Source organism: Myotis brandtii, unplaced genomic scaffold, assembly GCF_000412655.1.
Source record: "Myotis brandtii unplaced genomic scaffold, ASM41265v1 scaffold115, whole genome shotgun sequence".
In the NCBI taxonomy this organism is placed as follows: domain Eukaryota; kingdom Metazoa; phylum Chordata; class Mammalia; order Chiroptera; family Vespertilionidae; genus Myotis; species Myotis brandtii.
This window is the reverse complement of record NW_005353967.1, coordinates 13,388,990-13,447,745: the sequence shown is the minus strand read 5'-3', so window position 1 is coordinate 13,447,745 and position 58,756 is coordinate 13,388,990. Positions and strand designations below refer to the sequence as shown.

Here is a 58,756-nt window from a genome sequence, read left to right as displayed (position 1 = left end):
TGGGTCCCCAGAGACTTGCCCGGAACTGGAGTTCAGAGCAGTCGGGAGCTTGAGACTACCTCCCGATTGAAAAAGACAACCGTGTCCTCAGTTGCCAGCCCTTTCCACGTGTGCCTCAGTACCTCTGCACTTTACTTCCGCACCTCCTCTGAGTCTCAGTGTGCTTTTCTCTTTCCTTCTAGTTGTAGAATTTCCACTCAGCCAGCCTTCCTGTGGTTCTGGATGATGTCCGTTTTGTCTTTTAGTTGTATTTTTGAAGTGGTTGTGCGAGGCGGTAATTTCTGGTGTTTACCTATGCCTCCATCTTGGTTTCTCTCCGTATTTTTAATGTATTGTTGGATCCTGTTTGCTGATATTTTGTTGAGGATTTCAGCATTTATGCTCATGAGGAATATTGGCCTATAAGTTTCTTTTTTTGTAGTGTCTTTATCTGGTTTTGGAATTAGGATAATGCTGGCCTCATAAAACAAGCCTGGGAGTTTTTATTTCCTCTTAAAGTTTTTGGAATAGTTTGTGAAGGTTAGGAGCATTTAGGCCTTTATATTTAAAGAGATCATTGTTAGGTAAGTATTTTTTTTGCCATTTTATTCTTTACTAGAAGCTCAGCGCATGAAATCATGCGCAAGTAGTGTTCCTAGGCCTAGCCTGTGATCAGGGACATGTCCGATGCCTCATGATGCCCTGTGATGCTCACCACTGCTGCCCCAAGCTGCACAACACTTGCCTCCACCACGCTGGTATGCTCCACGAAGCTCCTCGCCCCACAGTGCTCTTCGCTACTGCCTGGCAATGCTCCTTGATGCTCCACAACACCCTGCAACTGCTCCACAATGCCCCGCGATGCTCCGTGAAGCTCCCCGCCCCAGGAAGCTCCACGACACTTGCCGCTGCCTCCCTGTGATGCTTGCAGCCCCATGAAGCTCCGCAACACTTGCCTCCACTGCCCCGTGATGCTCCTCAATGCTCCCCGCCCCGGAACTGCTCTGGGAAGCTCCCCGCCCTGCGACACTCTGCAATGCTCTTTGCCGCTGCCCTGTGATGCTCTGCAATGCTTCGTGATGCCCCATGACTGCTCTGTAACGCCCTGCAATGCTCTGCGAAGCTCCCTGCCCCACGATGCTCGCCTCCGCTGCCCTGCAATGCTCCTCAATGCTCCCTGCCCCACAACTGCTCCGCAACGCTCCACAAAGCTTCTTGCCCCGCGACGCTCACTGCTGCCCTGCAATGCTTGTCGCTGCTCACTTCTGGGTGCTCACCACCACTCGCTGCCCGCAGCCTGCCACTGCTCAACAGTCCCCAGTCCTGCTCTGCTGCCACCCAGCCTGGTTCCTGTGGTTCCCTGCTGGCCATCCAGCGATGGGATGCACCTCATGGTGACCGGTCATTTGGTCATCACGGTTGTCACGGACTCTGGCTTTTTATATATATAGATAACTATGTTACTCTGTGTGCCCCCTCCCCCCCATTTTTTCTTCTTAAAGAAGACTCTTTAACATTTCTTATAGTATTGGTTTGGTGTTTATGAACTCCTTTAGCTTTTCTTATCTGGGAAAATCTTTATTTCTTCTTCCATTTTAAATGATAGTTTTGTTTGCTAAAGCATTCTTGATTGTAGTATATCCTTGCTTTTCATCACTTGGAATATTTCATGCTAATCTCTTATGGCCTGAATGTTTCTGTTGAGAAATCAGCTGACAATATTATGGGAGTTCCCTTGTAGGTAATTGTCCTTTTCTTGCTGCTTTTACAATTCTCTTTTTGTCTTTAACCTTTGCCATTTTAATTATGATGAGTCTTGGTGTGGCCCTCTTTGGGTTCATCTTGTTTGGGACTTTGTGCTTCCTGGACTTGTGTTACTTTTTACTTCACCAGATTAGGAAAGTTCTCAGCCATTATTTCTTCAAATAGATTCTTGATCTGATGCTCTCTCTCTTCTTTCTGGTACCCCTATGATGCGAATGTTGTTATGCTTCATGTTGTCCCAAAAATCCCTTAAAATTTTTTAAATATAAATATATTGCTGCTCTGATTATGTGTTTTCTGCCACCTTATCTTCCAAATTGCTGATTGGATCCTCTGCTTTGCCTAAACTACTATTTATTCCTTCTAGTGTATTCTTTATTTCAAATACTGTATTCTTCATTTCTGACTGTTTTTTTTTATGGTTTTTATAACCTTTTTCATGCTCTTGAAGCGCTCAGTATAGTCCTTGAGTATCCTTATATCCTACTAGAGGCCCGGTGCATGGATTCGTGCACCGGTGGGATTCCTCAGCCTGGCCTATGCCCTATTGCAATCCAGGACTTCTCGGTGGATGTTGGACTGCCAGTTTCGGCCCGATCCCCGCAGGCCAGGTTCTCAGAAGTGAAATCACTGGATCAAAAAGTAACTACATTTTTATGTTTCTTAATTCATATTGCCAAATTGCTTTCCTAAAGAGCTGCACCAATTACAAACATAGCAGCTACAGATGCAAGTGCTATTATTACTTACTATATCTCTCCAGTGTTGGATTTTATATAATTTGTATTTTGATAAATTTTCTAGTAAAGTGGTATCTACATTTTTTTAAAATTTGGATTTCATTACTGAGACTGACCATTTTTCTAAAATTTCTTTTATTTTTTCCCCTATCATAAATTCCTTTTCCTTTGCACATTCAGAGATCTTGATATCTCTCTTAATAATTTGTTCAAGCTTTTTTTTTTACTTTAAATATATTCACCATTTTTACATTATATATGTTAAAAATAATCTTAGTCTGTGACTTCTTTTATTATATTGGTTTTTTATTCATTTAAAGGCATTTAAGATTCAGTAGTAAGCCTGTTGACTTTTCCCTTTTAGAATATCTTTTAAGCTTACACAGTCATGTTCTCTTCAACTGTTTAATAGCTATCTGATTCCATTTTTTTCTATGATTTGAATTTTTTTAAAGCAGTTTATTTTTTAATCCATCTGGAATTTATTTTGGTCTATGCTATAAGAAAGAGGTGTTTTAAACCATTTATTTGAAGTGATTCTTAATTTAGAGTTTCCTTTTGAAAAAGTAACTTAAAGGCAAATAACTTAATTTAAGAGTACTTACTACAAAGTCACTTGGAGTAATGGGATGAGCTCTTGTATGGCTGGCAGAAGTGGAGCAGGGAGTTGAGGGAATAAAAGAATTTGGGGGAAGGACAGTGAAATTAATGGATGAAACTTGGTTGAAAGCAGGGAGATGGACAATATAATTACCTTCAGCCATATTTAATTGCAGAGTGCCAACAGGCCCAGATTATTTATTGAAGATGTTCTTAAAAGATCGAAGAGTCAGCAGCATTATCAATCTTCACTGATACATTTTCTTTATTGTGCATTATCAGCAAATTATAAAATAATAAAGAAGAAAATTAGGAAATTGTTTCTCTATCCTTTCATTCACTTAATAAATATTTATTGAATATCTGCATGTGCCAATCACTGTTCTAGGTGCTGAGGATATAATGGTGAACAAAACTGTTGAGATTGAGAAAACTATATTGAGCAAAAGCCTTCATACTCAATACATTCAAGATCCTCACAAATGGCCCCAGACTGTCAGTCTAGCCGTATTACCTGCTTTTTTCCTAAATACACCATGTACAGGGTGGGATAAAAGTAGGTTTACAGTTCTTCATATGGAAAATAATACAAGAATAAACTCTGTGTTCCACATACTCACAACTATAAACCTACTTTTGTCCCACCCTGTTATTTCAATTAAACTAGATTCTTTGCTATTTCCTGGTACTTCTAATACAGTGTCCTTTTTCTTTAAACACTCCCTATCCTATACCTCCATTTAAATGATCTTCAGTGCCACTCCACCTCAAAGTTTTTGCTCATATCATGAAACAGATATGTTCACTTTCTTCCTGCTTTTGCCTCCTTTTGGAACCTTGCTCCACTTGATGGAACCTACTTTGATTTTAGCTGATTATTGGTCTCTTCCCTCATTTCTTTGTTATTAAACTGTAAACTCCCAAGAGAAAAGATAAGAGCTTTTTCCTTTTTCCAATTCCTAGACCTCCAAGTATAGTACTATGTGTCCAATAGAACATGAGGGAAGTAATATGTGTCACTAGAAGAGTGTGTATTCTGGACATACAGCTAAAAGATTGAGAGAGTCCATCAACCTAGATCCCTGAGTGAATATTGGGACATGTGTCCCTGCCATCATATGTTGGATAGGTAGTTTAAGCAAGAAAAATTCACTTTTGTTATGTAATGAAGACATTATTTTGGAATTCTTACTGAAGCATAGACTAGCATAGGAAATGGCAACATTTTTAAATAAAGAAACAATAAATATTTTCAGTGAAAGCAGCCATGGATAGTACATAAACAAACAAACAAACAAACAAAAACAACAAAAAAAAATGGGACTATGTCCCAATAAACTTTATTTATAAAAACAGCCAGTGAGCTGGATTTGGCCCATGGATGTAATGTGTCAATATCTGGTCTGTCATATCCTGACCACACATCTCCAAAGTATTGTTATTCTTTGCTCTAAAATCTCATTAAAGTTACCTTTTTTAAAATGTAAACTAAGAAACATTTCCCATTAAAGTCATGAACAAAGCAAGGAATTCCTCACTCCCTGCTATAATCTAACGCTCACTGTTCCCCAAGTCCATACTGCTAGTATCATGCAATTTAAATTTTTGTAGCTTTGTAGTATATTTTACTATTCAGTTGGACTTGTTACCCCTTTATTCTCCTCTTCAGAGTTTTACTAGATATTTCTTTTTTCACATGAGATTTAAATCTATCTAGCTTAAATTATGAACGTGTTGGTATGTTATAATAAAAATTTGTGGGTATGATATAAATTAATGTTGTAGCATTGATGCCATTGTAGTACCTGGTTATTATTTAACAGGAAAGGAGGAAAGGGAAGACTAGATATAGGCATGCTACTTATATAGCTTTGCCCAAAAGCTGCATTTAACATTCTCCAAGTCTGTTCCCCTCTATGGTAATTGATGGGGGAAGGGACTAGACAAAGGCAGTTTAGACACATGCCCAGTAAAGGTCTGAGTGACATGGGAAGGTGCCTACCTGTCTGCCAGTCATATCTGGGACCAAATTAGTGGCCAGGATAGGTGTGGCCACTTCCAGTGCACGAAACCTGAATATTTAAACTTTCAAACAAAGGAAGTCCCCTCTCTCTCTTCTCCCTCTGGCACACTGGGTTCCTGGCTTTCCTGTCTGTCCTACAATATAAAGGACAGTTGCACACAATACATTGTCCCAATCAAGTTGCCAATGGTACCCTCATTGGGAAACACTGAAACACTGGAAGGAAGAGGAATATTGTGAGCAGAAAAGAGGCCATAGTTAGGATAGAGAAGGAGAACCCAGCAACAGAAAGCGAGAAGATCAGGGGAGAGCAGGTGTAGTGATGTCACGTAAGCCACTAAAAAGAGTGCTAAGAAGATTCAGCAGCATCAAAGAGAGAAGGGGTGTTAAGAGGCCAAGCAAAGTGAGCCATTAAATATGAAATAAATTGTCCCAGGATCAGTTCTTTCCAAAGGGAACTGAACAGGACAAAAGTGAGGAAAGTTGATGGGGTGCTTTGAGTTATTGTGTATTCACTCCCATAATTTTCAAAAATTGCTTTTCAATCTAAAGAGGACACTTTCTAAACTGGAATTAGCATTTGTGGTTCTGCCTAGATAATAGTAACAAATGACTCTTTTATTCCAGCAATAAACATACTGCTCGAAATCAAGTTTTTGATGTACCCTAATAATACCACTTTGTATTTGTAAGGCCAATATTTTGTAGGTGACTGCCTTTTCTTAGTCATTATGGTCTAGTTCAATAATTCCAATCTCATTTTATAGATAGAGAATCAGAAAGTTTAACTCACCTCTGAAGATGTGCACAGAATATAAGAAATCTGAGCTGTTCCATTCTTACCTTTGAGATTTCAAATGCTTCCTGCCCCTTGGTTGCTCCTTGCTTCACTTATATGGAAAAGTTAAATTTGCTTAGGCATTTCAAGCTCATTTGCTATGAACAGAGTTTTGTTTGGAATTTGTTTATTTTGTTTGCATCTTTTTCATTGCTTTCTTTCTTCCCTCCCTCCCTCCCTCTCCTTCCTCCCTCCCTCCCTCCTTTTCTTTCTTCTTTACTTAAAAAAAAATTCTCCCACCATTTGTAACCAGAAAGGATTGAAACCAGTTTGTGAAGACATGAAACATACAAAACAGCATATACAAAAAACAGATGAAAGAAGAAAATAAAGCAAGGGAGGGGTTATTAAGTAGAAGACATTTGTTGCTTTGGAGCAGTGAAATAAACGGTTAGGGGGGTAAAGTTGACATTGAAGGCACTCCTAGAAATGAAGGTAGGGCCGGGGATTGCTATGGTCTACAGGATTGTTGATAACCAGTGCTTCTGAACACTACTGGCACCTGGGATCTTAGCACAAAAATCAGGACTGAAAATCACAGCCTCCTGATGGTTAAATCCTAACGTCCTACCTTAAACCACATAAAGTTGATAACACAGTCAAACCCAAATAATCCCTTGCCTAAGGGAAAAGAGCAGCTTGCCAGCTTGAGTGGCACCACCTGATGAGGCAAAAAGGCCAGGGTGGGTGGATGAGTGGGATGGAATGTGCCTAGGGAGGGTGGGGCTCCCCCAAGTGCCAGGGAAGGAGGGGAGGAGCAATCAAAGGAATTCCAAGTTGTTCTTGGCAGCCCTGTGTCAGAAGGTCCCACGACAAGCATGGTTAAGGAGACAAAGAATCCAGGAGAAGGCAGTCGTCTTCAGGACAGGACGAAATGTTTGGCAGGTTATGCAAGCTGGGATGTGTGTATAATATGGAGGTGTGGCTGAAAGTGGGGTGGGGGATTTTAACCCATTAGTCAAATAGCATTCAAGCTTGGGGGCTGAGTTCCTTTATCAAGAAATATTTGCTGTCAGCAAGCTGTTGCATCAGAAGGCACAACAGGACAAGTTGCAGAATTTGGGGGCATGTGGAATGCCTGTTGCCAGAGTGAATGGCATGCGACAGCTATGCATTGGGGGCTGTGGCATGCCACAGGGCCATGAGCAGGTGGATGAGAGCCACACTCTCCCCCGAAGCTTGCTGCATAGCGTATCCTCTTAAACATTTTTGTACGGGCAGCAATTTTTTGGTTGTCTTCCTTTATTGTGGAATTTGTAAATTGCCAGATGTTGGTTGGTGTGAATAAGGCATTGCTACTTGACTCTTAAGAACCAAAAGTTGATTAATAAGTGGCACAGCTGTTGCCTGTGATTGCTCCCCACCCGACGTGGACCCTCCTTCCCTTCATGCAAATGACTTGGGTCTGGATTAGTAAGAGTAGGGCACAGGATTCTCTTAAGGTTTGTAGACCCTGGAGCTGCAGAGTTCCACTCATTGGAGAGGGAATAAAATAATGTGGTTAAAAGTGTGAGCTCTGAAGCTGGCTGTGTGGATTTCAATCCCTGTGTCATCTCAGGCCTCTACTTACTCAGTTGGAGAATAGAGAGAATAGAACTGACTATGACCATGGTCGGCAAGCTGCGGCTCGCGAGCCACATGCGGCTCTTTGGCCCCTTGAGTGTGGCTCTTCCTAAGCCTTAGGAGTACCCTAATTAAGTTAATAACAATGTACCTACCTATATAGTTTAAGTTTAAAAAATTTGGCTCTCAAAAGAAATTTCAATCGTTGTACTGTTGATATTTGGCTCTGTTGACTAATGAGTTTGCCGACCACTGGACTATGAGGATTTAGGAAATGGATGCTGGAAAGAGTATTTTAAATACCCCTGGCCCACATCAAACACTGCACAAAGAATAACTAGCATTGTTACACTTACGATCTTACGATCATGATGCTCAGAACCAAGGAAAGGCCTGGCCATAGTGGTAAAGCTCCTAGTGCTGAGGCTGTGTCCACCCCCTGCCAGAACTTCCCCCTGAGCAGCTCCTGCCCGGCCTTTTCAGTTCAGGCCTGCACTCTCTGCCCTCCTCACACTTGGCAAAATAGGGATGGAGACTGAGTTGTCCCCTGGGCCTGGAAAGAGTAAGTGGCTGGCAATGGCCTGGGTCCCTGGAGCCCGAGGCCCCACTCTTCTGTCCGAGGTGCTGAGTCAGGAGCTGTGGTTGCAGGCCCAGCTCCACTGCTGCCTGCCCGGCCTTTTCAGTTCAGGCCTGCACTCTCTGCCCTCCTCACACTTGGCAAAATAGGGATGGAGACTGAGTTGTCCCCTGGGCCTGGAAAGAGTAAGTGGCTGGCAATGGCCTGGGTCCCTGGAGCCCGAGGCCCCACTCTTCTGTCCGAGGTGCTGAGTCAGGAGCTGTGGTTGCAGGCCCAGCTCCACTTGCTGGGCATGGCATGGCATGGCATCTGGGGAGGATTAGGAGATTATGATCAGAATAAGACACAAAGGAATTGCAGCTGATGTTGATAAGTGATTTGGAAGGTGCTCAGAGGAGGGAAGACGGTCTGCAGAATCAAAACGAGCGTGGGCAGAGAGAGCCTTACAGCAGAGGGGGCCACAAAGCTCGCAACACAAAGAGGGTGAGGGCTTCCCTTTCAGTTATTGCTTCTTGGGGTGCTTAACGGAAACTGGTGAACGGGCTGGGATTTTGACATTTAGTCCAATTAAAATATTTAAAATGTAGAGCAAAGAAATCACTCATACATTGCCTGTGGGAATGTAAGATACAGCCACTCTGGAAAAGTGTATGGAAGTTTCTTACAAAATGAAACATGCAACTCCTGTATGACCCCACCATGGCACTCTTGGGCATTTGTCCCAGAATAAGAAAAACTTATGTCCACATAAAACCTGTACATACATGTTCATAGCAGTTTTATTTGTGCTACCCATAAACTAGAAACAACTCAAAAGGTAAACTGAATAGTTAAGGTGTGGTCTAGCCCAGTGATGGTGAACCTTTTGAGCTCGGCGTGTCAGCCTTTTGAAAAACCCTAACTTAACTCTGGTGCCGTGTCACATATAGAAATTTTTTGATATTTGCAACCATAGTAAAACAAAGACTTATATTTTTGATATTTATTTTATATATTTAAATGCCATTTAACAAAGAAAAATCAACCAAAAAAATGAGTTCACGTGTCACCTCTGACACACGTGTCATAGGTTCACCATCACTGGTCTAGCCATATGATGGAATACTACTTAGCAATATCAAGGAATGCACCACAGATTTGACACAACAGCTGGGATAAATCTCCAGAGAATTATGCTGACTGGAAAATGCCAATAGTGAAAAGTTACCCACTGTGTGTTTCCATATACAGTATATAACATTTTTTAATTAAAAATTATAGAGATGCAGAACAAATCAGTGGTTGCCAAGTGGTTGTGGGGGTGGGGCAGAGGGACAAGGAAATGGCTATGGCTATAAAAGGGTGTTACAAGGGATCCTTGGGATGAAACTATTCTGTAACTGGGCTGCAGCAGTGGTCACAGGATGCACACATACAAAAAAGTTGCATAGAACAAAAGACACAGACATATAAAAATAGTGCATGAAAACTGGTGAAATCTGAAGACAGTTGATGTATTGCATCAATGTCAGTACACTGGCTGTGATATTGAACTATAGTTTTGCAAGATGTTACCATTGGGGGAAACTCTGTACTATTTCTTACAACTGCATAGGAATCTACAATTTCCTCAGAATAAAACATTTTTTAGAATGTAGAGCAAGCCCTTGAGATGACCCTTTTTTCTAGTACATTGACTTGCTAAAGGGATTTTGTAAAGAATATTCCATATTGGTTTTCAAAAGCGAAGTTTCCTTAGCTGGTAAAAATCCTTAGTCTGGGGGGAGCCTGGGCTGAGGGGAGTTACTAGCCCCCACCCACTAATAAGTCAGAGGGGCTGTCAGCACTCCTCTTCCTTGTGCCCAGGTATATAAACAAAACCTTCTCCCCTAATTATTGCTGGAGTAGAGGTTGACTAGACAAGATAGATGTGTGGTTTCAATGGAACTTTGAAATGTTTTTCTAAAAGTACCTCCAAGAGCAAGAGAAAGGCAACCTTCCACAAGCTGTGGGGTGAGTGACTGAATCCCTGAGAGAAACCATCCAGTGACCTGAGGCTGGCAGCACTGCCAGGTCAGGCCGCTGAGACCAGAATGTGGTTTCAATGGAACTTTGAAATGTTTTTCTAAAAGTATCTCCAAGAGCAAGAGAAAGGCAACCTTCCACAAGCTGGGGGGTGAGTGACTGTGAATCCCTGAGAGAAACCATCCGGTGACCTGAGGCTGACAGCACTGCCAGGTCAGGCCGCTGAGACCAGAATTCCCAGGAACAGTGGTTTCAAGGTGGAGGGAATGATGGATGAATATTCTCAAATGGAGTCTGAGAAGAGGGGCCTACATCTGGACTTCTAAAATTTTCACTTGTATATAAGTCACCTATTAAAATGCGTGTTCTGACTCAGCAGGTCTCCCATGCAGCCTAAGAGCCTACATTTTTTTTAAAGCTCCAGGTCATACCAGTGCTGCTGGGCCAGACATTGAGTCGTGAGGGCCTAACCTAGCCACACTTTTAAGACCGAGGCCTGTCAGAGAAGAGAAAATGAGATGAAAAAAAGAGGATAGGACAAAGGAGTTGAAGGCAGAAGGGAGAGATGATGAAGTGCTGTTGATGGTGGTTGGAGGTGGGAGCTCTCCTCAGAGAAATCCAACCAGAATCAAGTTCCTTTGGAAATGTCCTGTGAGAAATGGCTTACTGCTTCCATCTTTTATGATTACATTTATGATCCACAGATGCCTTCAGTGTATTAACACAAAGAAATATCTTATCAGGAGCTTTCAGAGACCATGAAGGTGATATTTGATGGGGAAGGCTCTTCCAGAGTTCTTCCAATCACATTCCCTCCATCAAAATTCGTGTTTTTCCTGGCCAGGACTCAGGCTTCCTAGGACTTGAGAGGTCAGACCAGACCAAAACCCATTGTCCCTTCAGCCTGAGTGAAGGACGGAGATGGAGATTAGCTCCACTAATGTCCATACCCTCTTATCAGAAAACAGCCCATAGGTGATTATTCTTGGCAGTCCTGTTGGTGGTGGTTCTGCTGGAAATGAGGAAAGGGGCTAGATCTACACTAAGAAAGGAGAAAAGTCATTATCCGACCCATTGATTTGTTATCTCAAGCTCACATTTGCCAGAAATTCATTCTTTCCTCATACCAGCTATACTTTATCCATTTCCCCATTCAAGCTTTCCTGTTTGGGACCAACTGAGATTGACCTTGGTCTATGAAGGTCAAGTGACTCCAAGAGCTGCCCTTGCAAAGCAGGGGCACTCAGAAAGGTCAGCTGTGAAACTGTGGTTAAAAGGCAGGCTGGGGCCACATGTAGGATCTGGAGTCCCAGAATTTAGAGAACTTTGCCTTATTTTTACCATTTGTAAGAAACATTCTCATATTTCTTATTGACGCAAGTTGTATTTGATATGGTTGCTTGGCCCCAAAGCCTGTCTGCCTCAACAACTGCAGAAGATCCAGAGATACACAGCCATCCATCAAATCTGACAGGGCTGCCTCCTACAGCAGCTGTATTGTTTATGAAATGAGTCACTTTCATAGCAAGTCCAACAGCAGACTTGTGCTGGATGTGACAGGCACATCCCACTTCATTCTTCTCATTCTCTCCCTTCATATGCTTGCCCAGCTCCTGAGTAGCAGCCTTATTTTGCTAAGGTGGAACTGAGAAACACAAAGTAAGGTTACTTTCCGCAAACGAAATCACTGCATTTGGTTTCCTAGGTTTGGAGTAGTTCAGCAAGCGTGTGTCTTCTCTTTTCTCAGCAGTGCTAAGTGAGGGAGGAAAAACTGAGTGGTTGAGAGTGGTGGTTGCCACATGTGTAGACTTAGAAAAGGATCTCATTATTCTATTATTCTCTTTAATGGCCACATGAAAAATGTATAAAATTCTATTTACAGCATCCATTTCTTAATAGAGGTTGAGCTTTGTCCCTTCATGAACAGTAACATCAAAATGGAAGCCACTAAAGATGGGGCTTTTGGTGATTGTGTGACTCTGAGAAGGAACAAATGACAAAGGTTAATGTAAGCGATAGCCAAAGTGTTGGATGAAAAGTCTCTTAATCTGGTTCAGCCTCAAACATAGACCAGCAGGCCTAGGCCTAGAACTTGAGTGACTGACTCCAAAGGATTCAGTCCTTAGCTTCTTTTGCTAATGAAAGTATTTTTAGAGTAGGGTCACATGACCATCTTAATACCATGTGACCAATGAACTGATAACATTTCAGATGCTGAATAATCTAAGGGAATTTAACATGGGCACTTAAAGGGTAAGGGGCACCACATTAGAGGAGTGGCCCTCATGATGGCATCAAGAGAACATTGATTGAACATCTATTGTTTGCAAGTCATGTGTTGGGCTCCAGGGTTACAACAGTGAATAAGGCAAAGTCCCTGCCTTCTGTAGAGGCCAGACTGGTGGGAGACACGCACATTTATCTACCTAGATAGTTACATCAAATATGATAAAACTATAAATACAAGTGCTATTTAAGGTTATTAAATGTGTCTTATCCAGGAAATTGCAAAGCCACCCTGAGAAGGTAAAACCTGTCACATGAGGAGCCTGTGTCGTTCCTAAGACTCCCAAATAAGTCAGACCCGAACAACTCCTGGTGTAGGAGGTGGGGGCAGAAGATGCCATTAGGGAATTAACAAGCCTCCTGAGAGGAGAACACATATGAAATGTAAACGATGAGATGTAAAGGAGAAGACCGATTACTTGACTACATAAGCATTTACAATTTTGGCAGGGAAAATGTCATGACTAAAACTGAAACTTGGAAACTTGGGGGTGGGGAGGGAGGAAGAGCCACATTAAGAGCTACCTTTCTTCAAATATAAAGAGGGCTTACAAAAGAGGAAGTATGCCTGGCTTATAAACAAAGAGAAAGATGCACAACATCACTCACAATTCAACAAATGCAAGTTGAAACTGAAGGAGGCAGGAGCGAGGCTGCTTTAGTGATCTGCCTGGCTCTGGCTTTGCCAGGAGGGAAAGGGACTCAGAGAGAAACAGTGAATCAGCAAGCAAAGCCATATTTCAGCTGGAAGTGACCTTCACTGCTTACTCACCAGGTTTATGGCTCAAATTCCAATTTCACAGTTATTCTTGGAATAATAGTGCGAGTTTAGAGTAAGAAATGAAAACCCTGTAACTCCCTTGGGAAACTCAGTTTCCCTTTGCCTCCCATCAGGATCACAGGAATGATTGTGAGGGGACAAAGGTGAAGTTCTTTGACTGTGACAGGTGATCCAGGGGTTCCTTTAGCCAAGCGCTTCAAACACTCTGGTGGAGGGTCTTAAAAATTCTCAGCCTCCCAATTTGGAGAGGATTATATCCTCAGAATATGCTACCCAGCCTGGCTTTCCAGGCCCTTCAAGAAGTGACCATATCCAGCCCGCAGAGAAAGTTGAGAGACTTTTTACTTTGTTTTGATTTTAGGCTTTCAAGTGGCCAATTAGAGTTGCAGTGTCTTCCACTGTCCCTGTTATGGTTGAAATGTGTCCCCCAAAATTGATTTGTTGAAGTCCTAACTCCCAGTACCTCAGAATGTGACCTTATTTGGAATCAGAATCTTTATAGAGGTCATCAAGTTAAAACAAAGTCAGTAGGGAAGGCCCTAATCCAGTATGACTGGTGTCCCTACAAAAAGGGGACATTTGGAGACAAACAAGCATACAGAGAGAGTGCCATGTGAACATGAAGACAGCCATCTGCAAGCCAAGGAGAGAGGCCTAGAGCAGATCCTTCCCTCATAGTCCTCAGAAGGAACCAATCGTGTTGATACTTTGATGGTGGCCTTCGAGCCTCCAGAACAGTGAGACAACAAATTTCTGCTGTTTAAGACACCAAGTCACTGGTACTTTATTACAGCAGCCCTAGAAAACTAATCTAATCCCTACATTCAGTATTTTTCATCTGTATCCCTGCACCTACAGCAAAATATTTTTTTTTATTTTAATGGGAAAACTTATATTCTATGAACTTATTTGCAGATATGGAAAGCATTGAGGAGATCGTGTGGAAGAAGGAGGAACATTTGGCCATTTAAGAAGTTTAGTGTTTCATCAGCATCACTCTATATGCCAAGAACCATGATGGATGCCAGAGATACAATGGTCATTAAGGTAACATGGTCCCTACCCTCATGGAACCTACAGTCTAGTGGAAAAAAACAACTAGAACCTAGACAATTATAAGTGTATGATAAGTGATTATATATATATAATTTTCTTGTAGGAGCAGGTGAGTGAGCCCTGCATCTACTCTTAGGATCTCTTACTTGGAAGTGACATCTGAACAGAAACTTGAATGATGGATAGGAATTAGCTGGTGAAAGGGGTGGAAGGTCAATGAAAAACGGTGTGAGTGTTGTTTCTTGATAGAGGCAATAGCCAGGGTCTGTGCTTCACATATAAAGAGGGAAGAGAACTTTTGGAGTTCAGGAAAAGGCCCTAGACTAGAGTCATAAGGAAACCAAGCAAAACAGAGCTATGCCTGTGGGGCAAAAAGAGTTCTCGGCTACAGTCTCTATGTGAGCAGCCTGTAGGTGTGGAAGTGACCTTGACCTTGGTGGGTTACCTCAAGAGCTAACTGCAGGAGGAATAATATGAGCTTCTCCAGGTGGCCCATCAGACATGTTGTCCAATCTTCCTGACCCATTGGCCCGTTGTACTCACATCACTTTCACAGCCTGATCTGGGAGCTTCTAAAAATGTTTTGTACAGAGCCAGACTTTGCGAGGGGGCCAACCAACAAAGAACATCCCACTGAGCTGATGGAGGAATTGTTGGGGCTTGTCCCCTGTTGGGAAAAGCCACTCCCTCCTCTTCCAATCCCTTCCGAGAACCTTAAAAACTAAAAGGGCCTTTATATTTCTGATAAATGGTTTGGCAAACGTTTATAGTTTTGGAATCATATGCTACCTGACTTGCCTTCCACTAATCCCCTTTACCCCCATCAAAATATGTTGTGTCTCCTGGCAACACAGCCTGAGGAGGGAATGGTGTCTCAGAAAGGTTAATGTTCTAGAGGTTGCGTCTGGGTTCTTGTCCTGGTTTTGTTGTTAACTAGTCCTGTGACCAAAACCAAAATTGCCTCTCATCCCTGAATCTCAATATCTAAATGTGTAAACCAACTGGGATAAGTAAGGCTGCTAAGATGCCTCCCAAACTGACTGTTAGGAATCTATTATTCTTTATGTACCCAAAGCCATTTTAATTTATCCCCACTCAGGCCCTGGCTGGGTAGCTCCGTTGATTAGAGTGTCATCCTTATATGACAAGGTTGTGGGTTCAATCCCCAGTCAGGCCACATACCAGAAGCAACCAATGAATGCATAAATAAATGGAACAACAAATTGGTATTTCTTTCCCCCTCTCTGTCTCTCTGTCTCTGTCTCTTTCTCTCTCTCTCAAATCAATCAATAAAAAAACCACTTTAATTTATCCCCGCTCAAGCTAAGTGTGGCCCAGTCATTGTCAGAGGTCAGAATAGGAGGCCTTGGGCAGTGTTGGGCAATCATATGGCTGCGGTGTCATCATAACTGTAGTGAAGTGTAAACATGAACCAGCAGAAACTCAGTTTTCCCCTTTGCTCTCTCACCTGCCATCCTCTACCATGTCAACCTTCTCTTCCTCCCTCCCACCCTCTTCCACCCACAAATCTATCCAAAACCTTTTGCCCAGAGGGAAATTCAAAACTTGTTTCTTTAATGGTCAGAATTGTGCTGGGTCAAGACTTTTAACTGTGTATTTAATTAGTCATCTGTATGCATGTAACTTAAAGGCGTTCAGCTGTGCCTTTTTATAGGATTAATAAAGCGGGTTGTAAATCACCTATGCAGCCTATAAAAGTATTTATAGCAGCTTTTCTCTCCTGTTGCCATTACAGAAGCTTTGTTTGAACTAGCTGAGGTTTGCATGGGGATAGTTCTACCCAGTTCTAGGAGGAAAGCGTTAACAGTCCTTCCTGGCAAACCGCAACTCCATCATTAGGCAATGCAAAATGTGCTGAAATGTTAAGCTCCAGCAAGGACGTTCCAAGACATTATTGCCAACAGCAAGCCTTCTGTGTTAATGAAAATCAAAATACAAAAAAGCCAGTCAACTGCAAGCGCAAAATTTAAGCCGGACTTGAGAAATATGACCAGAGCTGGAATGCCATGGCTTCTTGACTTCTATAAACCTTAACAGGATTTGGCAAGCCCTTCTCCAAGCTCATACATTTGCACTGGCCAAACACCTTTTGGAACCACCTCAGCCAATTCCACAGTATCACCGAGTCTGCAAAGGAACAAGCTACCTTTTGTCTGATAGACATTCAGAGTTTTTCTGGGTAAAATAAACAGTTACCAGAACCCCTTCTTTGTGTCAGCAGGAGGTACATTTCTCACACCCTACTCTCCAGTCAACCAAAGAAAAGATCCCAGTTCTTAAAAAAGAACCAGACTTCCTCGTCTCCCCACTACCATTCCTGCCTGGCTTGAAATCTTCCAGCAGAATGAAATAGGAAATAGCATTGATTAGGATCTGTCATAGAAGTTGACCAAAAGTTCAGCACAGACACACCTTAGTTATTATCCCAGGGCTAACCCTGGAGAGAAACAGCCACAGGTCTTAGTTTTGCAGACTCATGTTCTGAAATCTCAGAATTCATATTTATTCTTTAGAAGAGTCTTGTCTGTGTAATGATCAGCTAGCTATTGCTTAGCTGAGAGGAAAGAAAGAAACAGGAGTGTTAAAAGATCACAGGAGCCTGTGAAGAATGCTCTGACTTGGGGTTTGGGCACTGGAGGCAAAAGAAAGTCTGTACTATCCTCAGGATTGGGGACTTCCATAATAGGCAGTGGTTTGCATATTCCCTGGTGGTCAGAGGGGAAGGCACTTGGTCACTTTGGTGGGCTTCCTGAGTTAATCAGCTTCAGGAGGCAGCTGGGGTTTTGCTTGCAGTCTGTGGTATAACTTGTATGCTTGTAATTATTCGGGAATAGAGTGTGAGGGAGCACGCATACTGAAGGAGTGGAGTAGCAATGGGCTCTTCTTTCTGAAAATTGGTCCCAAGAGTTGGCAGCTATGGAAACTTGGTTCACCAACTGTGTGAAATTTTTCCAACTTGGGAGATTGGGTTGCGTTTCTTCAAATCTCAAATGCTTTGTCTCCTCGTCTAGCTTGCTTGCTTTTCTTTTTCCCTCCCAACCTTCCTTGCTTTTCCCCACTTTCTTCCCTTCTTTTGCTTCTGTTTTGAAAGATCTTTAGGGAAAATATCAATGACAACTGCCCCAATATCTGACTTCAGGATATGAGGTTCAAGACTAATTCTTATTGAGATAGGGTACGTTTTCATTGAGATGGGATGTCTGCTACAAAGAAAACTTTTAGAAGAAAACTAGCTTTCCCTCTGATCATGGCTAGATTAATTTGAACTTATTTATTTTCTACTAATGGATCATTTTAATATTCCAGAAAAGACATTCTCCATTATTATAACAATTATATATATTTTTGCAGTTAGAACACTATTCTCCTCTTTTTTTAGGCTTAATAAAAAATAGAAAACATTTGAAGTTGAGTTTGAGAGTTTAACCTTACAATCTTCTATCATTGCATTTCCTTTGTTTGCTACTGACTTTTAACAACTTTATTAAGGTACTAGAGGCCCGGTGCACAAAATTCGTGTACGGGTAGGATACCTAGGTCTGGCCAGTGATCAGGGCCAATCTTTGGGGTGACCTGCAGGGTGATTGGGGCCCCCACTTGCACCCACCTTTGCCTGGCACTGCCCGCTTGCTAGCCCCGCCGCCTGCCACCGCCACTGATCACCGTCTGTGGGGCAACCGGCAGGGTGATTGGAGCCCCCACTTGCACCTGCCTTGGCCTCGGTCCTGCTCTCATCAGGGCCCATCGGGGCCAGCAGTGCCTCCACTGCCACCCATTGCCAGCGCTGCATTGCCAACGCCCACCACATTCCGTGCCGCCCCCTGGTGGTCAGCACACATCTAACTCCTGGCTGGTCAAACTCCCACCAATGGGGAAAATTTGCATATTAGCCTTTTACTTTACGGGATGGCCTACATATTATGAAATGTATCCATTTTCAATGTACAACTCAATTTTTTTTGGTAGATTTATTAACTTGTGTAACATTACAGTAATCACTTTGGAACATTTTCATCACTCAAGTGAGATCTCTCATACTTAATTTACATTTAATCCTTGTTCTACCATTTACACTTAATCCTTGTTCTACCCTTCAGCCTCAGGCAACTAATTTACTGTCTTTTTCTGTAGATTTGCCTTTTTAGGACATTTCATTTAAATGGACTTATTCAATATGTAGTCTTTTGTGTCTGGCTTCTTTCACTTTTTTGAGGTTTATTAGTGTTGTACTATGTCTACTTTTAGGCTATAATGAATAATGTGACTATGAACACTTGTGTGCAAATGTTAGTGTGGACATATTTGTCATTTATCTTGGTTAGATGCATGGGTCTGGACATGCTGGGTCATATGGGAAATTTATGTTTAACTTTTAAGAAACTGTCAAACATTTTTTCTAAAGCATATGCACCATTTTCCATCCCCACCAGCACCGTGTGAGGTTTACTGTTTCTCCACATCCTGTACAACATTTGTGATTTTCTGTCTTCTTAGTTATAGCCATTCTAGTCTGTATGATATGATACCACATTGTAGTTTTAATATGCAGTTCCTGAATGATTAAGGATACAGACAATTTTTTGGCGAGCTTACTAGCCACTCATATATGTATATTCATTGATGAAATGCTTATTTATACCTTTAGTCCGCTTTTAAATTAGTTGTTTACCTTCTTGTTACTGAATTGTAAGAGTTTTTTTTTGTATATTCTGGATACTAGTCCTTTATCAAATATGTAATCTGCAAAAATATTTTTTCCCAATCTGTGGCTTATCTTGTCTTTTTTTTTTTTTAATCCTCACCCGAGGATATTTTTCCATTGATTTTTAGAGAGAGTGGAAGAGAGGGAAAGACAGAGAGAAATAACGATGTGAGAGAAACACAGGGACCAGGGCCCAGGCCTGGGAGGAGCCTGCAACCGAGGTATGTTCCCTTGACTGGAATCAAACCTGGGACCCTTCAGTTCGCTGCAGGCTGATACTCTATCCACTGGGCCAAACCAGCTAGGGCTCTTTGTATTTTCTTAATGATGTCTTTTGAAGTACAAAAGTTTTTAATTTTAATGAAGTCCAAATTATCAATTTTTTTTATGGGTCATGCTTTTGGTGTAGTATTTAGGAAGTCTTTGCCTAAATTAAGTTTCCCCTGTCTTCTGCTAAATGTGTTATATTTTAGGTTTTATATTTAGATCTTGGATAAATCTTAAGTTAAATTTTGAGAATAGTGTAAGGTCTGAGTTTACCTTTTTTGCATGTGGCTATACAATTTTCCCAGCATCATTTGTAAAAAAGCCTATTCTTTCTTCATTGAATTTTCTTGACGCCATTGTCAAAAGTCAATTGACCATAAATATAAGGATTTATTTCTCTCAATTCACTTGCATTTTTATATCTATTCTTATGACAATGTTTACTACTGACTTTGATTATAATGAAATTCTGATTATTTAAGGAGAATCACTACAATTGAATATAAGACATTGAACTGAAAAAAATTTTTTTAAACAACTCTGGACAAACAGAAATAGGAGAAATGAGATGATTTAACAAGTGATTTGCATGAAAGGAGAATCCAGAACCAGAGCTGTTTGTGGGATCAGAATGATTTTCATGCAGAGAAGACCCATGATAGCCAGTGAAAACCTAAAGCAAATACCAAAGAGGAATTCAGTCAGGGAGTTCTCAGGAGAGGGGGACAAGGAATGGGAGAGCTGAGCCAGGTGGCCAGTAAGGGAAAATATTTATCACTCCTGCTTGCCCAAACTCACCAAAGAATGTAAACTTGGAGCAATTTACTAAGAACCTCTGTTTATTTTTTAATGGAAAAGACTCTAAAAGACTATGATTTGTTTTCAAAGAAAAATAAAAGGAAAAGCAAAGCCACCTTATAAAAGAGTGCAATGGGAGGAGATTTTGGCTTCTAGGTTTCCTTTCTTCTCTCTCTTTCTATTCTTTATCCAATTTATAATATGTTAGGGATCCATTATTATTCTAGACACAGTCAGAACAGCCTGTATGATTTTTAAAAAAATGGATATATCATCAACAACATAAATATTGCTCAAAGTGACAACAATATAGCCAGCCTGGTTTATGACTTATAATTTATAGCAACATGCAAGGGACAAGGAAGACATTTGGACATTACTGAAGTTCACTGATATGTTTCTTAAGCTTTCTAAGATGTTCACTTAGGAATTATGCACTGCAAAACATGTATATTGAAATTGCCTTCCCAAAGGGAATGCTTTTTCTTAAGTTTCTCATAGACCAAGAGAAGTTCATTGAAGCAACAAAAGTTGACTGTACAGAATAAAAGGACTTTTCCTATAATCATATTAAGAAGCTGTGGCCTTGGCTCCTCATATAGCTTGCCTGGAGCAGCCTGGGATCCCTGAGACTTCTTAGAGCAGTGGTTCTCAACCTTCTGGCCCTTTAAATACAGTTCCTCATGTTGTGACCCCAACCATAAAATTATTTTCATTGCTACTTCATAACTGTAATGTTGCTACTGTTATGAATTGTAATGTAAATATCTGATATGCAGGATGGTCTTAGGCGACCCCTGTAAAAGGGTCGTTCGACCGCCAAAGGGGTCATGACCCACAGGTTGAGAACCGCTGTCTTAGAGAATAGGCTTGACCTATGACTTAATTTGAGGGCCTTATGTATCTGTAGGTGAAGTGAGTTCCACATTACTAAACACTATGGTCCAAGTCCCTTCCTCAACCCACTAGGTGAAGTGAAAATACTATGGCCTCTAGAATTACAATGAGTGTGGGTCAATACATTGCTGGAATCTAGTGATGTTCAATAAACTTGGCTTCTCTCTCATGCCAACCACACTTTATCCTCCACTCCCTAAAGAAGGAGGCTCCCAGCAGAGCTAGGACATTGGACAAGTAAGTTTTGATGAATGGCAAAGGAGACAGAAATTAGACAGGTTTTGAATGTTTGCCACTCAAGCAAAAGCTTTGGATCTAAACACATGAAATGAATTGGCCTTTCAGAATGTTAAAACTATATGGATTTTATATTAAAGTAGAGGCCTGGTGCATGAAATCATGAGCGGGTATGGTTCCTAGGCCTAGCCTGCGATCAGGGCCATCTTCCTCAGCTGCCGGCAGCTGGCCCCACGCCCCACTGCCTCCCACCCCGATTCCCTGTTTGCCATAGGGCAATGTGAACCTGTCAGCTAGGAGCAGGGACCGAGAGGTCAGCCGTTTCCACCCGCTCGCCGGCCCTACCCCCACCTCGGGTTCCCCTCTATGTGTTGGGTGACTGGCGGGGCAGGGGCCTTGGCCTGGTGCTGCCCGCATCCCCCACCACCCACCCTGGTTTCCCATTTGCTCTTGGTGATCAGAGCTTTTGGGAGGCTGCTGGCTGGGAAAAGGGACTGAGAGGTGGTCAGTGCACCTCATAGTGACTGGGTGAGTGGTCATTCTGGTTGTTCTGCTGTTATGGTTGCTGGGCTTTTATTATATAGGATTTCCTTTCATATAACCAAGTTTTACCAACTATTATGCTCAGTGCTGAATACTACTATCCTAAGCCCTGCTCACATGCAAATCAAACAAGAAGCTACTTTCTCCCTGTACACAACGCCACCAAGGCACCAAGGCAACACTGAAGACAGGCAGAAACCCCAAACCCAGGGCTGGCCCAGGACAAAGAGTGAGGGAAACTAGATCTCTGAACCTCTTCACCCTGCTTTAGACACTTCCTCTCTTTGTGTTTCCCTCTTTCTTGAAGGCACCAGAGCCCTGCAGTGGCCTCTTCATCACTCATAGTCTCCTGCTAGATCTGTTCACTTAGGAAACACCATCATTGTGACCCCTTCTCAGAATGCACCTGCCCACCATTCTGTTCCTAATTTATTCTCCAGGGAAAAGGCTGCAAATCCATTCATATGACCACTATGAACTATTGTGTTAAGGCTTCTAGGAATTATTTTAGTTGACAGAAGCTAGTTGACGAGGGACTTAGGGCTAGCAGAAGCTTTCAAAACTGTACCACTATGTGGACTGGAACCCCCTCTCCCTACTGTCCATGTCCTGTTTCTCTTTCCTTGCAGAAGTCCAGAGAAGCCATGTGCAAGGGGGAACAGTGATGATGTCTTCTTAGCCTTGTTCTGCACAATTAACCTCAATTATTGCAGTAAGACTTATGTCTGGTTGTGAAAAAATTTTCCAGGCTGCCTAGGATGCCCTCTGGTTAGTCTCTGCCGTTCTATGGGGCCCTGTTGTCAGCCTGGGCACATGAATAGTGACAACAATTGGCACAGTCTGCCCTCTGATCTGTGGCTTGGACAGTTTGTTCTGGCCATGCTGGTCTCTCAGCCTTTCTTTCCATGACAGCTGTGATGTTCCATTGTGCTGGGCTGGCTGGAGCTCAGGAGAGGCATGCAGGGATGAGAGTGTGCTGGAGGGTATGTTGTCCACAGGGGTCTAGGGCAGAAGATCGGAGCTGCTCTGGAACCTCAAGGTTCCATGGGGCTCCCCAGCCTTTGCCTTATTCCAGGAACCCTGGAAAAGGCTAAAAGGAGGAGCTATTATGTACAAAGTGTACAGAGGAGTACTCTGGGGGAGCAGGGCTTGAAAAGAGAGGTAGATGAGCGGGGTCAGAGGAGGAGAAGAAGCCTGCCTGAGTGTATCTGGCTTTGACTTGTGAGCCAAGCTCATTTACCAGACATTTTCTTTTTGGGGCGGGGGAGGGTGTTGGGGAGTGTAGTAACTTTCACTTAAGGACTTGAATCATGTTTTAAAATAGCAGATTTTCTTTTCCTGATGATAAAAACATCTATGATCACTAGAAAATATAAAAAACAAAAAAATTATCAATAGAAAAACAAAAGTCATTCAAACAGGGGTAACTTTTGTTAATGTGTTAACATTTGCATAAATTCCTCTGGTTTACTTTCATATATATATACATACATATACATATATGTATAGCATTCTATATCATTTGTGTGTATATATTTTTAACTAAAGGAAGAATCACATTGGATTATATTCTTTTTCACTCAACATTATATATTTTTCAGCAAAATGATTTTAATAGTTGAATATTATTCCATTTTGTTCAGGTACCATAATTTAGTCAATCAAACCACTATTGTTGGACATTTAGGTTGTCTCTAATTTTAACATGTCTTTGCTCACCTTCATAATTATATCTTTAGAATTCACTTCTAGAAGTAGAATATGCATGTTAAATTTTTTATACACGCTGACATATTTCTTCCCAGTTAAGATTGTTCTAAATTGTCTTTGTACCAGTAGTAGATGAAATGTATTTTTTTCCCTTGCAGGCTAACATTGGGTAGCAGTGTTTCTTTGTTCATCTTTTTTAAGCTGAGAAGCATACAATTCTATTTAATTCTTTTAATTTGAATGTATTTGCTTACTAATATGATTTGGTATTTATTTATTGATTTATTTATTGATGAAATCTACACATACATATCACAAATAAATGGGGTCATCCTATTTTTAAATGCTTATATGATATCTTTATACATGGAGATAAATTCTCTTGGTTTTATGTAATGCAAATATTTTTCTAATTTTTAATTTTCTTTTCATTTTAGTTTATAATTATGTAAATGTCATATATGAAATGTATTCATTTTTTTAATTTTAGAGTATCTATACTTGATGCTATTTAGAGAGATTATTTTCACTATGATATAATACTCACTTCTTTTTTTAAAATAATTTTTTCATGGTTCAAGTAACTCTTTAATCACTTGTAATTTGGGGTACATGGTGCATGGTGAAAAAGCTGACTTCCTTCCCCAACTTCTTTAGGTTAACCTATTTTTCCAGTACTGTCCTTCATTGATATAAAATGCCACCTTGTAGATATATGAAATACTTATACATGAATTCTGTTTCTGAGCACTTTATATAATTTCACTGATCTGTCTGTACAATTCTGAAGCAATATTACACTAAATCATAGATTTATCCCTCCCTGATATTTATTTATCAATTTTTTTCTTTTCTTCCAATTTCAGTTTATTATTTCTTATTTAATGAGTAGTTTCCCTCTTTATTTTGTGTTTTTGACTGTCTTTATAATATCTTCAATTAATTTTTCATAACTTTATAAAACTCTTGATTTAATGTTATAAATATGATTATATTATCCCATACTACAGTTTTTAAAATCTAATGTTCTCATTGTTATTATTTTCTAAGTATTTTTAATCATAGTTTTGATTTTTTCTTTGTCCCATGACTTGTTTCTAAAAGCATCCTTGAATAATCCAGTAGTAATTTAAATTTTTAATATTTTTATTATTATAATCAGACATAAATTATCTTGTTTGGGAATCTTATTGCTGTTTTCTTTGTAATCCAAAGCATGTCAATTATAGGGAAAAATATTTATCTGTTTATAAGGTCCAAAAGTCAATATATCAAAAATGAGCAACCATATAAATTATATTTCTCAAATTCTCCTTATTTACTCTTTTGCCCCCTGACCTATCAAAACCAGAAAATTTTGTTAAAGTATTTCCATATTATTTTGCTTCTGTAAAGTCTTTCATAAGTTTTAGGTTTTTACTTTATGTGTTTTGATTCTATGTTATCCTGTTAACAAGAGATTAACGTAAATGAGACAAATTGATATACCACCTCAGATATAATGAGAGCATCAATTCTGTGACATTTATGCCAAAAATACATCATCTGCTCTAATCATGAGGAGATATAAACAAACCAAAACTGAGACTTTTTTACAAAATAATTGGCTTATAATCTTTTCAAAAGTGTTAATGTCACAAAACTTAGGGAGAAACTGAGGAATTTTTCCAGAATGATGGGGATTAAATGACATGACACCTAAATCTAACAAATCATCCTGGGTTGGATGCTTTTGCCCTAAATACTTTATTGGCAAAACTTGAATGGGATCTGTGAATACTAGTGATATATCAGTGTGAGTGTCTGGATTTTGATGTCTGTTTTGGTTGTGTAGGAAAATATCCTTTTTAATAGGAATTACACACTAAAGAATTTTGAGGTCATGATACATCATGCCAGCAACTTACTCTCAAAAGGTTCAGGAAGAAAACTTCTTTGCACTCTTGAAGCTTTTCTGTAAGTTTTACATTGTTAAAACAAAGAAGATTAATTAACACAAGTATATTCTGAGTTATCTGGACCTCCTCCTTATAACCAAGTCCTGGTCATGTTGGTGCCAATTGACATCACTCTACAGAGATAGTTTTTTAACTTTGAGTGTGATAGTAAACACATCTGAGTGCTCTGTGTCCAGAAAGGGTCCAGCTAGTAACCTGAGCAGGGAAGCAAAATTGGGGAAAAGGGGGGAAAAGTGGACATCAAGGGCTTTTGACAGAACTTTCTGGAGATGTTCTGAGTAAGGAAGTATTGAGTGCCATCAGAATGTCGTTGGAGGCAGGAGTGTGGCTCACAGTGGAATGAAATGAATTCTGCTGAAAGCAGTGGCTCTTTTGCCTCCTTGCTTTTCAGGGGGACTAAATGAGCAATGCACGATGCCCTTGGTGACCCATAGGCATCCCTGTCTCTGGCAATCATCTGTGGGGGAGGTGGGAAGGCAGGTCATTGTCAGGAAATATGAATTCTTGTCTCACCCTCTACAACCCAGCTGTGTGATACAGGAAGAGTCCTTGAGCTCACAGTGACTCAATGTTCGAGTCTATAAATGGAGATGGTTGGAGCCTAAGGTTCCTTCCAAGTCTAAAATTATACTTTTGTACATCAACGAATATGAACATTTGAGCATCCAAAGAAAAGAGAGACCCATCTGGGCCCCAGCAGAGAGAAAAGCCTTCAAGGAGTTGCTGGAGTGGCATTGGGCCTTAAATGTGGAGCAGAGTATAAATCTTCGGGCAAGAGGAGAGAGCAATGGAGGAAACGTGTCTTGAGGCCACCTTGAGAAAAGGCACAGAGGTGGGGTGAGGGAGACAGTGAGAAAGGAAAGGATGGTGTCAGGCCTGGCTTGGGATTTGGTTACTCATCTTTCACCCCCATGAATTCTGGCCCAAGAAAATCCTGGCACAAATTTTTAAGGTTGTTCTGTGGATGAAACTCATGAACAGTTTTGAGTACCACTAGGAAATGATCAGCTGTCAAAAGTAGACCCAATCTACCTTTTTACACTAGAATTATTAATGTAGTGCTTTAAGGGGATCCTATGATTGTTTCTCCTTAAGCTGGTGGGTAGAGTTGAGGAGAAGCAAGGCAACTGGAAAGAAAGAAGAACTATAAGAATTAATGCGACATTGCCTTATGAAATTGAATATGCCATGGGTGGGTCTTTATTATTTTTCTCTTCTCTCTAAGAAAAGATCTGGACAGGGTGCATGTGAAAGAACAGAAGGCAAAAGAAATGGGGCTTCCAGACTGTGGAATGGCCCACAGGAGCTCTCATTTCAGTGGCCCTGATACCACAAATCCACAGTCCACCATGCCACCTCCTCTCTGGAAAGACAACCACTTGGCAGTAGTGGGTGGGGAATTGCCAAGGGGTAACCAGATATGGCTGGATGGCAAGGACCCATGTTGGGACAATGGGCCCTGCATGCTGTGGGCACACTGGCTCTGTCTCTTGGTGACAAAGGGGTGCAGTGCCTCCTGGGTCACTGTCCTTGAGTGGTCAAGCAGGGAGGCATCTGTCCCACGGGGCAGATGTCAGGCTTATTTGGGCCCTGTGGCTAGGAAATTCTTCATTTATCTAAAGGAAATAAAATGTGGGCAGACTGTCTATTTTGTGAAAGGCAGACAAATGCAGCCCTGAGGAGAGAAGAGCCTGTGCCCAATGGCTAAGTGGAGCGTGGAGCCCTGGCAAGGAGGAGAAGAAAAGCAGGTCTGGGCTGAGGGCCATGGGCGGCCACTTGGTGGGAGTACCATTATTCGGCCCCTCCTGCTCTCTGTGGTTGGGAACACAAAGAGAAAGAGGGTGGGGTGGGTGGGCTTGGCCCCTCTCCCTGCAGAGGTCGGCCTGCTGGCCTCAAATGATTATTGCGTTTAATGAATTGCAGCTTGTAAAAGGCTTTGAAGCTAGAAGGCAGAGCCTGAGCACTGAGGATTCTTTTTCTTAAATCATTTTATTCTGTGACTCCAAAAACGAATCTCTCTTGAGCAGAGAGCAGCAGTCAAGGCTGCCAACCTCCAGTTGTGGGAACTTTTCTTTCTCTTTCAAACTGCAGTTAAAGGATGAAGACTACAAAGTGTGGAAAAACCAAAGCACCAGAAGACAATGGGCTTGACATTGAGGCGGGAGGTAGGGGAAAATGTTAAAGGGACTTCCACTGGAGCAATAACAATTAGCCCCATTAGCTTGTGCACAACCCATAGATGCAAGGAGCACATAAACCGGGAGAGCAAATCGCCACAGCGCCCCTGGGAAAATATCTTGATGCTGGAACCATCTCACTAAACGGATGCAAAAAGATCATATGGTGTGTGTCTTTCAATGGCAGTTAACCTCAATTACTGTTCTATAGCCCATAAATACAGCTGCATGGGGTAGGGTCTGAGTCTGGGCTGCCCACACTTGTTACCCTACAGACAGGGATTGGTTTGGGGTCATTTTCAGACATGGTACAAATCCTAACTAGCATCCTGAGCTCCCACCTATAAAAGAAAGAGTAGCAGGTGTGTCTGCCCAGCCAACCCTTTATGCCTGGGCATTGTCACAGCATCTTGCCTGTTTGCACCTCAGTAATGAGCCAGAGAAAAGCAAGGAAAGGAAGGCCATTGAATTCACCAGGGTTCTTTCGGGTACCTCTAGCTCGAAGAAAAAGTTGAGCCCAGCCTTTTAATTTGTAAAGCTCCTTTATCCAAAGAACCTCTTGCCAGTATTCTCACTTTAACCTGTCTCTGTAGTTTTATTTTGACATTATTAAAGGTATTTTGTATTTGTATTTTCCCTCATTAATAGAAAAATCAATGTTTCCACAAACATCAGAGTAACTGCATGTCTGCTCCTTGGAAACATTTTTAAAAGTCTGTCTCTCCTCCTGTGTCTCGTTCCTCCCCTTCCCCTTCCCTCACCTCTCCTCCTCCTTTGTGTCCTTGCCATCTTTATCTTCCTCCTCCTCCTCTCTCTCTGTTTATGGCAATTTATTCTTCTCATTCCTTTACTCACTTCTAGGGTTTATCATTTCTATAACCTGACCCTTATTTGTACTTCCTTTCCACTTCCTATTTAACAAGACTAAAGAAATACTTTATTTTAGTTGGATTTGTTCACATTCTTATTCTCCATAATCTTGGTCATGGTTTCTCAACATTTTTGTTATGGTTTACTCACAAAAAAGGGGTGGGCAAAAGCAGGTTTACAGTTATGAGTATGTGAAATAGTTTGTTCTTGAATTATTATTTATTAATTATTGTATTACTTTCCATATGAACAACTGTAAATCTACTTTTGCCCTCCCCTGTAATCACAGGCAAGCATTTGTTGTTCATTATCCTTTTGTACCCATAGGTTGTAGTTTAATCTACCCTGAAACTTCCTATTAGTGTCTCTCATTACTTCTCAAATCTGTCTTCAGTTTTAAATTTTTATTTGTTGTTAATGGCCTTTACATGTTGTGATATTGTAATTTATAATAAGAAATATATGTTTGGTCTTCCTCTCTATTCCTGGCCCGGGCCTCCTTTTTAAAAATCTTGGAATTTCCTAAGTAAGGCTGTCAATCGATCAAGATGTCTTTTATGTTAATGAGTCAATATTTGGAAATTTCCTAGGTGACTAAGGATGGAAGCTATTTGCCAGAGGAACCAACCTAGATCAGAGGGTTGAAACTTTCGACCCCACCCTCTGACCTCCAAGGTGGGTGAGGGGCTGGAGATTTTCATTTACCAAAGGCTAGTGATGTAATCAGTAAACAATCGAAACAATCAAAAGCATGGGCTTTTAGAGAGGCTCCAGTTGGTGAATCAGAACGCCAGGCCCCACACTCCATAGGAGCAAAAGCTCCTGCCCCTGTCCTATGTATCTTCATCTGGCTATAGATTTATATCCCTTGATAGCCTTTGTAATAAACTGGCAGTCTAGTAAGTAAACTGATTTCCTGAGTAAGGGTAACAACCTTGATTTGCAGTTGGCATCTGCAGTGAGGGGAGGGTGAAGTCTTACAGGACGGAGACCTTAACCTCTGGAATCCGATGCTATCTCCAGGGAAATAGTATCGCAATTGAGTTAAATTTGTGGGACATCCAGTCAGGGCCCATGGAGAATTGAGTTAATTGCTTGGTGCTATGTTGAAGAAAAACACACACATTAGAATCAATGTCTGAATTGGAAATGTCCTGGTTCTATAATCCATGTAAATGCCTTTGATATTTGTCATTGCATGCTCTCTTTTGATTTTCCTTGCTAGTTTGCTTATCTTTGGCCTCCACTTTGCCATCTCTGTTTTTTTTTTTAATCCTCACCCAAGGATATTTTTCCCAAGGAGGGAGGGAGGGAGAGAGAGAAACATTGGCATGAGAGAGACACATTGGTTGCCTCCCGCATGCCCTGACAGGGGCCAGAGATAAACCCACAACTGAGGTACGAGGTCCGTGCCCTTGGACAGGAATTGAACTCTCGACCCTTCGGTCTGTAGGCCAACACTCTCTAACCTCTGAGCCAAGCGGGCAAGGGCTGCCAACTTTATTTACTATATCCTTTTCCAAGAAAACCATATAATATAGAGGAAAGACAAGTCTGGGTTCCAGCCTTGGCTCAGTTTGATCTTGGTCAAATTGCATAACCTCTCAGCCTCAGCTTTCTTGACTATGAAATATAATAAAGCCAAGCTCTCAGTTGTTATAAAGACTAAACTGAAAGCATAGTTGGAACCTCTGTATTCTAGGTATTCTAGGTACATTGTAGGTGTACACAAATGTTAGGCTCTCTTTTCAAAGCTTGTCTATTTTACAAATATAAATTTTTTTAGTAAGGAAATAACTTCCTGAGTCTTTCAATACAGACAGATGGAACATGAAGCTTTATCTGCTATCATTGTTATCTTATGACTTTTTGGTATTAAAACAGAAAAAAAAAGCAAAACTGAGTCTGTAAGTAAAGTAGCTTTGATCATGCCAAGCTTCCTCCTTTAGGAGCACACCCACACCTCCTCACTATAGCTCCATGAGGTTCAGGAAGTTACAGAAGGTGGCCTCACCATTGGGAGGAATTGTATAATTGTTCTGCATTCTAAAAGCTCCACTGTCCCAAGTGAATGGGAGAGAGGAGATGGGTAGCTGTCTCAGGTCCAGGGTATGGATGTTGTTGGGAGTAGAGAAGTGGGGGAGAAGAGCTGTGTTAGATTCTTGCCCGGTGTAATCAAAGTACTCGGCTGTCTGTATTTGAGGGGTTTAATGTTGTTGTGCTGCATCAATTTCACTATTGAATCACCAATAGTTAGCTAATCCATGAGAAAATTGTGAGCAATAATGTAAGACAGGAAGAGGGAGAGTATGAGATAGAGAGGGACATACCCTCAAAGAAAAAGAAAAACTTAGACTCATAGAGAGCATGTTGCTTAAAAGTCATAAGCATCAGTGACTAAGTTCACTGTGGGTCTAAATGGTAGGGCCAGATCAAGAGACATAGAAAATGCAAAGTATTCTAAATTATAAGAACTTATCCAAGAGCTAGGATGGTGGATACCATAGTCATTTCCATAGGATCAACTCCTGCCAACATGAAAGAGGCATTCGCGTTAAAGAGAGAGCCATATTCTTAAGGATGTGTGTCATGGGTGTCCTGGGCCACTATTGAGAGTTTCATTTGAACGGAGTTGTTAAGATAGAAATAGGCATCTCTAATGCTCTACTTTTTCTTATTTCTCTTCTTGGCCTTTGGTACACCAGCTATTGTTCTCAGATTCTCTTTTAGGAAGTGGAGAGGGGAACAGAAGTCATAGAAGGGTGTTTTGAAGTTTTTCCTTTATAGAACATGATTGTTGATGATCAGAGAGAGGCATTAGGTTAGTGGTTCTCAAAGTGTGACTGCTTGACCCACTGAATTGGAAAATTTGTGGTGAGCCTCAACATTACAGTTTGACAAGTGCTGCAGGTGATTCTGATGTCTGCTTAAATTAGAGAACCACTAGATTAGAGCACAGGGTTTGAGAATGCAGACTTTGTTATCTGGGTTCTAATCCCAATTCTCTAATTTGGTAATTGTGTGATATCAGAGGTCTGTTACAAGGATTAAATGAGAAGAAGCTTGTCCACAGGGTTTTAACAGTAATCAGAATCAGAGCTGGCACTCAATAGATCCTACCTATGGACGTAGGGTGGTGGGGTTGTGAGTCTGCTTGCTAGGGAAACTTCTTGTTTTTGCACATCAAGCCTCTTTCTACCTTGTTGAATGTACTGGTTTCTGAACAACATTGTCTTCCTTATGTTCCACTACTGTCTAAGAAGGATGGAAAATGTTGCTTTGTGGGCATCCTGCTGGTAAGTGGAATGGCTCCACCAAAAACAGTGACAACACAGGCTGGCTGAGGCCAGAGCTGCATCTTATTATGTTTTTTGGAAGTTGGGTGGAGGGAGCAGGAGTTACCCAGCTTTTTCCCCCCTTTGGCGACACTGTTCTTCCTGAGCCCTGAGGAGTAATGAAGAGAGAAAAATGAACATTTTTGTGGTTCAGCTGACATTAAAATGGGAAAAGCACATCACTAGAATTAGAATGTCCTGCTCATTAGTCACTTTTTCTTCTAAAGTTAAACTGTCTCTGCAAACAGGAAAAAGAACAAGCCCTCCATGACCTCATAACTCATTATTTTTAAGGATTATACTTTTTTAAGGAATATACTTACTTCCCCGCGGAGATAAATCTGAAATCGATTTTCCATTTCTGTCAGCCATTGACTGGAGGCCTCACGGGTCCTTGAGAAAGAGAATATGTACTTTTGTGTGATTGTCAGGGGCAGATGGGGAGAGAGGGTTGCTGTTGTTGCTAACCTTGAAGATGGCTGTTGAAGACCCATGTTTCTTTGCAAGCCATCTGAGCCTTTTAGAAATTGAGGAGGAGGAACTCAGGTAGGCTTTTTCATTATATGGGGCTTTGGTAACAACTGTACACATGGCTACTCTTACAACTGAGATTCCCTTCCCCAACCATTAGAAAAGAATCTGCCAGGCACCACATGCTAACACAGGATGAGGGGGGAGAGCAATGGAGTCTCATTGACATGAGGATGGTTGTTAGAAAGAGGGTTGGGTCTGATGCTTTCCATAACATCTTTTGCTTCCCTCTCCCCCCAGACTTCTGTGTTGAAGTTAACCAGAGCTGTAAATGAACTCTGAACTCTCAGAGGGCCCCTCCCAATGCCAGGATTATACCTGTTCCCTCAGCAAGTGTGATGGTTGGCTCAGTGCTCCTCTCTGTGGTTAGACCAGAAAAGAATTTCTGAATATAGTTAAGTATCTTGTGCTATGACAAGCTGGGCCAACATTGGACCCCTATGTGAGTGACACCATAGCCATTACCTCCCCCCAAAGTCAACAGGCTGAGAATATAGATCATCACAGAATTCAGTGATAAATTCACCCCTAAGCCCAGTGCAATGTCTGCTGATTTTCAAACACTGTTTTCATGTTGAATTTATAGTTACCAGCTGTGCAAGCACAAGATGACAGGAACAGAAGTCATGAGTGAACCACACCTCAGAAAATGTATACTAAATTTAACATTTTCTAACTTAATTCCACATTAATATGCTCACATTCATTTTTACAGCATTAATTAAATTGAAATTATGCTCCAGGCAAAAAAAATAATCTTGGGGCTGACTACATGATGCAAAGTAGCTGAATGATGAGCAATCTATATTTCCTTAAATAAATTAGCAACCTTAACATATTGCATTTAAATAGCAGATTTACATGTAACAGTGTAATTTGAGCCATTGTTTAGTATAACTCTCTCTCCCTAAAATGATAATATAAATTTCTAGAGACCTAGACATGGGCCCCTTGGTCAGGCTACTGTCCTTGTAATAGGCTAAATAATGGTATCCAAAGAGACCTCATCACTGAAACCTGTGAATATAAAAGTAAAGGGCGCCCTGGCCAGTGTAGCTCTTGGTTGAGCATCATCCCAAACACACACACAAAAAAGTCGACAGTTTGATTCCCACTCAGGACACATACCTGGGTTGCGGGTTTGGTCCCCATTTGGGGTGTGTATGGGAAGCACATTGATGTTTCCCTCCCTTCCTCTCTCTCTCAAATCAATAAACATATCCTCAAGGTGAGGATTAAAAAGAAAAAGAGTTAATAAGTTCAACTTTATTAAAATAAAAAAGTCTGTCCTGAGAAAGATGTTGCCAAGAGAATGAAAGACATGCCACAGACTGGGAGAAAGTGTTTGCAAAAGACATCTGATAAAGGACTGTTATCCAAAATATATAGAGTATGCACAATGTCTGACCCAGCAAATGCTCAGTAAATGTTAGCTATTATTTGGTTATTGCTTTTATTTGGTTATTGCTTTTTCATTTCACTTCAGTACCCCTCTATTTCCATCAGTTTTCTCATTTAATTTTTTGTTAGTAGCCGTTGGGTTACTCCAGCCAAGTATTTCTCTCAGTCAAATCCTGATAGCTAGCTGACTGATTTTATTGAGAGTTTATTGGACTCATCTTCTAGATACTCTTTGAAGGCACAGAGAAATGTGTTTGATGGACTTCGGGTTATGCAACAGTCCCCTGAAGCCCATCTTCTGTTGGGCAGATTGGAGATAATACTAGGGAGTATGGGCAGTCCACAGGCTCACTTCACTCCACTGCTTCTCAGTGAGGAAAGAGAGAGGGGTTGATGACAGGTTAATGCAGCCCTCAGGGAGCATCCATGCTTGGTGTCTATGGAGAACTGATTAAACCAAACTTAGAAATAGCATGCTCTTGCTCTAGAAGAGGGCCTCCCCTTGCCTGCCATATCTTGAAGAATTGGCTTTATACAGTCTGAATATCTCTGGAGTTCTAGAGCCTATCATTTAGGAGAGGTGCCCCTGGGGCAAAATTCTGGAGAAACCCTCTACTCCTTCTTGCACAGCTGATCACACTGCCTTGGGACTCACAGAGGCAGGCAGGTCAAACAACAGCGGTAGTTTAACCCATGGTAGAGAGTGGAGGTAGAGAGTGGATCGTGTTTGAGTGCAGGATGTTAGGAATGCTGGCTCCCAAGTGTGTAATGCCTCTTCCACCACCCACCCCCTGCCCCAACATCTCTCTCACCTGCTGCTGTGGGCCACTTCCTGCTGAAGTAATAAGCTTCTTCTGCTCCTAGTCAAATGAATTAAAAAATAGCTTTTAAAGGAATTATAAAATTTCACAAATGAAGATTGGAATTTTAGACTTTATGTCTCCCTCCTCTTGTTGTGAATATTTAACTGCTTATTAAATATTCATGAAGTGTTGGCAGTTATACAAGATGAAGAAAGAGTTCCTGGTCACTGAATTTATCGATAATGAAAGAAAGCAAAGCTATAACACAGAGACATTCCAGGTAAAGAGTTAGATGAGCCTTCCCGGTGAGCCACTGAGAGCATTTCATTTCATTTTCCCTTTGCCCTGGGGCCTGTTCTTCTGATCCTTCAGCCTCACATCATTAAGAATGGGGAGCAAGTAATTGTAAGTAGCAGGGTCTTGCTTATACACTCTCTCAACATGCAAACTATAATGAGGGCTTTGAAAGAGCAGAGAGATAGGAGTTTGACAGACCAGATTATAGAACATATGCAGGTAAAGGTAGCACCAACTAAGAAGAATAATGAAATGGAGAAAATTTTCAAGCTTAAGTTGTGTTGACTTTATTGGCAATACAGGGGAACTGAGTACTCAATACTTGACTTGAAGGTTCTGGGCTTTTGTGGGGGGAAGGGAAGTCCATTAAGATACCCAGGTAGGAAATATAGAGAACGAGAGATATCCTTTTATTTTTTTAAGGGACAGAATTCTTGTCTCTATGATGAACCCAAATCAGTTAGAATTAGCATTGGCTGCAAGTAACAAAGAATCAAATTATAGTATCTTAAACAAGATAGACATTGATTTCTGTCTTATATACAGGTGGGATGTGAGCAGTCCAGGACTGAATGGCCACTCTGCTTCACAAAGTCCTCAGAGACTTGGACTTTTCAACTCACTTGTCTGTTATCTCTAGATTGATGCCTTTGTCCTCAGGGTCCAAGATAGTCATTAGTGTTCAAGCCATCTAATTCAAGTTCCAAGCAGCAGAAAGAAAGAAGGGATGGAGAAGCAATGGGAAAAGGGCATGCTTCAAATTTCTCTGAGAAAGTTTTCTGAAACTGTGTCACAGTTCCATCTATTTTCCATTGGATGACAATTAGACACACGGCCACCTCTAGCTAGAAAGGAAACCAAGACACAAGGCCATAATATTGGCTAAAAACCAGCGGTTCTATTATTATGGAGAGAAAATTGCCATGGTAATTTCTTAAATCCCCTCTCTCAGGGAGTCATTTTAACAATGCATGCTGGTCTAGCCTTCTTAATATCAAAGTAAGATATGCAATATAAAACACTACAATATAAAGCTGGTAATAAAAGAATCTAGCTCCTTTCCTTGATTAGAATATATCTGAAAAGCTTTTCTAAAGGGTTTGAGTTTCTCACTATAAATTAGGAGTCAGACATAACTAGATTCAGATCCTGGCTCTACTTCCTAGTTGTGTGACTTTGAGCAGATTACTTAAGCTCTCTGAACTTCAATTTAATTATCCTTACAAATGGGTATGACACCCATGCCTGAAGATGTTTTTAGGATTAGATGACAATACAGCTGTGAAATAAGTTGATTCAATAAATAGGAACTTCTGTTCCCTCCTCTTTTAATATACACTATCCTTTATCTGGAAGCTGCACTTCTGTTCTTTGATGGTATCTATATTCCCAACATCCCAAGGAGTCTTTTTCTGATCCTGGTCCAGATCTTTTCCAAGTGATTCACATAAAGGGGTAGCCTCAGCATATCCCAGGTACATCATCAACTGCAGCCATTGCCATGCTGATGTTGAAAGCAGGACATACACTATTGGCCCTGAACACATTCTGTGGGCTAGTGCTCACCCAGAAACATGCAGAAGATACACAATTATACCTAAGACTTACATTAATATATTGCAAATGTGCATAGGGATAAGCACTTACCTTTTTATGAGCAACAGATCATGTCTGCATCTTAAATGGCTTAAAAGAACTGAAATGGTCTCTAAAGTAGTTGCATAAAATGTTAGAGCTTTATTGTCTTTAAAGTAGTTACTTAATGCTGACCAGCGCTACAGACTAAATAATTGTGTCTCCCCCCTGCCCCCCGCCACCCCCCCGCCAAATTTATGTTAAATCCAAATGTATTTGGAGGTGGACCTTTGGGAAATGCTTAGGACATGACAGTGGAGGCCTCACAAACTGGAAAGACCTCAGAGAATCTCTTCCCCCTTCTGCTATGTGAGTTCATAGAGCCATCTATGGCCTGGGAAGTGGGTCCTCACCGGAGGCTGAATCTGCTGGTGCCTTGCTCTTGGACTTCCCAGCCTCCAGAACTATAAGAAATAAATTTCCATTGTTTATAAGCCACCCGGTCTTTCAGATTCTGTTGTAGCAGCCCAAGCAGACTAGGACAACCAGGCTACAGGCTCCCACCTCGTCTGCCTCTCAGGTTCTCTCCTCTTGTTGTTCTGGCTAACAACATGCCAGCTTGTCTTCTCTGTCATGAGGTCCATTAGGAGTAATTTATTGAATACTATGGTATTAGTCTTCCATACAAAGTACCACAAACTGGGTGGCTTAAAACAATAGGAAATGTATTCTCTCCCAGTTCTGGAGTCTAGCAGTCAAGAGGCAAGGTGTCAGGAGAACCATGTTTCCTCTGACACTGGAGAGTCATTCCTTGCTGCTGCCCAGCTCCTGGGGGTGGCCAATCACCCTTGCTCCTTGACTTGCAGCTGCATCCCTCCAATCTCTGTTGTTACATGGTGTTCTCCCTGTGTGTCTCTGTACCTCTTCTCTCCCTTTACAGACATCAGTCACGTTGGATTAGGCTCCCCTCTAACAATCTCACCTTAACTTGATTGCAACTGCAAAAACTTTATTGGCAAAGGTCACATTTACTGGGGGTTAGGATTTCAATATGTCTTTTTGGTGGCACAATTCAATCCATAGTACTCATGTTACAGAATTTTGTGAAAATAAAAAATAAAACATATTCAGGGTTAACTCTATGCAAATTTTACTCTTTCTGAGAATCTTGATTACCAGAAAAGAATGGGGGTAGAATCATGTACTGCTGGCACTGGAGTTCAGGACCCGGGGTGACCTTGGGGAGTGAATTTTTAATGTGAATGTTGCTGTTGTCATGTAGATCCCAAAAGGTTAGGTATCTTCCAATGATGATGTGAGGTTTTCCTCCTGGTCAGGGGAGGGAAGAGATGAGCAAGTGGTTATTTATGTGGTCAAAGTTAGAAGGTGGATTGTACTAATAGGCTGGTGTGTGTGTGCACACGCGCTCATGTTTGGGAGTGACTATGTATGAGTGACCATGTGCATATGAATACATGTATGTGTGTATGTATCTGTGTACTTATGAGTTTTTGTGTGTCAGTGAATGTGTACATATATGGTGAATGATTGTGTATGCATGTGTGTGTGTGAAATTTTTAGGAGAAGGAAATAATGGGAACCCTGAGATGTTAACAGCAGCTAGGAGGTATGTGGGGAAAAGGGAACATCACAGGGGCAGACCATTTAACCATAAGAAGTTAGAATGTAATTTTCTGGGGGAAGGAACCACAGAAGGTTGTGCAAAATTAGAAACCTAAAAGTCTGTGCCAAGTCTATATCCAGTTGCTTGATGTCTCTCTTCCTCCATTATTTAGGATAAATTATTTAGGTCAGATCCAATAGTAGTTTTGCCTTTGATATTTTAAACGAGAAGCAAATACTAGTATTTTCTATTTTGTTATATGAAGAAAACGATCTCTTCCTCTCCCTTTCTTAATTTTACTCTAATATAAGAATCACCAGATTGAGATCAATCTTGCCCAGAAAGTTTTATTATGAAAATGAAAATACACTGAGAAAAGTTTTAGTCTGAAAATACAAGGTGGTTAGATAGCTACAAAAAAATGGAAATCAAAAATTTAATTCATGGGCACATTTTACTATAACTATTTTATTTGCCATTAGCAATGAAACTCAAGCTGTTCAGCAACCAAAAAACTATTTGGGAAATTAGTACCAGTGAATGAGCTATTACCTTTACCTATTCCACTTATTCTCACTTTATTTTAAAAGTTCTTTGATGGCACATTCAAAGAGTTTGAATATAATGAAATAATGCAAAAGAACAAGACAGAATGGAAAGTGAAACTAGCTGTGAGGCTATTTTTTCTGGAAAAAATTATGAAAGAATTCCCAAGAACAAGGTAACTAAAGGGAAATGAACATCTTATAACTCTTGTTATAAATAAATAAGAATTAGAATATGGTTTTCTCTACAAGGAAGACATTACATAAGAACTTGTTTATGATGATGATAGTGAGCATGATGATTTGAGATCTGGAATAACTTGAACCAAAAAGAATATTCATGGGGAAGATTTGGTTTTCCAATGATGGCCATAACAAGATGACCTTAATTATATGGCCATCACAAAAATATCTCTTCCCACAAGGTGTACTTACAATGTGACCTTGACATACCTCTATTATGTCAAGTATGACCGTGACACACCTTGGGTCTATGCTTCCTCTCCCTCAACCTTTGTAACTATCTTGACCAACAGAATGTGGCAGCAGTGATGCTGCATGACTTCCAAAGCTAGGTCATAAAATGCTCTATGGCTTCTATGGATCGCTCTCTCCCTCTCTCTCCCTTTTCTCTCCCCCCACCCGCTCCTCTTTCTTCCATCCTTTGTTCCCTCATCCCTCTCTGATTGTCCTTGGAGCCTAGCTACTATATTCTGAGGAAGATAGCCCACATGGAGAGGCCATTGGTGGGTGTTTCAGCTGACAATGCTAACTAGGCCCCCACTGACTGCCACATCACTACCAGACATGTGATTGAAGGAGCCTTCAGATGATTCTAGTCCCCATCACGCAAGTCTTCCAGCTGAGGCCCCAGATCTCAGGTGCCGTGTCTGAATTCTGGCCCGTAGGAACTGTGAGAGAGAATGATTATTGTTGTGGTATTTTTTTGTGTTTTTTTTTTTACTGTGAGAGAGAATGATTATTGTTGTGGTATTTTTTTTTGTGTGTGTTTTTTTTTAATTTCTGTAAGTAATTTATTAAGCAGCAATAACTTACCAGATGTCACCAGATCACTCACCTAGAGAACTGGGAGATTTGGCTGCTTGCAGAGTTATCTTGCTAAGATGGTGCAAGAGCCCTGTGTCCTGACTGCTTCTTCTTGTCTCATTGTTGCTGGGCTCAACCACTAGGTTCTCACACGTTCTTCAGACAGGCAGCTCAGTTATGGTTAGGGTTCCCTAGTGTGTTATCCACATTCTTTTTGTGCATCACATAGTTTGCATATTTTGAATTTTTGCCTGCCATGTTGAATATATCAGTGTTTCCCAACTTTTAATGTGTGGACAAATCATTACCTGGTGATCTCGTTAAAATGTGAATTCTGACTCAGTAGCTCTGGGGTGAGGCCTGACAGTCTGTATTCTAATGATTTCCAGGGTGATGCCGATGATGCTGGTCTGTGAACCACACTTTGAATGTCAACGGTATAGAGGGTCGTATGGACAAAACAAAATTTTGTGTGACTCATTCCCAAGGAAGGAAACAGGTAATACTTACTGTTATTGATCATCTGCAGTGTGATAAGACCCTTACTAGGTCTTCCATATACATCAATTCTAGTCCTTGTAACACTCCTACAAGGTAAATACTGTTATCTCCATTTTGACTGTGAAGAAACTAAGATTCATAGAGGTTAGGGAAATAGTAGAGCCAGGATTTGCCACAAAACTGTGTCCTTGCCACTGTGCCATCCCTCTCTCATACTTCCGAAGCCTCTGGTTATCACTTCAGTTTGACTAAGAGACACCTTAATGGCATTGCTGTCCTGTAGAACTTTTGGAATAATAGAAATGTTCTCTATCTGTCCTGTCCAATATGGTCGCCACCTGTGACTACTGAGAATTGAAATGTGGGTAATGTGAAGGAATTTTTAATTCAATTTAATTTTAATTAAAAATTTAAATAGTTATATGTGTCTAGTGGCTGGGACAAATAGCTAGTTGCTATTGGCTACTGTACAGGTTCCTAGATGTCACTAGGTTTGAAAGGTGACATGGATTTGTACTGTAGGTAAGTGTGCCATGACCACGCCTGCATGTAAAACATTTTAAGTATTTTCTACAATGTTCATAGTTTTCATCCATAACCTTTACTTCCCTCTTCTTCCCTTTCCTATATCATGCTGCATCAAACAAATTCTTCTGTTTACATTCACATCAATTAAATAGAAGTCCTAAACACAGTGCATGTACTACAGGCTACACGGAGGAAGAAACACCAATTCAGGAAGGGGGAAGCCATGCTGGGGGAAGTCCCAGGAGACTGGAATAGCACACGGAAACCACCCTTCCATTCTTTGGGGGTTTGGGAAAAGAATAAAAAAGATCTGTTCAGATGCTTCCCTTTCCTTTTGGAACTTTTAACAATTAGAACGCTTTCAGTTACAAGGGAGAGAAACCCTGACTCATTGCTTTAAACAATGAAGAAGTTTACTATTCACATAATTGGAAGTTCAGGACTTTGGAAGCAGTTGACTCAGTTGCTCAGTGATGTCTTAGAAGACCGTGTCCTCCCCATCGCTCCTCTCCCTCACCTTTGATGTCGGCTTCCTCCTCCTGCCGGCAGCAAGATGGCCACAGCAATCTGGGGCAGAATACCCATACATGGCAATCTGCAGAGGCCGGGGCAGACTCTCTTCCTGCAGCTCTGTCTTCGAAGATTGAAAGTTTCCCAAGAAGTGCTCAGATTTCCCCTCATGTTTTCCCAAGAAGTGCTCATGTTTCTTTGGCAGGAATGAGGTCCCGTAACCACTTCTGAACAAATGAGACAAGAAAAAATGAGATTTTTGTTATATCGGTCAGACCTATTCCTGGGTCTGGGAGTGAGGTCATTCTGAGAGTGAGGGCATCTTTTTCGGAGTACATGGACACCTGACAGAATTGGGGTTCATTAGAAGGAAATGAACCAGTTTCTGCTACAGGACAAAACCTCAAATGGAGATTGGGATGGGAGAGCTATTGAAGCATCCAGTTTGGAAAAAGCAAACTAGAGAATATCAGGCTTAGTGGCCTATTTCTCCAAGCATGGCCATGGGTGGTTCCACGTCTCTAGAGGAAGCCCCACATGTGGCTCCGTGTCACATCCAGTGCATTTTAGGACTGAGAGCATTGGTATAGAGTCTAGGCCAGGGGTGGGCAAACTTTTTGACTCGAGGGCCACAATGGGTTCTTAAACTGGACCGGAGGGCCGGAACAAAAGCATGGATGGAGTGTTTGTGTGAACTAACATAAATTCAAAGTAAACATCATTACATAAAAGGGTACGGTCTTTTTTCTTTTTTAGTTTTATTCATTTCAAACGGGCCGTAGTTTGCCCACGGCTGGTCTAGGCTGATGGGTCTGTTATGATGCTTCTGATTCCCCATGGTCTGGGCAAGGCATACAGAAACCCAGAGGTTCCCCCATGCCCCGGTGAGAGCCACAGAGTAATCAACAAGGTGCTGAGAAATCCAGTGGGCCAGCAGAGGCTTGAGGAGTATCAACGGCACGTGTAATGTACCATCATGGAGTTCAGAGTAGGATCTGATCTTCACACTTAAGACTCTTCCCCTTTAATAATACTGCCAACTCATGTGTGTCTCTCCTGACATCCTGGGGCTGGTCTTTGCCTGTGTCAGGGCACTGCTTTGCCTGCACCTGGGTTCTTGATTCTTATTCCATTAGAGAGCACTCATCTGGTTGAATGTGTGCCTGCAGGGACTCACTCCCAGCCCTCTGCCCAGAAGCAAAGGCCTGGGAACAGCCTGATTTTGATATATTTTTCTTCACTTAAAGACATCTAGTGAAAAAGTGGCAAATATCATCAGTATCAATTTTTTTTAATTTAAATAGATAATTTCCTTGAGTGACATTCTTTGATTTTGCTCTTCTTCAATTTACTTGGACTATCCTGGAGCTCTTAGGGTGAGACATCCACGCTGGCTGGCACTGGCCCTGTGCCACTTGCCTTCTTTTCTATCTCCTGGGTGGCACCCACAACTTTCCTTATTGAAACAGAAGAGGAGCCCAGCCTTGACACACCACCCCTCCACCACGCACTCAGGCTGGAACCACTTATCACTCTGGCTATGAAATCTCTCCTGTCCTGTGTGTTGGAAATCCCCAGGGCTGAACCTCTGTGCAGCCTTTCCTGAATTGCTGCCTGGCTTCCTCAGGCTTCCTTCCTGTCTGCCTGCCTTACTGTCCTTGTCCCTCAAAGCCCCGATTCTGGAGTTTCCCTCTTCTTCATTATTCAGGTCATACTCCATATTCCTCCCTGTTATCTGAATTCAACATTAGCTTTTGCTTTCTGTGCCATCCCACCCCATGCATCTCTGCTTAACATATCCCTCCACTGATAGATCCCATTGGCTAAGATGTTGCCATACTACTCTCTTTCTACATCCCTTGTAACAATGGACCAATGGGTTTAGAAAAGCCTTAACTGAGCCCTGATGGATTACTCAAGTCAAAGATGAGTCCACTCACTGGAACCCGATGGCTGTATCAGCACTGCATTGGTAGTTTCTAAAACTGCATATCGCCAGGCCCATGTCTGGCAATATCATGTGTGACCTGCCCAGACCATGGGGAATCGGTTTTAACTCACCCTCCTATTTTTGATAAACACAACAATCTAATTTCCTGACTATCGAATAAAAGGCCTGGGGTGGGGTGGGGTGGTGTAAGGGGGACAAGAAAGGGTCTGGATTTAGAGTCAGTGTTCATCAGTCTTTCTTAGCAGTTCCCAAAAATCCTTGGGGAGAGAAAATCTGTTAAACAAACAAATACTGTAAACATAACGCAACTAAACCACCTTTAAACTGACCACGGGAGAAACAGGGTGGTCAAGCCGGTGAGAAGTTTGGATTTGTGTTAAATGCCCAGACTTTTATTCCCAGTATGGTGGAGCGCTTTGGGCTACCTGCAGATGAGAAAACTGAAAGTTATTGCTCAAGGTCATTGAACCAGGACACAGCAGAGCCAGGATTCAGACCCAGGTTCTTCTGACTTCAAAAGTATTCCTCTTGTGAGGTGACATTTGAATAGAGGCTTTGTACATGGAAGGGGGATAAATGTCGGTCATTCCACAGATAGTAGCAGCCAATTTTGCAAAGACAGAAGGATTGAAAGAGCAGGGTGTTTGGGGGACCAGGCCATGTAATGTGTAATAATGGATTTCATGAAGTTACAGCAGGTGAGCCTGGAAAGGCTCACTGGGTAGATTGTGAAAGCAGTGCAGGGCGTAGGAACAGGTTCCAGAGCCATTTCAGAGAAAGAGCTGATGAGAGCTCTGCGGAGAGGACTAGCAGATTTCTAAGCTGCCTTGATTAGTGAGAACTTTTGTTTTGAACTGGAAGCTGCAGTATTCCAACTCTACATGGACATTAGAATCTGATTCTGTGTTCAAGATTAACTAAAAGAAGTGAATTTTTGTCCTGAGAAATACTCTGCTATCAATATGAATAGATGTTTTGTGTCAAAATGAGAGAATCTATGACTTTAATGATTTTTCACCCCAAAGCAACTGGACTCTTTGCCAGATGCATATTGATTATTATAATAACTGCAAATGGTTTTTGGACTCTCGCGGTAGGCCAGGCACCGTAGGAAGAGCTCTCCATGTATCATATAATTAATCCTCACAACAAACCCAGGAGTGAGGGTTCCTATTTTCATTATTTTACAGAAAAGAGAATGGAAGCTCAGAAAGTGACTAAGGTCACATAGCTGACAAGTGTAGAGTTGGAATTAGAACTCAGGGCTGTTGAATATCAGTTACTCTGAGAGTGTGAAGAACTACTGAGAAAAGAACTCACGGGCTGACTGAGTGAGCCGAGGCTGGAGACTTAGGCAGTGCCCAACAGCACATACCTCCTGGAGTCAGGGTGCACCATTCCTGTTAGGAGACCCTTATTCTATGCCCAACTCGGGTCCTGCAGTTCATTGACTTGGAAGAGAAAGCAAAATTCAGTCCTAATTTTCCAAAGCTCCCCCCTATTGTCACCCAACTCAAGTTCCAATGGAGTATGGAACAGGTCTGGGTGTTTGCTGGGTGTTAAGCTGGTTCCTGAATGGTGTGAGTGATTCGCAAGATCAACTGTAGAGATGAGGCAAGCGGGAAAGGCATGACAGTGCCAGGAACAGTCTCGGAGAACAGCAGAGAGAATTACCCAACATCTCTGGCTCGGGGTCCCAGCTACTTCAATGAGCTCTTCTTTACCTGGGTTATATTCAATACAACTTTTGCACTTACTTTTTTTAAAGTGATTATTCCAATATAATTCTGAAAAAGGTGAACATGCTTTTATTTTTTTAAAAATTCAGATATCATAAAATCCTTGAGTGGCTTTTAAACATTTAACTTTCAAAGTTTAAGAATTAGGCTGCGACTGTGAGAGAAACAAGGTATAAGGGTTATATTCAATACAACTTTTGCACTTACTTTTTTTAAAGTGATTATTCCAATATAATTCTGAAAAAGGTGAACATGCGTTTATTTTTTTTAAAAATTCAGATATCATAAAATTCTTGAGCAGCTTTTAAACGTTTAACTTTCAAAGTTTAACAATTAGGCTGCAACTGTGATGGCGTTAAAACACAAATTGAATTCTTTTCTCACAACTGATACAGACTTCAGCCCTGCTAACCAGAGGACACAGTTTACCGTATCATCCATGAAAGCCTTTTTTTCTCTGTCATGGATTCTGAGGAGAAAAAAAAATCATCTATGCTTACCTAATGTAGTTATTTTAAACGTAATAAATGGCATTTGAAAAGCCAATTGAGGGTTATTTCTAACAGTCCTACAACCTATATTACTAAGGCTTAAAAATGCGCAAAGATCTTAGAAAGGCCCTTGGCAACTTGAGTCCTGTTCTCCATGTATTCGGCATCTGTGTTTATGTCAGACAAGTCCCAGCTGTATCCGATGCTGACCAACCTCGGCATGGTGGTACTTAGCTCTGGAAATTAAGAAGAAAAAAGCCATCTCTGAAAGAGTTGAAATTTAACTGGAAAAAGCTGAATGGTGTAATAGGGGAACAATGAATCCACATTTCTTTGGAAGAGGAAACTACGTAAGAATGGAACAATCTATAAATGCGGGAGGGGAGTAGGTAGTGAGTCTCCCAAGGTTAACCGCAGTGCTTAGTTTTCCCGAGTTGGGAAAAAACAGACAATGGTTTGCACCACCCAAAATGAAGTCAGACCAAGCCGATCATGTTTTAAATATGTGGTGTTTCTTTCTTTAGAAAGGGCCCCTGATGAAGACATAAGAAAGAACAGTTCTGCCCACAGGCTTGGTCTAACACTGGCCTTGACAGCTCCTGTGGGCTTTTATGTGACGATTTACGCTGAATAAATAATGGAACAACATTCTCACACGAGGATTGCTAATTCTGCAGCCTTCTGAAAGCCACACGTTATCACAAAACCAAACCTTGTACTTACATGTGCAAGGGGATCTGGGACTCCAACAAGAAGCTTGCATTCTTTGCACATTACAATCTTTAATCGTACTAATACCAGGAGCCTTTGTTCCATTGGCTTTTAGGGTGTTCTGTTGTTTTTTTGGTTGGTTGGGTGGTTGATTGTCTCTTCCATTGCTACATTTGGAGGATGTGATGGGGGTGTAAAATATTTAGTCTTGTAGAAAATGTTGACACCGACTTCTGTCCTTCACATGAGTCTAGCTGTACCATGTTGAGTTTCCAAAGAGATCTCTTGTCAATTATATATGGGGTGGAGGGGGTTAGAAATTCACTTTTCCTTCTCAGTGGGTGGTGCTACAGGAATAGGTACTCAATGATTAAGGAAGATTCCATCTACTCCCTTCCCCATGCAGGTCTCAAATTTCTCACCTCGTGGACACTGAAGGTGTGCAGATGGTTCGCTGTAATGAGGGAGGGAATGGAGTGAAGTACATATCTCTCTTTTGCCGACTTCCCAAGACTGCAATTCTCTCTCATTGCCATTCTCACCACTCCCCAGCCCACAGGGAGCCCTCTCTCATAGCTATTCCCTTTGGGATTAAACTCTAGGACAATGGCAATAAATAGATGAAAAAGACTAGAAAAAAAAGAAAGAAAAAAAGTGGGTCTTCATTTTACCAGTGGTCAGACTTCAACTTGAAAACAGACAAAAAGAGATACAGACTGTGCTTATAAATAGAGAATTCATAAAATTCCATCTGTTAAATTTGGTGCACAATTTTTACCCTGATTTGTAGCCTTTCAAATGATACTCTTCACTTAGAAGTTATGGAACAGAAGATTTCTTTTTCTTTTTTTTTAAAATATATTTTATTGATTTTTTTACAGAGAGGAAGGGATAGAGAGTTAGAAACATCGATGAGAGAGAAACATCGATCAGCTGCCTCCTGCACACCCCCTACTGGGCATATGCCCGCAACCAAGGTACATGCCCTTGACTGGAATCGAACCTGGGACTCTTGAGTCCACAGGCCGACGCTCTATCCGCTGAGCCAAACAGGTTAGGGCCAGAAGATTTCTTAAATTTCTTCATTGCTGACTATTGTCTACAGAATCACAAATATGAAAAAGGTGAATATTAGCTTCCTTATTAACTGCCTGATAAATTGCTTCCTTCCCTGATTGTAGTAAGCTTCTTGAGGGAAGCATTGGTTTTTAATCACTCACTATTGTATACCTGGGGCTTTGTGCATGGAGACATTTGACTGATAGTGAGTGAATGAATGAATGAATGAGTGAATAAATGAATTAGAAACAAGCAAGGAGGATTAATAGTTAGGGATTGAATGCTGTAGTTATAAATGTACTAAGTTAGAATCAAATTTAATCACCATGCGCATCCATGATGTGGCATTAGGATGAAAAATACTCTTTTGACTGTTTACATTGAGGTTCAGTTTTAGGAGTGAGTGATGACAAGAGGAGATAAGGGTCAAAAGATTGAGTGAAGCTGCAGACAGAACTCAAGGACTGATAAGCAAAGGTAATTAGTAATCAGTGGCAGCTTAATTTTTAGAGCCTCAAATCAGTAATTTGCAAGGAGGGTAAAAGAAAAAGGTGAAAATATCAGCTTCTCCTCTTTACCATCCCTTTGTGACTCAACCACGTTCTTTAAGTAGACATCCAAGGATGCCACACCAACCTTTTAAAAACAATGAGTTGGCAAGAATTTTCCCCCAGGCTAATAATTTATTCTTTCATTCAATAAAATATTACACCTATTATGGATCAATGAGCTAGCCCTGTGAAATAGAAAAAAGAATTGTAACACACAGTCCTGACCTTTGTTGCTTATAACCTGTCTTATTCTGTTTAGGCTGGAATAACAAAAATCCCATTGCTGGGTGGTTTAAAGCAACAGATATTTATGCCTCACCGTTCTGGAGGCTGGGAGTCCAAGATCAGGGTGTCAGCACAGTCCCTTCCTGTTTCAGATGCTGACTGTATCCTCACAGGGGGGGAAGAAATGGAGGCTGGGAGTCCAAGATCAGGGTGTCAGCACAGTCTGGTGAGGGTCCCCTTCCTGTTTCAGATGCTGACTATATCCTCACAGGGGGGAAGAAACAAGGTTGCTCTCTAGAGACACTTTTATAAGGGCACTAATTCCATTCATGGGGGCTTCACCCTCAACCTCATCACTTCTCAAAGACACCCCAAACCCCCACCCGCTCCTAATACTATCTTCTTGGGGGTTAGCTTTCAATATATGAATTTTTGGGAAACACATTCAGACTATAGCGTAACCTAATTGGAAAGAAAAGCTATAAGCACATGAAAAACTGAGGTTAACAATAATAGAAATAGCAAAACAAAAAAGGATGCCAGAAGGCAGTATGTGATCAGCAACCTGCAGAAAGAAGTCTACCCAGCCCTCTTCCTTTTTTGGGAAGCATCTCTATCTCATCCTGATTTACAGAATTACTGCATGAACTCACCTGCCTGGCCAAAGTTGAACTGACTAAGGGTGGCACCTGACCAAGCTGGACCAATCAGATCCTATTTTAGGAATTTGGAATTAAATGTAAGATGCCAGTTTAGTTTGCTTATCCTCCCTTATAGAAGAGATATAATGGTAGTAGTGGCCATTGTCCACCATGATAAAACAAAGGAGGTCAGTTGCAGTGAGGAAAAAGAATGAAGCAAATGCCCTAGCTGTTTGGCTCAGTGGATAGAGCATCAGCCTGTGGACTGAAGGGTCCTGGGCTCGATTTCAGTCAAGGGCACGTACCTTGGTTGCAGGCTCCTTGCCCTGTTTGGGACGCCTATGGGAGATGGCCAATCAATGTGTCTCTCCCACATTGATGTTTCTTTCTTTCTCATTCTCTCTCTCTCCCTTCCACTCTCTCTAAAAAAAAATCAATGGAAAAATATCCTCAGGTGAGAATAAAAAAAAAGAATGAAGCAAAAGTGAAGAGAAACAAAGATAAGAGAAAGAGAGAAGGTACTCTTGGAGCCTAATGGTCTCTAGTCCCTAGTTCCAACAGTTCTGAGATTCAGTGTCTCCCTGTCCTTGTGATCCAGGAGACATTTCTGTGTCCATTCTCATTGCTTCTGTAGAAAACAATTTCAAAAGTTGACTAGTTGATCTGACATCTGCCTTGCCTGTACCATTATAATTCTAGGGAATTCCTGGTCCAAGTTGAGGATGCTTTCCTCACACCCTCTTCCTCTTGTCACATGTGTTTACTAGCAGCTCAGAGGTTGGGTATGTCCAACACTCCTTCACTTTCAGACTCTAATATGGACAGGTGCTCCAAATATTTTATCTCATTGAATCCTTACAATAACCCTCTTATGAGGTACATACTGTTATAATCTCCATGTCTCAGATAAATCTGATGTACAAAGAAATTGAGCCATTTACCCACTATCACATATCTAATACATGGTGGAGCCATGATATGAACTGAAATAGTGTGATCCTGAGCACCAGCGCCTAACTACTAAGCTTCTCTCTCTCTCTCTCTCTCTCTCTCTCTCTCTTTGCTGGTACAGCACATCAGGCATTATATAAGATACTCTTTTCTTCATACTTTAAAATGTTATTTCTTGCCTAGTCGGTGTAGCTCAGTGGTTGAATGTTGACCTATCCACCAGGAGGTCATTGTTGGATTCCCAGTAGGGGGTGTGCAGGAGGAAGCCCATCAATGATTCTCTCTCATCACTGATGTTTCTATACTTCTCTCCTTTTCCCTTCCTCTCTGAAATCAATAAAAATCTATTTTTTAAATGTTATTTCTTTCTATTCCTCCCATCCTGTATGCTCTTAGCATAAGGCATTGACTTCATAGCAGAGACTAGGCAGATGCTCAATCCCTTTCCTCTTGCTAGGCACACTGGAATTCTAAATTTTCTACTCTTCCTTGAAGTTAAGTTGGAAATGTGCTGCCTACTGGCCAATGGAATGGGACCAAGAATAACATATGCTACTTCTAAGCCTGAACATATACTTCTCTAGACAATTTCTTTGTCCTTTCTTCTCCTTCCATAGAAATAAGGGGTTCATATGCTGTAGATGAAGGTGGCACAAGCTATAAAGAGCCTAGATTCCTGAGTCATCACATGGAGGCGAACTACCTAGGAGAGCCATCCAACCCTCATAGTCTATGACATGAGTGGGAAATAAATGCTTATTGTGTTAAGTCACTGCAATTTTGGGTTGTTTGTTACAGAATCTACCAGTTTTTCCTTATTGATCCACCTACTGAATTTCAAAAATTGGATGAGCATGGGTGGTAGCCAATATATTAGGCACTTGGGTATGCATACCAGTATAACCTTTTTTGTTGTTAATCCTCACCTGAGGATATTTTTCCATTGATCTTTAGGGAGAGTAGAAGGGAGGGGGAGAGACACAGAGAGAGAAACATCAATGTGAGAAAACACATTGATTGATTGTCTCCCGCACACACCCCAACCAGGGCCGGGATTGAGCCTACAACCAAGGTACGTGCCTTTGACCAGAATCAAACCTGGGACCCTTCAGTCGGTGGGCTGGTGCTCTATCCACTGAGCTAAACTGGCTAGAACCCAATATGTCTTTTTATAGAAACTTGTTCCTTTAAGAAATCTGGTTTGTGTTATTAATGGAAGAAAGTACTAATATTCTCAAAAGACACTCAGCCCAGTTCTCCTGTGGGTGTTAAGAGGACAGGCCCACAGAAGTCCTTTCCACAGCTGATGGAGTAGATCTTTCTGTGGCTCCTCAGAGCATTCCCTGGGTGGTGGGCTCAGCTTCTTGCTGATGCAGGGACAGGGACTTCAGTCAGAGAGTTGGGAGTTACATTTCAAGACAGGATGCTCAGGGGCCCAGCTCCAACTTACATAGAGGCTGCATTTAGTTGCTTTTTAACAGCAACTGCACAGGATAGAAGTTTTTTTTTTGTTTGTTTGTTTTTTAAACTTCCATACAGTGTGGCCATTCAGTCTTCTTGAGCCCATCATGGTAAGGGCTTTATCCATTCCTACAAGTTAGAAAGGGGAGTCACTGTTATCCAAAAGGAAAACTTCTACTTTGGGTGAATAAAGGAAGATGTAACCACATGGAGTTCATTATTTAAATCATGTTTTCCCTTTTGATTATTCCCCATCATTATATTTCCTAAGTTATCTAATTTACATAAAATCTGGCAGAGTGTCCTTTTCTTACAAAGTATCCTATATAATAAAAAGCTAATATGCAAATTTCCCCTTGACCGGGAGTTTGACTGGGGGGTGGGGCAGCTGGCCAACCACCCGCGGCCCCTTCCCCTGGCCAGCCTGGCCCAATCGCCCAGATCAGGGTGGCTGGCTAGACCCCACCCATGCACAAGTTCGTGCACTGGGCCTCTAGTATTTAATAAAATTATATGCAGGTTTGAAAAAAGAACACTTGTTGTGTGTAGGTTTGCTGGTGGAGCTGTAGAATACAACCTGAATTTCCTTATGCTAGGAAGCCCAAACTGGAAGCTGATAAAGTCCTTTGGGGAAGTAATAAAAAATATGCAGCTGATATTGCTAAGTGAAATGTTAATCTCATCACCAAGTCAAAGGTCAAGGTTTTATTTCAAATTAAATTTATCATAAACTTATGAAAATGGACTTGCCACATTTCTAAGTGATCTCAGCAATATCCATAGGGTTTTGGTATCTTATCATCTTGCATATGAACCTTCTAACTTTCCCACTGCAAAAGGCTCTCTCTTCCCGACCACATAAAGGTGAGGAGAGACACGAGAGCTAAAGGCTATGCTTGTGTTATATTTTTACGCTTTAAATTAAATGACCCAAAAATACCCACCATTCCTTCAAAATGCACTGGGCTGCCATGAGATTGCTACAGTAAGATTCAAGGACATGAGCTTTGAAAATGTCATGCTTAAAATAATCGGTGGCTGCTATTTTTCTGTATTATTATTTATTCAACTCTTTCCTGAGTGCCTCAATGTTTTAAGAACTATCTAAGTGCAACAAAACTACTACCTACTGTCTGGTGGAGTGATGATTATTTTTATAGTTTGCTGCTGCCTCTGCTGGAGCAAACCCAGTTTTAATACACTACAAGATAGAATACAGTCTGGCACATAGCGAGTGGGTGCTCAATGAATGATTGTTGAATGGAGGCATGAGGCTATCATGAAATCTGAGAAATCCTATGTTAGCAGCAGCATCAATATCACCTTTGCTTTACCTCTGTGATCCTCCAAAAAGGATTCACTTTCCCATTGCAAAAGAGAGAAGGAATTGTTTCTATAATTGATTCATGCAACCAGTACTTATTGAGTGGCTATTTTGTGGTGGACACAGTGCTGGGCAACACTCATGCTTGGACCTGTACTTCCAACAGCAGCGTACTAGGTGAGCCTTGCTTTGTTGACGTGGGTAGATAGGTAATTACTCAGTAAAGCACTGATACCTTTGAAAATGTCTGCTTTCTTTCATCCTCAATTATTACAAGTGAGGAGAGAGGGAGGCAGCTGGTTGGTATGACTGTCAGAGCCATAATAAACTCTGATTTACTTAAGAGTATGTAAAATAAAATAAAGTGTTAACCAACATTCTTTGAAAGGAGGTTGGGAGGGACTAGCTTAGGAGAGGGCATCATTAGAGAGAGAAGAGCCATTACTCATGGTCCTGTAATAATCCAAGTTGAACATTTTATTGTTTAATTATTTTTAATCTTTTGGAAATACGGAGCTACCTCAGGGTGTTTTCTTTTCTCCCTGCCTCCTACAGAGCAGTTCGCTTTGGGAGCTGAAGTCCTCCTGTGTATTCCTTGAATTGGATCCAAATTTATTACAGATATAATGAATATAGTGAAGTGGACATAGATGATGAAGCTGGTGGGAAGGGAGGGTGCTGGGGGAGACAGAAAGAAAAATACCACACATAGTCAGGCTAGTGTTAAAAGTTGAAAGGTGATCTTTGACCTTCTCATGACTCACAAAGCATTTTATGACTCCCACCCCTAGCTCAACAAATGCACTTTTAGCTAAAATGTCATTTTAACCTAGCTTTCTAAGGACAACTTATTTCAGTTTCTATATCAATCAAGTCGTTATTCACTTTTGATTATTCTAATGACTGACCACTTTGGTTGGTCCCATGTCTGGTGCTAGGTCATCATGCACTTTTTCCAGGTATAGAGTCAGTGGGCGAGGTCTTATTTCTTACAGTTGTCAGAAATGAATCACCAGATGCCTTATTGAGGCACATGGAGGGATTAAAACTGTCAATATGCAAAATAAAGAGAGGAGAATTTTCAATCAAACGTAATCTAGAGTTGCACACACCCACAAGAAAGCTAAGAACATCCCTATAATGGAGGATTCCTGGGCTCAATACCCTGGGCCTATTCCCAGGATTTAATTTTATTATTTTTAAATTTTTTTATTGATTAAGGTATTACAAATGTGTCTTTATCCCCCCGAATTTTTAAAACACTTTTGCAGCTCCAGGTTTGGATCCTGCCCTAAGACTGATAAAGAGTACCAATCATTCTATTTACTACCACTAAAGTGTCCAATTTCCTTCTGTGAAAAGAAACTATTAAAGACTACAATGGGATTCAAATGTAGTTCAAATACCCCATGACCCAGTTGCTTGGGTAGTAAGCTATGAAGAGCCATAAGCAGTAGAAAAGCCCTTGAATTTTTCTTTCCTATTTTATACTTTTCCCCATCTTTTTTGAACTCTTTATTTCTCATTCCACAACACATGATTGGTTTATTTGGCTCTTTGAAAGTCCCTTAAAGGCCTATTAAGTAATAGCCTAGTCTTCTTTATGATAGGCAATGGCAGGTGCTATGTGGTAGATTAAAGATGGCTACAGATTTTTCAACATTCCTTTAATGAGAGGTGGGGTCTATACCTCCTCAACTTGCATCTGAACATGCTCTGTGACTGCTGGACCAACAGAATACGTTGGAGGTGACATTGTGCCTGTTTCTGTGGTACTTTGTTATGTGGACATTGATACCTAGAATACATTGATGGAGTTCAAAGTATGAGCATCTGAATATGGGGATACATAGGGACCTCTCACAGTTGTGAGGAAAGGATCACGTATAGCAAGAATCTACTATTTTCCTGGAATTGTGCCAGGTTTGAGGGATGTGAATATTTATATATAGCTCCTGTTTTTAAGAAGTTCATAGTCTAATGGAAATGGTAGATGTACATGAAACATCAAGATTTGAATGAGTGATGGAACTGATGGGGTACAGGCTTAACAAGCCCCCCCCCCCAGGTTATTCTGAAGAGTGTGACAGACCCACAGTTTAAGAAGTACTAGGTGTAGGAACTCGGAGTTTGGACCGACTCTCTGGGACTGCACAGGGAGTCATCTGGAAGCCTCTGCAGAAAAGGTCAGAGTTCAGCAAGGTTTTAAAAGAAGAGTACAAGTTTGTGCTCCCGAATCCAGACTTGTGGCAGCCCCACATGTTGTGATTGATGTAATATGATAAATGATAAAAGGCTTCCCTAACCAAAATTTCTTCCTCACTTGTCCTGCTACGGTGTTTGAAATTCCTATTATTCTGAAGAGTGTGACAGACCCACAGTTTAAGAAGCACTAGGTGTAGGAACTTGGAGTTTGGACCGACTCTCTGGGACTGTGCAGGAAGTCATCTGGAAGCCTCTGAAGAAAAGGTCAGAGTTCAGCAAGGTTTTAAAAGAAGAGTACAAGTTTGTGCTCCCGAATCCAGACTTGTGGCAGCCCCACATGTTGTGATTGATGTAATATGATAAATGATAAAAGGCTTCCCTAACCAAAATTTCTTCCTCACTTGTCCTGCTACGGTGTTTGAAATTCCTACAGTCTTTGAATAGGTCTTGAAGGTCTCTGCAAAATTTTAATTATTATTGGGAAAGGTTAACACAGTGGGTCATTTTTGGTCACTCACACTAAATTTCCTCCTTATTTTTATGTTCCAAATCATTATATTTCATTGACTATCTGGTCTGATCCTTGTTTGCTATAGGTTCTCAAAGTAGTTCTTTTTTTCTGATGAAATCCACACTAGTCCTGGGCTCAGAAAGTATGCACAGTGGGTGCTCAAAGACATAGACTAGTTTAGAGAGAGACACACCCTCCTTTCGAAGCACACATTGCTTCCCAGTCAGAGAATGACCATGTGCTCTTGAAAAAACAAATACCTGTCAGTGTGCGGAGCATGTTTAGCCCTGGGGGCGGTGGTGAGAAACACACAGCAGGATTCATCGACGTGCATTCAAAGAGGTTTGCAATCTAATGAGCTCTAACAAGAAACCCAGAGAAAATGATGATGTGTACATATTTCAGTGTGAAGTCATGTGGCCGCCATTTAAAGTGGTCTAAGAATTCATCAGAAAAGTCAGCCAGAGGGAGGCTGCCAGTGCCCAGGACGTTTCCTTACAAGCTGATGACAAAAAAAGGACCTGGCTCCTGTAGGCGATATGACCGGTGTTTCTCTATATGCAAAGTACGTTGGCAGTTTCTGGGAAAGGATACTTAGAACCTAGAGGAAGACTAGCTTTTATAAGGGATAATTAAGCACAATAATTGTCTGGTTTATAAAGGAAGATGATTGTTCTGACTCCTCAGCTGTTACCAAAACCAAATTCTCTGGGACTATGATGGTCAGAAGGAACCCTTTTATTTATTTGAATATCTAATCTCTTTGACCTGCCTGTTTCCAGGGAGGGTTTGAAGCTCCACAGCATCAGTAATCCCATTTCTCTACAGCTGGCAGCCTTTTTAAACTGTGGGTCTGATAACACTTCCCTGGAAAATCCCACTGCCTTAAGCTCACATAGATCCCAGAGCCTGGCCCCTCTCTGCTCCAGGCTCCTTTCTCGCCACAGCTGTTTACACCCCAGGCTCTGGCCAGCAGCTCCAGAAGCTCATTTCCCCATAGCCTTTCTCAGCCCACCATGCCTTTCCCTGTCAGCTAGATCTGACTTCCACTTACATCAGAACCAACTCAAGCTTCAACTCCTAAATTATACATTAGCTTTTAGCTTCTAAGAAATTATGTATTTTTTTTTACTCTTTGTTGTGTCCTCACTGCACTTAGAGAAATGTGGTGTTCTAGATACTGTTGTGTGCCCACCCCCCAGCTCCCTCTCCATCCTTCTCTGTGCCCCAGGAGGCTGACCCATGTACATTCTGGGCTTTCTTGTCCTCCAGTTCTCAGTGCGATTCGGGCTAATGGGATATGCCAGCAGGAGATCAGAAAGTAGGAGGAGAGAGAGTTGGGGTATTTATTCCCAACTAAGTGGAAGTTTGGTTGCTATGTTTAGTCTGGGATTTTCTACCAAAAGCTACAATGCCTTTCAGGCAACCCTGTTCCTTATAGCTACTCTCTCCTGCTTCTGGGGTCCTCTCCCCCTTCTTGCTTATTCAGGTCTCTAGTGGTAGCCAAAGCTCTTAGTTGCTACTAGCTATGGAGTACTGCATTGCCCTTGTTTGTTTCCTGAAACCCTGCCCATGCCTTTGTGGAAAGACTCTCATTTGTTTCACGAGTTCCCCAGGAGAAGTGGACCATCTGCAACCTGTAGGACCTTGACTAATAGACCTAGTTTGCAAAGAGCAGGAACTTTATGTAACATTTATAGTCTGATAATCTGGTGTCTTCTTCCTAGATGCCATCTGAACTGCCTCTTTGATCTGTAAGATGGGGAGACCCAGACTGCTAACAATACCAAAAGAATATTATTCTAAACCCCCAACTTCTGCATCTTAGATGGGGAGTTTGGATATCATGTCCATCACTGAGTCCATAATGACAACTCAGATCAGGAAAATTCTAACAGTAGAACTTGCATTGCTGGGTGTGCCCCCTCCTCATTAGCAGGGGAGGAAACATAAAGAGAGCCAATTCTGATCTTTTAATCTACCACAGGATATGGAGGCAGCAATTCAATTTAATAACAAGTGTTTGTAACTTGGGTTGCCATAGGTAAATAATCCAAAGTAGATGCTCAATAAATGCTTGTAAAATAGAATTTAATTGGATGATTGCTCATGCCCCAGGCACTTTGTAGAGCTGACTTGAAACCAGAATTGAATTTCCATTTGAACCCACCGGTTTCTGAAGGCCCGCATGTTCTTCCTTGGATATTGGTGACAGAGCTCATGTTGTGATCCATCTGTGGAGAGCCCTGAGTGGGGAAAGACCACCCAATAGTCTGGAAATTGCAACCTAAGGAGAGTGACTCTCTGTAGAGTATTTGCCAAATGATAATGTCAACCACACATAAACCACAGTGTGTGGAAAACTACACGTCTGAGCCGGGACAGTTGTACATTTGAAGGTTAAAAGCAGCAAGGAATCCCTCTGGCTTTCCTCCCTGAAAATGCCCAGGTTCACACAGACAGATGTATCTGAGCCTCTAGGCTGGGGGTCTGGAGAGAAGGAGTTTTTCATGAGTGATGCTTGTGGATGAAAGTGAAACCCTGCCTTGTGTGCCCAGGGGCTAAGATCTGAACTCCTGGCCTGAAAGAGGGGTTGTGTTGGAAGAACAGTAGTCCTCCCTATGTTGAAATTGGCCAGTGGGATTTTTTCAATTTGCACCTGGTGTTGGGCAGGAGTTCATGAAATCCACAGAAAAGAATGTTTCCGAGTTAAATGATGGAAGAGGTAAAAAAAAGTTGAACAGTAGTTTTTTTGGAGTCATGAAAAGCACCGATTCAGTGTGTGAAACGGAGATGTAAATCTTTGCTGAGGAGAAGGGTTCTGGGCCAGCGTTGGAGGTCTCCACTCCACAGACATATGCAATGGAGTATTCGCTGTCACCTCCTCGGGTAGCCTTTGAAAGGGGAGCTGAGACGCTCAAAGCCAGGAAGGCTATCCTTTTCTAACCAGAAGTCTGTTCCATCTTCTCTTTCCAGTGCAGGAGGCTTTTCCCAACCCACTAAATATTTAAAATTTATACTCAGTGACAGCCCTTTCTTGACTGAGCTGAAGATTTTCAGCATTTTCTAAACCCATTTCTTATTTCCAAAAGGGCCAGAGTCTTTTTGTAAAAAAATACATTTTATTTCATCGGAAAACTTCTCTTTTAAATAAAATGTTAAAATAAATGCTCATTACACAAATTTCAAATGCCACCGAAAAGACTAATAAAGAAACTTAAAGTCACTCTAATGTTACTCCGGATATGATCACCGTCAAAAGATGAGAAGATATTCTTGCAGATTTTATTTTCTAAGCATTTAACAACATATAAAGCATGCTTAAAAACAGCTATAAAGAAGAGCCAAATGTATATTTTAGAACTTGAAATTAACTAAAATTAAAATTAGCAGAGACCACAACATTACTTTGCTGAAAGGACACCTCTCTACTCTTATTGTCCTCGACTTTCCAGAGCATTTGAAATCATTGACCAGCTGTCTCTGAGCTCTTCTTGTTTCTTCTTTCTTAAAACTTCTTGTTATTGTTTAAAGTATTACATAAGTCCCCAACCCCAACCAGCACACGCCCTCACCCCACCCCTGTCTGTGTCCATTGGTTATGCTCATATGCATGCATACAAGTCCTTTGGTTGATCTCTAACCCTCTCACCCTCCACCTTCCCATATAGGTTGGACAGTCTGTTCGATGCTTCTATGACTCTGGTTCTATTTTTGTTCATCAGTTTATGTTGTTCATTATATTCCACAAATGAGTGAGATCATGTGATATTTATCTTTCTCTGACTGGCTTATTTCACTTAGCATAATGCTCTCCAGTTCCATCCATGCTGTTGCAAATGGTAAGA

At 41.3% G+C, this 58,756-nt stretch overlaps 1 long non-coding RNA gene across 1 annotated transcript; it reads left to right on the top strand.

Annotated features, from left to right (window-relative positions):
- The first annotated feature begins 14,086 nt into the window (after positions 1 to 14,086).
- On the top strand, positions 14,087 to 40,788 carry LOC102243309. The gene is made up of 3 exons (XR_313110.2): positions 14,087 to 14,202; positions 39,939 to 40,048; positions 40,731 to 40,788. It is a non-coding gene; the product is annotated as an uncharacterized LOC102243309 (long non-coding RNA).
- Positions 40,789 to 58,756: the final 17,968 nt, after the last annotated feature.